The sequence below is a fragment of the Panthera uncia genome, chromosome D1 (assembly GCF_023721935.1).
Source record: "Panthera uncia isolate 11264 chromosome D1, Puncia_PCG_1.0, whole genome shotgun sequence".
Taxonomy (NCBI): Eukaryota; Metazoa; Chordata; class Mammalia; order Carnivora; family Felidae; genus Panthera; species Panthera uncia.
In genome coordinates this window covers 84,902,813-84,974,574 of record NC_064808.1, presented here as the reverse complement: position 1 = coordinate 84,974,574, position 71,762 = coordinate 84,902,813, and the positions used below count along the sequence as shown (strand labels likewise).

Sequence of the window (71,762 nt, the reverse complement as noted above, 5' to 3'; positions counted from 1 at the left end):
TCTATCACCATCATCATCATTGTCATCATCATCATTACCATCATGTATTCCCATCTGGCCTGGCAGAATAACTGTAAGAGTGGGAGTGGGAGTGGGAAAGAGGGTTCTTGAATTGGGTGGGAGAGGAGATCTTTAAGGCCTCATCCATTCTAGTTTTCAAGTATTCTCAGAGGAAATGAGCATTCTTTTGATTCTGGATTTTAAAAAAATCCAGTTTTATTTTCTTTTAGACATCTAGGCCTAGAGCAAATTGTGCAGGTGTCCACTGATGATGCTTCCTGAGGTTATAGGACTTGTTTCTTTCTCTTTTTTTTTAACAAAAACTTTATTTTTAAAAAATTTATTTATTTTAAGAGAGAAGAGAGAGAGAGAAATGGAAAGAGAGGCAGAGAGAGAGGGAGAGACAGAATCCCAGGCAGGCTCCAAGCTGTCAGCACAGAGCCTGATGTGGGGATTGAACTCACCAACCGTGAGGTCATGACCTGAGCTGAAATCAAGAGTCAGATACTTAACCGACTGAGCCACCCAGGCACCCCTCTTTCTTTCTTTTTTATTTATTTATTTATTTATTTATTTATTAAAAAAAAAATTTTTTTTTAACGTTTATTTACTTTTGAGACAGAGAGAGACAGAGCATGAACAGGGGAGGGTCAGAGAGAGAGAGGGAGACACAGAATCTGAAACAGGCTCCAGGCTCTGAGCTGTCAGCACAGAGCCCGATGCGGGGCTCGAACTCACGAGCCATGAGATCATGACCTGAGCCGAAGTCGGACGCTTAACCGACTGAGACACCCAGGTGCCCCGATTTCTTTTTTTTTTTTTTAAAGAACATTCTTTTTTGTAGTCTGCTCTGTCTGGAGTCTCATCAAATTCATTGGCACTACAGAATTTTGAAGAGGGACACAGACATTAGAGGAGGAGATCCTTTTCTAACTTCTCACTTTACAGATAGGGAAATTGAGATCTGCAAGGAGGTCATTTTCCCGGAGTCACACCCCGGTTGACAGGAGATTCAGGGCTAGAATGTGGATCCACAGCCCTGCATTCATTCCATGTCACATCTAATCCCATTGTCCCCCCTGCTGCTCTATAGCAGAACCCAGGGTTTGTGTGACATGTGTAACCTGCTCACACCCATGCTCTCTCTCTTTTTAAAGTTCTTAGTTTATTAATCCTCTTACAAAAAAGTCTGCACAATCACCACGGATAAAGTCACTGCAGAATCTTTACTCCTTCTGCTGTCCAATCTCTAGTTCACTTTTTGCCAGTGCCAATACTGACTTTTGCAGGCCCCTGACTTTCGTCATTCTGTTCTTGCATTCCTTTTGCTGTTTTCTTGCGTCTTTTTTATTTTTATTTTTTAATTTTTTTAACGTTTATTTATTTTTGAGACAGAGAGAGAGCATGAACAGGGGAGGGGCAGAGAGAGAGGGAGACACAGAATCCGAAACAGCCTCCAGGCTCTGAGCTGTCAGCACAGAGCCCGATGCGGGGCTCGAACTCACAGACCACGAGATCATGACCTGAGCCAAAGTCAGACGCTTAACCGACTGAGCCACCCAGGCGCCCCTTTTGCGTCTTTTTAAAAAATTCCTTTAACATTTATTTATTTTTGAGAGATAGAGTGTGAGCGGGGGAGGGGCAGAGAGAGAGAGAGAGCCACAGAGTCTGAAGCAGGCCTCAGGCTCCGAGCTGTCAGCACAGAGCCCGATGAGGGACTCGAACTCACAAACCGTGAGATCATGACCTGACCTGAAGTCAGATGCTTAGCCGACTGAGCCACCCAGGAGCCCCAAGTTTTTTTCTTCTCATACAGGCCATGTCCTGCAAGTCTGTGTTTGGGTTCATTTTTCTTTGCATACTCCAAGGAATCCTAAATCATGCCAAAGCCCATTGTCTTGCCACCACCAAAATGGGTTCTAAATTCAAATACAAACGTGACACCTGGTGTGGTTTTGGCTTGTTTTTCCTGAATTTCTATCTTAGGTACTAATACCTTTCTGGGTTGACAGACATCAAAGACCATTTGTTTCTGTTGTGAAGTAGTCAGTTGGCCGTGAATTCCTGGTCTGGATAGTTACTGTTTGGTTTATGATGGTGGCCAAGCTTCAAGCCATGCTGTCTCTCTCCTAGACACACAGACACACAGACACATACAAGAACCTTTGCATTTGGGAAAGTGAATCTTGCAGGTTTGGAGTGTAAGGTCTTGCCCAGGTGTGGCAGGCGATGAAGCTGGGACAGTTAGCTGGGCCAGTAAGATGGGCCACTATGTGAGGACATGTATTTGTTACCCTGGGTGCTGAGGAGCTTTCTTCCAGAGGCAATGAAGACTCATTAAAGACTTAAGCAGGGAAGTAACTGACGTTTGTCTTTTAGAAGGACAGCTCTAGCAATTATATAGACTGAGGACCACGTGAAGGGAGGGATTGGAAAAAGGGAGACCTGTTAGAACAAGCTTTCCAGAGATGGTGAGGGCCCTGGACTAAGGATGTGGTGGTGGTGATGGAGAGGAGTACGCAGGGTCCATGGGGTGATGGGTGCAGAGGCTCAGTGGGGCGAAGGTAGCAAGGCTGACTAGTTGAGGGCTGAGGTGAACAGAGATGCCATTGGCCAAGTTGGGGAAAACAGGAAGAAGAAGGTGTGTGCATGTGTGTATGTTGTGAAGGGTATGTTCAGAAGAGGGACTAATGAGTTTGTTTTTAGGCCTGTTTAGGGACCCTCTGGTATGTCACTGGAAGCTCAGCAGTCACGGGGACTACGAATGCGGAATTCAGAGCCAAATGCCAAGATGTGTAGTTAGAGTTGTAAGAATGCAGTCTGCTGGATGAATATATGTAAAATTTGGGGTTTTCTTTTAAATTTCTACTCATCTTTTCAGTTTCCCCATTCCTCCACTTTTCTCTTTTCATACTTTCGAGAGCACAGGTGAGATCTGTCGGTCCAGTCACTGCTCTTGTTGTCTCTTCTCTTCCCACCTCTGGGACCTTTCCAGAAGCAATAGGCACCCTTTATGTGCCTTTATGAAATGCAGTGATTTCCACCCAGTGGAGCTCTGTGGTCTACAAGTGTCTTCCAGTTGGTCTGTTGGCTGATTCACCCTGTCAGGGTGGGATGTCCTGATGGGAAGGAGGAGATTCCCGGGTGACTTGGAGAGAAAGAGAGGAGAAAGGGAGAAATCTTTACTGGGGGTAACTTGATGTTTAGAGTCTCATCAACCACAGCTTGAAAGTATTGGACAAGTTGCAGGGCTGCTCCAGCCAGTTTGGCTAAGAAGTGACGTTACTGGTTACTGTATCCCATCACCTCTCAGCTCTCAATGGTGACAAAGGAGGCTGCACCGAGCTGTAGGGAGCAGGAACAAGGGCAGGGAAAGCACAGCAAGCCTTTATGAAGGAGATAACATCTATCTTCTCAGCAGAGGATTGGAACCCAAGGTGGGAGACAATTGGGGTCTGCTGGGTGCCTTGGGTTCTGCTCTGGGATCCACACTCAAGTGGGAAGTGGGTCTGGGCCAGGATAGCCAGAATCAGCTTTTCTTCTACCACTGATCTGGGTCAAAGTCTAGTTTGATGTTATTCTGTAGTTAAATACCAGAGTTTTCTGCCCTTTAATTTCTGATGTTCCTGAGGATCAGAGAAAGCTCATGCCTATAAGCCTCATGCGTATTAGGTTGTGGACACTCTATTGAAAATCTTTTCTGCCACTCTGGGCTCACTGCTCTCACCTTGTCCATGATGATATCTGTTGCTCATCTCCCATTGCCCACCCACTTCACTTCCAGAGTGAAACAGAGGCATGAAACCTGACATGAGGCAATGCACATCGACTAAGTTAGTAAGAAATAGGGAAAGATGAGGTAGGCATTCCACATGATTTTGTAAATGAGAAACCAGATAAAAATTTGTGGGCAGTAGCTTATGAGGTGGAAATCCTTCCATCCTGGGAGATATAGTAAGAACCCTCCCAACCTATTGGGTCCAGTAAGAGGCATGATGGATGACAGACAGGTGGAGAGATGGAATCTGTTGCTGTGCAGGTGCTTTGTTCAACTTTAGTGGTGACCTTGCCTAGGAAGGCTTTGTGAGACCCCTTGTTCCCTCTTAAAGAACCTCCTTTGTTGGTCCTGTCTGAAATTCCACCATCACAACTGTATTTTGAACAAGACTTTGATACTTTAAAGGTGTAAGTATATGTGAATGGGAAGCACTTTGAAACTGTTATCAGTTGTTTTCACCTGAGTGTAAATTAAGATGCAGGCAGCAGCAAATTTTGAGGAAAGGAATTGAAGATGTATGAGAAGAATTAGAGAGAGGGCAGAAAGCAGAGCAGGGGCTGGGTGGGGTGGGGAAGACAGGGAGTGTAGCAGGTGGAGGGGAGGGGCTAGAATGCTTGGAGGAGACAAGAGTGGAGGAGCACTGCGCAGATGGGAAGGGTTGGCTGTCCTGGGTTTCCAAAGGCTATGTACCTACCCCCTAATTTTACCTACATGAAGAGAGAAAGAGCTTACAGCTCACTTCATTTTTTTTTTTTTTTTTTTTTTTTTTTTTGGCAAAACAAATCAGAGAAATTGGAAACTCCGGAAGTGAGACCTATATCATACTTTCTAATTACAAGAGTCCCACGTAATGCTATTTACTCTGTGGGCTCATTGTGTTCTTACTGATGATAATAAGAATATTACTCTATTTTCATGAGTAAGGAATTCAAAGTTCCTGGAGACTGGGCCATTTAACTAGCATCCCCAAATAACCCAACATCAAACAGAGCTGGGGCTAAGCCCTGGCTTGAAGATCTGCAATTTTGTGCAGTCAGCTTGACTGTTCCATGCTCCTGATTTCTCAGTCATATAAGGGCTGGTGTTTTAGGCTCAGGTCCTGGAGCAACCATATCTGATTTTCAAGTATTTTAACAACATGTGTGAAAAGAGGCTTCTTCCTGTTTGGGCATGGGCAGGGCTTGCTTGGTATAGTTCAGGAGCTAGGGAATGGGCTTCTGAGAGTACAAATCTGCCAAAGTTATGGGCCAAGTTTCAAGTGTGTGTACATTCCTGGTACTTTTCTAGGGATGAGGTTTCACAGTGTTTATAACATCTCCATAGCCTCCAAATGGTGAAGAATCACTACATTAGAGCAAACTGTGATCTCTACTGACTTGCAGTGAGTCGAATCCCCTTAGTGCCGTAGCCTGGAGGGAAGGAAGTGAAAATGAATACAACAGAAAAAAAATGCTCTCTTAATACAAACTAAATAGTACTCCTCTGTGATGAGTGTTCTCTGTGGCTTTTTGTAAAGGTTCCAAAGACAGTAGACCAGTCACACTGAGGCCATCAAGTTAGGTGTTGATCTAGAGTCGGACTTGGCTTCCAGGCAAGTCACGGTGTTCCTATAAATCCTATTTAAACTAGCTTGTGAGCAAGCATTCAAGGAGTGTGAGGGGTGTGGGTATGGAAGGAAGATGAGGAAAGAACTGCGTGCTGGGGGTATACGACAGGCCAGAAGGGGTGTGCCCACGTTGGGAGTGAGGAAAATGGCACGGTCTTGCCAGAAGAGAGGCAGCTGAGTGAGGTAGAGAGGAAACATTCTGGGCTGGGACTTAATACCAGGTGAGTGTTCCAGTCTTCCTCTTGCTACTTACTAATCAGATGACCTTTGTCTATCCCCCTAACCTCTTTAAGTCTTAGTTTTAATTGTCCAAAGTGGAGATGCCAGTAATTCCTGTCCTACCATTTTCCCTCCCCAAGTGTTTCTGTGAAGATGAAGTCTGATCATATGTAGGAACTCGTTTTACAAATCACACACTCTTTTGTGTATGTCAAGTAAATTTTTTAAGAAGGAAAATGTGCCGAGGGAAGAAAACATAGTCACCTGGGAGGAATGATGCATTTTTTTTTGGATCCTTGTCTAATGTACTAAAGTTCAGGGGTGGTGCTTTCCTGCTGATGGTGGCTGGTGGCCTGAGGCTCAAGTTCAAGTGCCCAGTTTGAAGCTACTATTCTGGGTGCTGATGGTGACAGGAAAAGAGTATACTGGGAGGAGCAGAGGGGATAGACGATAGTTTGGCAGAAACAACTTCTTTCTAAATCCCCAGACAGGAGTGGAGGATTTAGTATTCATTTCTTCTCCCTTCTAGTTTTTTCTCCTCCACCAGCCTGAGTGCTAGTTATCTCTTGAACAGCCAAGTGCTCCAAAGTAATTTACGTGTGTGTGTGTGTGTGTGTGTGTGTTTGTAAATCTATAAAATGAATGATTAAATTGGGAAGCCTGAGATCCAAGGGTAGCAGCTGTTTTTCAAACTGCATAAGGGGGAGGTTCAGGGTATAAGCAGGAGGCAGCAGGGAACCATGGTTTGATGAGTTTCCTCAAGCCAAGTCAGGACCCTTTGTTCTCACCTCCTAGCATCCAAGAGAACAAATATAGGACTTAAGTACCAGAGGGATTTCTATGAAATACTTTGCCCCAGAGAACCAAACAGAGTGGGTGGCTGAGAGGGAAAAAGTAGAGTTAAGTATTTCCTCTGAGCAAAGAAGAATGGACCCAGGCCCAGGGTTATAATTCATGGGGTCTCAGATGAATCTCCAGCTGCTTCAGCTGTCTCCACATCTGGGAGAAGAGTGGCCAAGGAATCCAGCACTGGTGGAAGCCAGTGGATGATGCAGCTCAGTGGCTTAACACTCCTTGAATCTTCCAAGAAGCTTCCTCAAACCCACGCCTTTTCTAGATGTCGTGTGCTTTGCCCATTTCTGCGGTGCAGTTTCCATGAAGAACACATTGAATACATCTGGGGCTTTTAGAGATCTTTGACAAAGAATGAAGAATCTAATTTAAGCCTAAGTTAAGTTCTAACATGGTAGACCAATGAGTCCTAACATGGGTAGACCCCATTTGAATGATGGGGAGACCTCTGTCAGTCACTTCCCTCCTCATTAAAATATTGCCTAGACCATAGAGATCATTTCTTATTTTTTCACCTACCCATTCTCTTTTTTCCTTAATATTTTTTTTCCTGTTTGGGGAGATCCTCCAGGATGCTTGATTTTCCAGGTAGGCGGAAGTCATTCTTGGTTCTCATGTTGAAAAAAGTCACAATCTGAGAGAAATGAAGTCTAAGTCTCCAAACTGAATCATTGTGGCTGCCTCCTTTTGTCCTCTGTGCATCCTCCTTTAGGGATGATTTCCTACCTGGAGCCTCCTGCATCCACATGGCTCAGCCTAGCAGTCAACACCTGCTTTGGGTGTTGTTGTGGAAGAGGACATGAAAGAAAAGGAAGCCCTGGTTTTGGTGAGTTTCTGGTCTAGTCTGTTGTGGCCATAGCCCAGTTCAGGAAAAGGGTTGAACATTTAATCAGAAAAGGCAAGTTCAAACAGAATATTATTTAAAATTTTTTTAAATGTTTATTTATTTTTGAGAGAGAGAGAGAAAGAGAGAGAGAGAGAATGAGTGGGAGAGGGGCAGAGAGAGACAAAGACACAGAATCTGAAGCAGGCTCCAGGCTCTGAGCTGTCAGCACAGAGCCCGATGTGGGGCTTGAACTCACAGGCTGTGAGACCATGGCCTGAGCCAAAGTCAGATGCTTAACTGACTGAGCCACCCAGGTACCCCCAAACGGAATATTCTTTTTTTTTTTTTTTTAATTTTTTTTTTCAACGTTTTTTATTTATTTTTGGGACAGAGAGAGACAGAGCATGAACGGGGGAGGGGCAGAGAGAGAGGGAGACACAGAATCAGAAACAGGCTCCAGGCTCCGAGCCATCAGCCCAGAGCCCGACACGGGGCTCGAACTCACGGACCGCGAGATCGTGACCTGGCTGAAGTCGGACGCTTAACCGACTGCGCCACCCAGGCGCCCCCGGAATATTCTTATGTTAGAAATGGAATAAGCATACACTGAAGGAATTGAGAAACAAGGAACAAAGCTGTGCTGTGTGAGTTAAGTGAAGTGCTTTCACATAGGAGGTGAAAGTTAAATCCATAGGCATAGAGGAGGCTGAGAGGGCATCCTATATGGAAGAAATGGTTTACACAAAGCTATGCATATTGTAAGAACAGCTTCTGGGCAGAAGAAGGCAAGTTAGAGCCAGGTTTTCATGTAAAGGGTAGAGAGAAACAAGTTTATGACATGAGCAAAGCAGCTGGCTGGGAGCCTTAGATAAGTAACCATCCCTCTGGACTTCAGCTGCCTCAACTAGGAAATGAGTGGGCTAGGTGACTAGGCTACTGGGCTGAGCTTTCCATCAGAGAGTTGAAGAGAGTTAATAATCATGGGAGCAGCGTGTCAGGCACTCCAAACTCTCCTAAAAGCTAGTCTTATCCCCATTTTAGAGATGAAGTATATTTTTTTAAGTTTATTTATTTATTTTGAGAGAGAGAAAGAGAGAGAGAGAGAGAGAGAGAGAGAGAGAGAGAGAGAGAAGGGGAGGGGCAGACAGAGAATGAGAGAAAGACAATCTCAAGCAGGATCTGCATTGCCCGATATGTGGTTCAAACACACAAACCATGAGACATGACCTGAGCTGCAATCAAGAGTCAGAGGCTCAGCTGAGTCACCCAGATGCCCCCAGAGATGAAGTACCTTTTCCAGAGTTTCATAGACTATGAGTGACCAAGCTGGAATTAGAACTGAGTCGATTTATCCACTCACTATGAATGGAGAGCTCCTATTTGCCATGCACTGTGCCAGGCCTTGGGGGATATAATAGGGAATGAAACAGACAAGGTCCCACTTTCATTCCAGTTGGGATGAGAAAGTTAAGATCCAAGTGAATAAAACAGGTTTAAATAGAATTAAATTCCATGGAAAAAATAAAACATGGAATCATGGTCATGATTTGGAGCTTCTTAGATCAGGTGGCCTAAGAAGTCCCCTCTCAGGAGGCAGCACCTGGCTGGAGACCTGAAGGGCAGGGAGAGGTCGGCCTAGTTGGCAAAAGGCATAACTGGCCAAGCTGAAGTATTTAGATTTGACACCATGGACTACACTGGCAGTCTTTCTTTGGAGGGAAGGAGTTGTTTTTGGCTTTTTATTTCTCAAAGATCTTAAGATGGTGGAGGGGGACTCCTGGGTGGCTCAGCTGGCTAAGTGTCCGACTTTTGGTTTCACCTCAGGTCATGATCTCATGGTTTGTGGGTTCGAGCCCTGCATCAGCCTCCACACTGACAGCTTGGGACCTGCTTGAGATCCTCTCTCTCCCTCTCTCTCTGCCCCTCCCCCACTAGCTCGCTCTCTATGTCTCTCAAAAATAAATAAAGATTAAATAAAAAAGAAGATGGTGGAGGACAGGCAGAAGCCAGAGGGAGGTAACAGCAGTGTCCTAATGTGAGGTGGGGTGGTCGAAGTGACATTGGAGGTTTCTGGGCAGAGCTAGGAGAGGTTGTTCCCATTAGCTTCTATCCCTTCCCTGTTAGGAATATCAGAAGACTTCAAAAGGTGATGATGGCAGTTATCTCGGAGGGCCAAGGAAGGCTTGATAATAATAATAATGGCTAATGAGAATATTAGTTATTAAATAACATTTAAGAATCATTTTTTTATGTACCAAGCATGTCCGAGCACTTTTTAAGCATTAACTTATTTAATCTTCATAGTAATGATAGAGATGGGTAGTATTATTATCCTAACTTTAATAATGAAGAAGCTGAGGCTTCGGGAGGTCCAGTCACATAGTCATGTACCTGAGATTGCACAACTGAGGTTGGTGGAGCAAGTTTGCACCTCTGGGTCCTCTGAGCCTAGACTTTCAATCATCATGCAATGTTGCCTTCCATAGGTGTCAAACTGTCATGAAATATTTGATCTGGAAGTGATCTTAGATATCATATAGACCAGAGATTTCTAATGCGGTCCTCTAAGAGAAGACCTCTGGTCTAGGGTAATCCCTCCTCTTTTGACAGATGGGAAAATTAAGAGTCAGAGTATCAGATTAGTGATGGAAATGGAGGGTTGATGCTGAATTCTGCCTTCTACTCGAATGCTGTTTGTAATCTATTTCAGCATATCCCTAGATACACGAACCTGGCAGAAGTGACTGGACAGAACTGTAGCCTCCAAGAGGGGACAGATAAGCATTAAGTAAGATAACACACATGAGATTCTTGGTGTGGTGCTCAGCACAGAGTGAGTGCTCAATGCATGCCAGTGCCTTTGAGAAAGTCCACATGGCTGGTTTCTGTGCCCAGTGGTGAGAACAGTTGGACCATGGTTGGGGAAGAGGAAGCAAGACACACAGGTGGAGAAGGGCTTCCTCTCCCTGAGCCTGCCATCTTGATTGACATGGCACAGCCCTTACCGAACCCCATCCACCACAGTGAAAGTAAAATGTCTTTGGAAACCTTGTAACCCATCATTAAAACTGCTGGGTGTAGGAAAACAATTGCTTGCTCTAAATAAGTGACTTATGATTGCCCTTGGTCTGTCTGAGTTTTCCTTTAATTATAGGCCCTCTTGAAACACTCAAACACACAAGGGCTTTGTAAATTTGAATCTCCTTGCTCTCATATACATTCCTGCCATATGCACATGCTCCCTTGCATTTATAGAGCATAAACACCCATCTCTTACTCATTCACATAATGAATTTCAGTCCCGTGCATCTCAATTGAGGAGGGGCCCAGGAGAAATATGGGTATCTGAGCAGGCTTCCTGCTCCAAGGTGCCAGGGGGCTCTTGGAAGACTGAGTCTTTTGTGGGGAGAAGGTAATGGGCAAAAAGTACTCTTAACTGATGGACCGGTCCTGGCATTCTCTTTCCTTTAGCAGTAGAGTTGTTCACTTGAGCAGCCATGTCCCTAAGAAAATTCCAAAATTCTTCTGCACCACCCCACTTCATGCTTCAAATCACTGCATCCTCCCCTGTCCTGTCCTCTCCTCTTGGAAACTCACTTGGAGCCTTTTGATTCTGACAAGATGTTCTAGATACTAGGAGAAACTACAAAGACCTTCTTTCCTCTACTTGCATTTTTTCCTTGTCAGAAGAAAGAAGGGGATTTTTTGGAGAGGTACAGAGCATCTTGGGGACCAGTGCCTGAAACAGGGCTCCCCAGACTATGTTGGAACTAGATGGGATCTCATGGCTTGATGGTCTTGTCCCCACTGACCCACACTCAGCCTTCCCTTCAAGTGTCCTACGTGGTACCTGGTCAAGGATCTAATGAGAGAAACTCAAAGGAAGTACTGGCAGATATTCCTATTGCCCACCAGTCCCTCAGCCCCTCTCTGGCAGGAAAACCACCCCTTTCTGCACATCCCCTCCAGGCATTGGTGCTGGCCCACTGGTTCTCTTCCCTTCCCCAAGCCCTAGGTGATAGCAGTTGCCCATTTGGTGGTGTAGGTACTCCCCCTGGGACCTGTTTCCAGCTCTTATTGTGATGTCCCTGAATGAGGTAGCATTTAATATTTCCATCATACTTTCACCTCCTTTGCTGTCTTTTCTGGGAGCTGTGGGCTGTCCTGGAGGGTTGGTGGTTCTGGAGGCTCAAGGGCATAGATTACAGTTAAATAATTAGGAAGTGACGGGCTTTGTTATTAAACAATTTATGATTGTAAGTTATATAGTGTAATTTTTAGTAACGGTGGTGTTTAACAGCCACCTGGCAAAATCCCTGAAAATTTAACCTCTGAACCAGCCCACCCAGCACACCACTGCCTCAGGGCAGACTGTAGGCCTACACGGGTTCGAGAAGGGTTCTCCGTGTTCCTGGGAATTCGTCCTTCTGACGATATGACATTTACAGGGACAATTCTTGGTTCTGGGTCTTTTAGGGGACTCTGTGATGAAGAAACAGGAGGGACGTTGCAACGGGAGGGGTGAGGCGGGCCTAGGATGGGGAGGGGAGGGGAGGGGTCAACGGTGAGTCTTCATTCCCAGCTCCTGACCCTAACTGCCCTGAGATAAAGGCCTTGACCCAGGGAGCAGACAGATGTCGATCGGGACGGAAGTAACTGGTGTATGGGGGCACTGGGGCATAACGCGAGGGCAAAATGCGAACCGAGACTGTAAGCGTTGGTTTCTCTAGCCAGCCCACGCCTCCTGCCTCAGCTCAACGCCACTCCCTCCCCGCCAAGTGGCTCTTCGCTCTGGAGGCGGGACCGAGTTCTCCGGTGGCCCCTGGAGGGAGGTTCGGGCTGCAAGCTTTGGGAGGCTGGGAGGGGAGAGAGGGAGGGGCGCTGACTGGGCAGTCCAAAGAGGAGGGGGCCTTTAATAGGCTCGCCCAGCTGCTGGCTCTCAGCGCAGCGAGTGGCTGCGGTTCGAAGTGGCCCGGCACCTCCCTCTAGTTCTCGGCTGCAAATCTCTGTCCTTGCACTTGACAGCGATTGTACTTAAGCTCCCAGGGCGCGCTTTGCTTGGAAAGGCACAGGTAGGAGGCGCGGGCTGTTCGGTGCACGCTCACTGCTCTGGAAGGAGTCTCTCTCCCTTTGCTCTGCTTTCTGGGAGCTGCGGACTGCCCCGGAGCGTTGGTGGTTCCCGTGTGCCTGCTGCAGGGAGACTCGCCGGCGGCCGGGGAGCCGCGCCGAGCCCTTCTGAGAGTGCGGCAGTGCGCTGCCCGGCGCCATGCTTCTGCTGGGCATCTTAACCCTGGCTCTCGCCGGGGGACCCGCTGGCGGGGCAGAACCAGAGCAGGAGGTGGTGGTTCCCATTCGACTGGACCCGGACATCAATGGCCGCCACTACTACCGGAGGGGTCCCGAGGACTCCGGGCACCAGGGACTCATTTTTCAGATCACAGCATTTCAGGAGGACTTTTACCTACACTTAACTCCAGATGCTCAGTTCCTGGCGCCCGCCTTCGCCACTGAGCATCTGGGCGTCCCCCTCGCGGGACTCACCGGGAGCTCTGCAGACTTGCGACGTTGCTTCTACTCTGGGGACGTGAACGCCGAACCAGACTCCTTCGCCGCTGTGAGCCTGTGCGGGGGTCTACGCGGAGCTTTTGGCTACGGAGGCGCCGAGTATGTCATTAGCCCACTCCCCAACGCCAGCGCGCAGGCAGTGCAGCGCAACAGCCAGGGCGCACACCTCCTCCAGCGCCGGGGCGCCCCTGGCGGGCCACCCGGAGATCCCACCTCTCGCTGCGGGGTGGCCTCAGGCTGGAACCCCGCCATCCTGCGGGCGCTGGACCCTTATAAGCCGCGAGGGACCGGCTTAGGAGAGAGTCGCAGCCGGCGCAGGTCCGGGCGCGCCAAGCGCTTCGTGTCTATCCCGCGGTTCGTGGAGACACTGGTGGTGGCAGACGAGTCAATGGTGAAGTTCCACGGCGCGGACTTGGAGCATTACTTGCTGACGCTGCTGGCCACAGCGGCGCGACTCTACCGCCATCCCAGCATCCTCAACCCCATCACCATCGTTGTGGTCAAGGTGCTACTTCTTGGAGACCGCGACGCCGGGCCCAAGGTCACGGGCAATGCGGCCTTGACGCTGCGCAACTTCTGCGCCTGGCAGAAGAAGCTGAATAAAGTGAGTGACAAACACCCAGAGTACTGGGACACAGCCATCCTCTTCACCAGGCAGGTGAGTTAGATGATCTGTCACCTCTTTGGACCCAGATAACCCCATTTTCTTAGGGTCACCGTCCTTAGCTCTCCAAATGCCCTTTGTGCCAAGCAAGTGACCCCGGGTTAAAATTTTGTTGATCTCTCCCGTCTCCCACTTTGGTTCTAACAGGGACAGTCCGCTCCTAGGCTCCGTGGAGCGTCTGCTCACGCGCATCTGGATGCACGTGGGCTGTCGGAGGAGCGCCTGCAACTTCAGAAGGTGTTGGCCTGGCGTGGCCAATCAGCGCCTCCTAGATCAGGCGCGGAGGGGCCGGAACCCAGGAAGTTGCCGCCCCGGAGCCGCAGTGTATCTCCAGGGCAGATAGGAGGCGCTCTGAGGATGGTGTTGGAGGGGTCGGGAAAGGTCCGCCCCTATTCAACCAGGGAGTCTGAATCCTTCCACACAGCTCTTCTGAGGCTTCTTTTCTCTTCTTGTGAAACTGGAAGGTGATGCAAGCATTCCAGTTCGGAGCCTGGCTACATTTCTTCTGGGTAACATGTTCAGTTATCCTCTGTCCTGGGCCTGGAAAACCTGGATTGGGACGAAGGGAATCAATTGGGATATTTTGTGGGTTGAAATGAAAAAGACAGACTCAAGTACTGGGAGCATTCCGTCCTTCTTTGCTGCTTCTCCTGTACCCTTGTGTGCTGGGCCTGCCTTCTATTTGAGGGGATTCCAGTCCATTCAGAGCAGGCCATCTAGTTGAAGCACCTGTTTGGAGGTTGGAGTTTCAAGTGGAGTTGCACTTGGAGCCGAGTTGGGAAAAATCTCTCAATTTTCCCATTTCCTTCTTGGCCGAGGGTGACCCATTTGCCCTGATGTGTGTTATGGAGCAGAGCAGCAGAGGTTACTTATGACACCGATTCACTGAAACTTCTGATGACCACACTTGACTATAGGGCTCCAGTTTCTGCCCCTGGCAGTGTGCAGGTGGTGTGAGCTTAGTAAAGAGCATCTGGAGACCCCAGGTGCAGGACTGGACAGGTACTGAGTGTTGGGAATGGAAAGATGGTCAGATCACAGAAGCACCTCTGCTCTTTGCTATGGCTTTATGAAAATTTACATTCACAGGTATTGTGGTGACTGGGTACGTTGAAGATTTTGGATTCTTGAAATTTCTCAGATTCATGGGTCTGGGAGGAAGAGGGGCATCCAAGTGACCCACTTCCTCTGATTTTGGGGGTTACAACTTGAATTGGTGCCATGCTCTTGTTTTGTTATTGTCATAACCACGTCATTCTGGGAATGGCACAGAATCCTTGGTTACCCATGGGGCTCTCACTCTCCACTGTTTCCAAAGGCCACTCAGAGCTGCACTGGCACACACCAGGCTGGAGCTAAAGTCTTCCACACTAACCCATTTGGCACTGCCTGTCCCCTCCTGGAATTGAACTTCCTCTTTTCCCAGCCTTCTCCTCCCACCACCTGGTTCCTCTAGGGAGGTCTTTGGCCTGAGTCTGTTTCCTTGCACTCATTCTTCCAATTGAGGTCTGTAGAGCTGCCACTGCCCAGCCCCTGCACACACTGTCTGAGTCATGGGGAAACTGCAGAGGAGGTGGCTTCGACCTCTGCACACAGACCAACTCGGCAGTCAGATTGCTGGGGGGGAAAAAGCAAAGGCCAAGAACAGGATATCTTAATGGGCAAAGCAGCTGTTGGCCCATCTGCTACCTGGGATGCCCCTGTGGAGGTCACTCAGTGCTTCTAACGTAACAGACCTCAGTCTCCACCGCTTTGTGGTTAGGTTGACTTTTGGAGCCAGCCCTAGAAAGAGGACTCCTGCTGGGAGTATGGGCCACATCATCAGAAGGATTCGCGTTTTAAAGAAGAAGCAATCAAGCAGCATGACAGCTTCTGTTTGTCAGTGGTGTCTAGACCCAGGGGCTATGCTAACCATGCATAATGGGTACAAGATGCATGGCCACTTGGGTCAGAAGCAGTGATGTGCAAGATGTGAATTTTGGAAGCTGTCTTTCTCTTAGGCTTCTAGAGGGCGAAGCCAGAAAGTAGGGAAGCTGTGTTGGCAGGACCGACATCCAGGTATGTGCTTAATGCTTTCGAGTAAACATCTCTGCCTCGCCTCCTTGCCAGCACAGACTTCAGGGCCTGCAGCATTCTCAGGGTCTTAGGAACTGCTCATTCCTGAATTCCCCTGGGGAAGGTACAGTATGTAGTGAGAACACGAGCCTGCAGCTGCTCTTTGTAGATGAAGGCAGATGTGGTCTCCGGGAACCTGGAGGAGTCTCCTGCTGCACTCCAACGCAAGAGAAACTTGTGTTTTACTTTGTAAGGTTTAGTAGTAATCCTTTAAGTCGGGTATGAACTTCCCTGATTATTGTAATGTTGGTGTAAGCAATGCTTTTTCAAACTAAAATGAGGATATATATATATATATATATATATATATATATATATATAGGATATGCAGTAGGATTGCATATCTATCTATCTATATCTATATCTATCTATCTATCTATCTATCTATCTGTATTTACAGTTGACCCTTGAACATGGGTTTGAACTGCATGGGTCTACTTACAGGTGGACTTTTTCCAATACAGTATAGGACTATAAATGGATTTTCTTTTATGATTTTCTTAATAACAATTTCTTTTCTCTAGCTTACTCTACTGTAAGAGTACAGCGTATAATACATATAGCATACAAAACATGTGTTAATTGACTGTTACTGGTATGTTTTGGTCAGCGCTAGGGTATTTGTAGTTAAGTGTTTAGGGAGCTAAAAGTTATGTGTGGATTTTCGACTGCAATGGGGGTCAGTGCCTCTAACCCTCATATTGTGCAAGGGTGAATTGTATATGGTTTGTTTGGATAACAAGTTTCTAGAAATGTGCTTATTTTGTTAATCACCTTTGGTCTATAATGGATCTTGAACTGTCAGACATCTTTAGAGTCACCTATTCCTTGGTTGCCCCAGAAAATTCTGAAAAATGGCTGGTGACTCTGATAGCACACAGGAAGGAAGCAGGGAAGGGTCAGTCTCCATCAGACTGTACTTCCTCCTATGAGGAAGAGGCGAGAACAGCACCTGTAGAGCTCCAGGTGCCAGGTACCTGAAGGGGGAACAGTGGGAGCATTGGGACTGATGGGCACTGGAGCACCCCCGTTGACCCACTGTCAGAGTTGCTGTGCATGAAAACAAGTCTGGGCCCAGGCTATGGGGAGACGCTGCTGTCCTCTTGGCGGGCAGAGGGAGGGGCGTGGGGTGTTGAAATCAAAACACTGGAAAGACATGACCCAGGGAGGAGACTTTGCTGTGCACAAAGGAGAAAAAACGAATTGATCATACAACAAATATTTTGGCAATTTGAGGAGTTTTCTTAAAGATTCAGAGTCAGTTCACGGTCTTGGAGAAGGAGTGCACATCTGATTCTGCAAAGCAATCGGTCTCCAGACTCATAACAGCAGGGTGAGGTCAGCACGGGATTGGAACCAGGATCTGTGGAGAATTGCAGCCAGTCTTTCTGGGTGGACATTCATTTCCGTGAGAAGACAAGTTTCAGTGGCTTCTTGTTGCCTTGGGCAGCAGGAATGAGGTATTTGGTGCTGGGGCTCAGTAGGATTGCATTTCTCTCGGTCTGCTCTCCCTTAACCTCCGATGCCTCTGCAATTTGGGTAACTTTGTGGCAGACTAGCTTTCGTGAATTTATTCTACATTTCAAAAGTGCTTATTGAGCAGCTGTTATTTCCAGGTACTGTCCTGGGCTGTGGGGGTACAGATATTAAGATGTGGCCTCTAGCTCTCAGGAATTCACTGGATATCTGGGAGCCTGACAAGGAAATAGCTCATTACACAAGGGTGTGTTAAGTGCTATGGGGGAGGCATGAGCCCTCTGTTGGAAGTCCGGTGGGGGATTGTTCTTCTTGTGGCTAGAGCCAGGAAGGCCCTCTGAGGGAAGGGGACAAGGGACAGGTGGCAAGAAGGTATTGGGCCTGGGAGCTGGTGGTGATGGGAAAGGAAACTTGTTTCCTGCGTTGCAGGAGTCCCTCTTCTCCATTCCACCATCTGTTTTGCTATTTGTAACATTTTCTCCTTTGAACAGACTTTGTTTTTTAGGATTTGCCATTTGTGGTTTTTCTGCATGAGTATTCCTTCATTTACTTTATTTATTCTGTTGCATTTATTTTATTTTTATTATTATTTTTCAAATTTATTTATTTTGAGAGTAAGAGTGCACGAGTGGGGGAGGGGCAGAGAGAGAGAGAGAGACTCCCAAGCAGACTCCACACTGTCAACTCAGAGCCCCATGTGGGGCTCAAACTCATGAACCATGAGATAATGACCTGGGTGGAAGCTGTATGTTCAACCAACTGAGCTACCTGGGCGCCCCTATTCTGTTGCACTTAGTAGGACTGTATGCCGTTCCCTCCCCATCTCCTCCCCTCACCATTTTTTCTATGCTCTTGTTTCTCCTCTTTTGAGATTCTCCGGGGCAGGCTGCTTGCCATTGTTCTCTTCTCTTCTGTTTCCTTCATTCATGTCCTCACCTTTCTGCCTCTTAGTCCCCAGCTTGGTGCTTACCTTGTTTTGGCCTTGAGTAGTACTATGTTTTATGGGGGCACATGCGTGTATTCTATACTGTGTAGAGAGGAACAGCACTCTGGAGGCTCAGTTGAGATAGAGGCTAGTTCTTTCTATAATAAATGACTTGCCATATGAAGTGAAATTTAGCGTTCAATTAAAAAAAGGTAATAAGGGGCACCTGGGTGGCTCAGTCGGTTAAGCGTCCGACTTCGGCTCAGGTCATGATCTCGCGGTTCGTGAGTTCAAGCCCTGCGTCAGGCTCTGTGCTGATGGCTCAGAGCCTGGAGCCTGTTTCAGATTCTGTGTCTCCCTCTCTCTCTGACCCTCCCCCGTTCATGCTCCGTCTCTCTCTGTCTCAAAAATAAATAAACGTTAAAAAACATTAAAAAAAAGTAATAAAATGATAACATGTATTTTACACATATCTCCTAATACAATAAAGAGAGTTATAGTTTTGTCAGAATCTTTTGGAAGTTGGACCTTGGAAGATATTAGCAAAGAGGGGTACCTGTAGCTTTGGTATTTAAGAGTTTGTAAATCTTTATCACTGAATGGAAACTGAACACTACTTCTGGGAGGGAGGAGGGAGGAGGGAGGAAGGGGAATAGGAGAGGAAGGAGTGGAATATGGTTGCTCCCAGACTTGGAAGGTGATTGTTCTTCTCCCTCCTTCTTTTACTTATACCAAATAAGGAAGCCTATATTAATAATGGAGGATGGGGGAGGAAGTTTGGAGGAAGGAGTGTGCACCAGAATCTTTTTTTTTTAATTTAAATTCCAGTTTGTTCACATAGAGTGTAATATTAATTTCATGTATATGAGTTACTGATTCAGCACTTCATACAACCCCTGGTGCTCATCATGAGTGCACTCATTAATCACCATCACCTATTTAACCCATCCCCCCACACATCTCTCCTCTGGTAACCATCTATTTTTTCTCTATAGTTAAGAGTCTGTTTCTTGGTTTCTGTCTCTCTTTTTGATTGTTTGTTTTGTTTCTTAAATTCCACATATGAGTGAAATGATATGGTATTTGTCTTTTTCTGACTTATTTCACTTAGCATAATATTCTCTAGCTCCAACCATGTCATAAATGGCAAGATTTCATTCCTTTTGATGGCTGAGTAATATTCCATTGTATGTATATACCACATCCTCTTTATCCATTCATCAGTTGATGGGCACTTGGGCTGTTTCCATAATCTGGCTTTTGTAGATAATGCTACTATAAACATCAGGAGGAATGTGCACCAGAATCTTCTTCTTTCTTTTTCAACGTTTTTTATTTATTTTTGGGACAGAGAGAGAGACAGAGCATGAACGGGGGAGGGGCAGAGAGAGAGGGAGACACAGAATCAGAAACAGGCTCCAGGCTCCGAGCCATCAGCCCAGAGCCTGACGCGGGGCTCGAACTCACGGACCGCGAGATCGTGACCTGGCTGAAGTCAGACGCTTAACCGACTGCGCCACCCAGGCGCCCCTGCTTTCTTTTTATTGAACGCTGGTTTAGACAGGAAGGCAAATGAGGTTTTCTCCCTCCTTTGGTCTTGCTCTCATCCTGTCTTTGAACTTCTTGGTAGATGTTTGTGCCACTCATGGTGCTTACCCACACTTTGCCTTGATGCCTGGTCTTGGCTGTGTGGCACAATGGAAAGAACATGGACTTGGAGTCAGGCAGAGTTGAGTTTCAGTCCTGCCACTTGACTTTTAGCAATGGTCATTGAACGAATCAGCCACCTGGACTCCACTTTCCTTATCCATAGAAGGATAATGATGATGACAATGGTACTGAACTTAAAGGCATTATCAAGGATAAGTTACTGGGTTTTCCAGAATAGGCACCTGTTGTTATCACTACCTTTGTGGTCTGTCAGTATGTTTGTTGTTGTTGAATAATTATCTACAGATCCTTTGCCAGAACTTACACTTGGGATGGCCCTGTTTTAAAGCATTCTGTCTCATTGTACTTGTAAGTACACTTAATACATGTCTGTTTTTGTGTGAAAATTATGGACTCAGTACATTCCCACTGACTTGTAAACTCCTTTAAGCAAGGAGTGCTGATTTGTAGGGGCACGTGAACCCCAATGTTTATAGCAGCACTATCAACAATAGCCAAATTATGGAAAGAGCCCAAATGTCCATCACCTGATGAATGGATAAAGAAGATGTGGTATATATACACAATGGAATACTACTCAGTGATGAAAAAGAATGAAATCTCACCATTTGCAATAGACATGGATGGAACTGGAGGGTATTATGCTAAGTGAAATAAGTCAGTCAGAAAAAGACAGATATTGGGGGTGCCTGGGTGGCTCAGTTGGTTAAGCAGCTGACTTCAGCTCAAGCCATGATCTTCAGTTTGTGAGTTCAAGCCCACATTGGGCTCTGTGCTGACAGCTCGGAGCCTGGGGCCTGCTTCAGATTCTGTATATCCCTCTCTGTGTCCTCCTCATTCTCTGTCTCTCTCTCTCTCAAAAATAAATAAACATTAAAAAATTAAAAAAAGAAAAAGATATCTTATGTTTTCATTCATATGTGGAATTTGAGAAACTTAGCAGACCCCAGGGGAAGGGATGGAGAATTATTTTAAAAAATAATAAATGAATCTAAAAAATAAATAAATGAATCTAAAAAAAAAGACTTTTTTGTGTCTTTGTAGCCCCTCCAGTGGGCCGTGCATGCTGCCGTTGTTCAGTATGTATTCATGGGAGGAAGGCACTGATACTAGTGAAAGGAGTGTGTGTAGCTCTGGGTGCTTAGGTAGCTCACCTGCCTTCCTGGGGATCATTAACTCAGCGTTTTCAGCTGTCAGGCTGCAGGGTTGGGAGGGGTCAGGTTCTTCTGGCATTTCGTGTTGGCTCTTTGCCATCAGCTTTTGCCCTGGAGAAAGGAGAGGCCCCAGCAGGGAGCCAGCAGACAGGGTGCACAGGAGGGACGGGGTCAGTGTGTCAGTGCAGGTGTGGGGCAAGGAGCCAGGAGCTTGCTCAACCAGGAAAGGGGTGCAGGCGCTGCTCTAATATCACTCTTGGCAGTCAATCCTGTCATTCCCCTCTCCCCAGGCCTCTCCCAGGCCTCTCCCTCTTCAGTGGCCAACCTGTGCTTTGGGGGCTGAGGGTATGGGCTGGAAAGTCTTGCCATCTTGAGATTCCCCAGCCCCTTCATCTCTGGAAGCAGTACTGATGTGAGGGAAGCATTCAGCTCTCAGGCGGCACTTCTGGATTTCAGTCTTCACTCTGCCCCCCTTCCTGTCTGACCTTGGGCTCACTGATCCTGGGCTAGTAACTTACCTTCTCTGAGCCTCATATGTAAAATGGGGCCTGACAATGGCATCTCCCTCATAAAGCTGTTGTACAGATTCAAGAACTAATACAGGAAAGCTCTTAGAACAGTGTCTGGCACCTGGTAGCAGCTCAGTGTTAGCTATTAACATTGTATTCGATATGTATCCTCTCTTGAACTGATGATTTCCAGAGAAAGCTTGGTCTTCCTGCATGCTTTGGATTTCTCTTATTCTTGTCTTAGTTACCTTGGTCTCCCACTGTAACACCATTTTGTACATCTTGAGGAATTAATATTCTAGCGAAACCCACTCTGCTGATAGATGTTTCCAGAGTGGGTTCTCTTCTTCACCAGGCATCCCTAGTCCCATTGCCCAGACACCCAGAATTGCTATTTTTTTCCCCTACTTCTAGCAAAGCAAGGCCCTCCCATGCTTAGGGATTACAAACAGAGGTAGATTTGGGGTTGGATGAGGAAATACAGAGATGCACGCCAGAGATTCAGATGGGAAACAAGTTAAAGGCACAATATTAATACAAGCGCAGGGTGGTTTTCAACAGTACTTATGCTATCCTAACTAGCGTGCTGTGGTTCAGACCAAAGACCCCTGCTGGCCTTGGTGTCAAAAGGGTTCAGTAGCTCATTCTTTAGTTAATAGCTGTATGGCTTTGGGTGAGTTCATGGAGCTTCAGTTTCCTCATCTACAGAGTGAGAGGTTGACTCCCAAGTTGTGTGAGTACAATACTTGGAAGCTGCGGTGTGGCCATGAATATAAGCACTGGCCCACATGCTTATGAGTTCATAATGAGTAGGAAGTTGGCTGCATGAGAACACATATCTTCTGCTGCATTAAAAAAAAAGTTAATGTGCTTGATTTTTGTGGGTCCTCCACCCCATACTGCTGGAAAATATGAGCATCTCAGTATGTGGCTGGGGAAATGAGAGGAGGTGGGAAGGAGGGCCACGAGGAGTGGTGAGGCGTGGAGGGAGTGAGCATGGTAAATGTGGATTGGGCCACTGCAAGGTGCTTGCTTTCAAGTCATGGCTCTCCAATCCTAAATTATTTTATGAAAAGGTGCAGTGAGAAAACAATAACCTGGGAAGACCAGGGTCTTGGCCAAGATGATTCTTGGGTCATCTGGAACAGCAGCTGTAGCTTCAAGGAGAAATGGCAAATTACCAGAAATAGTGAGGCAGGTAGGGGCTGGGTGGGAAGTGCCTCCACCCTCCAGGCAGAAGGAACCAGAACAGTTTCTATTTCTGGAGACAAGGGCCTGAGCTGAAGAGGTTAAGGCAATTTGAGTGCATCTGAGTTCATTCCAGAAGGGTGGAGACATTCAGTGCCACAAATGAGGCACTACTGAGCCCTGCACACCCGCCTGTAGGCGTTCAAAGAACTAAGATCCAGCAATTCTTCATTTGAGACCCTGGCTGGGGGAAGAGGGCCAGGCAGAGCCCCTGACCCCAAACAGCTGCATCTTCCCACAATGAAGACACTGGTTACTGCAAGCCTGCTGCTCTCAGCTACACCCTGACCCTCAGGAAATCTGTCGGCTCCTTCCTTGTTCCTCTTGTTTGATCCAGGGAAACCGGGATTTCTTGATGGAAAGAACAGGTTGCTCCTGGCCAGGAAGGGTCTGCAGCTGCATGTCTATGCTCCAGAGAGAATCCACCCTCCCAGAGAAGAATGGAGGCCTTTTTTTTGGCTTTAAGGATCTTCCAGCGGCAGAGGCGGGCTGCTGGGCAGTGGAGCTCCAGTGGCTGCTTAGACCCCAGTCTGAGCTGTCAGTCTGGTCTCACCATTTCTGCTGAGCAGAGCAGCAGATGGGATTCTGAATGTCCACATGGGTGACCTTCACTTTTCTGGGAGTTCGTTTCACGGATTAGTAGACAAGATCATCCTTAGGGTTCTTTCCATTCTAGAAGTCTATCATTGTGTGTGTTCCTTTCATAACCTACAGGGCCAGAAGGGGCTGAGCACCCTGGGATCAGGGAAGGAGCAGAGGAGACTGAGGCCTGAGGAGAGAAGTGACCTGCCCCAAAACACACATCTACTTAGCGGTGGGGCCAGGGCCAGAGTCTAGGCTTTTCCATTCTTGTTCCCATGCCTTTTCTCTTACACAAAGCCTGCAGTGAGTGTGCATGGTGGCCCCAGGATGGTGTCATGTTTGTCCTACAGGCTCTCCCTATGGGCTGTGACCACTAGACGAGAATTTTCAGAGACCCCTGCCTTAGTGGGGAGGCTGTACTATAGTGTCTAGGGATGAATGGGCCCAGCCCCCTCCCCCTTCCATGCCTCTGTGCAAACCTCTGTTCTTTCCTTCTTTTCCCCTGCCTTCTTCTCCCTCTGTTCTCAAGCTGATCCGTGTGACCCCACCCTGTTCCTCAGCAGTTGTGTTCCTTAAACTGCTTGTCAGGTGAACTTCCCCTCCCAGGTTTTGATAGCAGTTCTCCTCTAGGTCTCAGAACTCTGAAGGAAGGAGAACTTTTTGGAAGAGTAAGCCTTTGGAAAGGGAAGAGTACTTGGAAGAGAGGGAGTTTGAGGTTCACCCTGAAGCGTTCCCAGAAATGGCAGACATGCCACATGTGAGCCCAGGACAGCAGATCAAGGCCAGGTGTCCACCGCTCATGGTTGACCTGTGTATTCTGGAGTCTGATCACCCTCCCAGTTCTTTGGCCAGAGTTAATGCTCATTAGGAGGTGTGACTATCACCTGACCGTGGGAAGCCAAGTTTGACTGCTCAGGTGGTAAACTTTGGAAGGCTCTGGATTAAATTTTGCTGATTTTCTGTACTATGACCACTTTTCCTCCTATGCCTCCTGGCCCCACTAACTCTGCTGCCCAGCTGTTCCCCACCGTCAGCATGTGCATGCACACGCACGTGCACACAGCCCTAAAGAGAAATAAGATTGAGAACAGTTCTGGGTGTGTTTATGTGAATGCCTTGGCTACCACAGAGAACACACACCACTCTTTCTCCTGGGAATTCACTTAGGAGCTGGTGACCAATCAGCTGTGACATGGTGCAAAGAATGCTGGTACCCAGTCGTACAGACCCCAGTGCACATTTCCGCTCTGTGACCTGGGCCTCTCTGAGCGTCAGCTTCCTTGTCTGTGGAAGGTGATAATAGTAGTCATTCTTCCAGTGGGATGTTGTGAGGATCAAGTAAGGTCATGCACGTTAAGTACACACACAATGTCAGCATTTAATAAATCATCGCCGTGATTAACTGTGAGCATGGGCCTCAGTTTTCACCTTTGACAAATAGGTATAATGATGTATCTGCCTCCTAACACTCTCTGGGGGATTAAAATGAGATGATACATGTAATAGTTTCTTGTAAACTGTGAATGAAGACAAGGATGTAATGGAGAGAATACCGGTATCACTGATTCAACAGTGTCTTCTCTATTGTGATTAAGTATCTTGTCCTGTTTCCAACTCCTGGGCTCTTAAGATATGTAGGTGCATTGATGGCTCAATAAGTTTATTAAGATATCCATCCCCAGAAGTGCTTCCCATCAGGGTTGTTGCAGGAAGTCCTAGTTTCTGATGCAGGTTTCAGTACAAAAAAGAGGGACTGTCTTAGGTGGCAGTTCATTTATTTTTTGTTCCTAGCAGCCGCTGAACCAGTGGTCCCCTTGAACTTCTGTAGCCAGTTGAGCTATGTCTGGATAGGAGACTGTATCTGCCTCATTCTGCCTCCTCCCAATTCAAGGAAGCCAAATCTCTGGCTTGGGCGGGTCCTTGGCCCATGACACTTTGGCTGAGAATCTGAGCTTAATTCACGGTTGTCCAGTCACTCTGCAAGGACCGAGACTGCTCAGAGCTGACTCTGGATGAGGAACACACTTGCCTTCCACTCCCACCTGCCTCAGTTATCCATGACTGGAACCTCACCCAGCTGTAGGAGTCGCCATTTTCTGGTTTGGAAGTCTGTCTCTATATAAAGCAATGACCTTGTAGTTTAATTTTGTACCTCCTAATTTCCTCCCACAGGATCTCTATGAGTAGGATTTGGGCACAGTCTTCTCAGTGAGCCATAGGGCTTTCTTCCTGATGCTTCCTCCCTCAGTCTGGGTTGATTCTATGTGTAGCTCTGCAACCCCCTGAGAGAAAGGACCTGGCTAGGAAGGTGCTGGACTTTGTTAGACTGGGAGTTGGGATGAGCTGAGCATCCCATAGGATGCCTTTCTTTCCTCCAGGCTCCTTCTGTACCCCATCCTAATTTCTGCCTGGCTTCTTGCTTCTCCCCCACCCTGGCAGGACCTGTGTGGGGCCACCACCTGTGACACGCTGGGCATGGCTGATGTGGGCACTATGTGCGACCCCAAGAGAAGTTGTTCTGTGATCGAGGATGATGGGCTTCCATCAGCCTTCACCACTGCCCATGAGCTGGGTAAGGTTGGAGGGTACTCTTGGGTACAGGGAGGAGAGCTCCCCTCTGGGGTCCTTCTGGGTTTGCCCTGGGTGCTTTGGTCAGGGGGTAGACATCTGTCTTTGCTTCCTCATGTCCTGAAGCTTTAGGGATCCTTTCTTAGGGTCAGAGTCTGCCTTAGCAATCGCTTGGTTTTATTTTTTCTGATTGCCCCAGCCCAGTTGGCCAGCAATATTGTCTGACTCAGCAGTCAGAGTATCTCATCAATTAAGCATGAAGGGGAGAATATATTAGATAACACTGCTGCTCTCATTGAGCCCATAGCCTGATGGATAGGACAGAGAACACAAGAACACCATCTTAACATTTGCAAAGCAGTCAGTCTATCACTAGGTAGAAATGACCAGCCTGAAAATTGCTGACATGGGCTCTCTAGCTTCCTCAGCTGAACTGCCCTCCCCTCCCCTCTGCCCTGCTGCTTTAAAACTGCATAGCCCACATCCTTCTGCCCTCTGAGTCCTCTTGCCTCACCCCACAGGCCACGTGTTCAACATGCCCCATGACAATGTGAAAGTGTGTGAGGAGGTGTTTGGGAAACTCCGAGCCAACCACATGATGTCCCCAACACTCATCCAGATTGACCGTGCCAACCCCTGGTCAGCCTGCAGTGCTGCCATCGTCACCGACTTCCTGGACAGTGGGCATGGTAAGCCAGGGTGACAGAGGAGGGACTTCGGGGTTGTCACTGGAGTGACTGCTCACTACCTCTCTGCACCTGTCCTCTGTTACCTAAGGTGTGCATGAGCCCAAAGAGTTGGGCTCTCAAGGGAGTCCATTCCACTGGCTCTTGCTTCAATGTCTCCCTATCATTCAGACTCACGGCTAGCTGAGCTCACCTTTCTCAACTCATCTTTGATGAATGTCCTTGGCTCCCTGTAGGTGACTGCCTCCTGGATCAACCCAGCAAGCCCATCTCCCTGCCTGAGGACCTACCAGGTGCCAGCTACAGCCTGAGCCAGCAGTGTGAGCTTGCCTTTGGTGTAGGCTCGAAGCCCTGTCCCTACATGCAGTACTGCACCAAACTGTGGTGCACTGGCAAGGCGAAGGGGCAGATGGTGTGCCAGACCCGCCACTTTCCCTGGGCAGATGGCACCAGCTGTGGCGAGGGCAAGTTCTGCCTCAAGGGGACCTGTGTGGAGAGACACAACCTCCATAAGTATAGGGTGAGTGTGCTGGAGCTGAGCGGGAGGCAGGGGGTGGACTTGGAGGCCTCCAGTGGGAACAGGTTTGCTGTGTAGCCATAGTTGTGTCACATTGCTGCACTGTGCCTCCATTTACCTGTCTGTGGTCCTATCCCCTTCTTGACTCTAAGCCTGGAGGCAAGAGATATGGTAGGTCAGAGAACTTGGTGAGGCCTTAGACATGTGAGGAAAGTCTTTCATGTGGAATAAGGGGGCCCAGCCCTGAGTTCTGTGCCTTATCCTACCTGGGGAGGAGTGAGCACTGAACCCAAAGCCAATCACTAGATATTTGGCATTCCTCACTTGTTGGCTTCTTCCAGCCTCCCCTTATCAGCTATTTCTTTTTCTTATGATAATGATGACTAAATTTATTGAGCACTCACTCTAAATTCTTTATTTAAACTTTTTAATGTTTATTTTATTTTTGAGAGAGAGAGAGGGAGAGGGAGAGAGAGAGACAGACAGACAGACTGTGGGTGGGAGAGGGGCAGAAAGAGAGGGAAACACAGAATCTGAAGCAGACTCCAGGCTCTGGGCTGTCAGCACAGAGCCCAACGCAGGGCTCGAACCTGTGAACTGCAAGATCATGACCTGAGCCGAAGTCAGACACTCAACTGACTGAGCCACCCAGGTGCCCCTATCATCTATTTCTGAGTGTGTTCTGTTTCCAGGGAGCTCTGGGCCAGAGGTGAACCAGGCTCAGAACTGAAAGGAAACAGACGTTTGGGCAAGCTTCAGTAATTTGCTACATTCCAAACCAAGTTTCTGTCGTGATTGTTTTTTGAAGCTAAGACATAACTGAGCAAGTTATTTTTTTCATGGTAAAAAGAATAACAGTTGAATAAGAACAAATTTTAAACCCCACATATTCTCTGAATATAATAAAAACTTTATATTCTTCTGGTCGGGGGGTGAGGTCACAAAGGGATTGGGACTTTGTCGGACAGGAATAAGCAGTCCATCCTCTTTCTGGATCCTGGAGATGATGGTCCCTTCCCCATCCTTGTCTTGGATGCAGAGGGCCTTGCCTTGGGGTTTTATGTACAGGGGGGCAATATAATACAAAAGCATTTGCCAGCACTTTATCAGTTGCCCTGCGCTGGGTTTGGTACACAATTATGTAAAATATTGTTCTATGTTTTGGGAACATATATTTAATTAAGCCTTTGGCCATTTATTAGACATCATCCCACTGTATTCAGAGAACTATGTGAGGTACTGTGTGGTGGTCAGTGAAAGAAATAAAACATGGGTTGTGTCTCAGTGGGCTCACAGTCTAGTGGGGAAGCTAGAAATGTCACTGTAATCCAAGACCCAGAGAGGCATGTATTCAGTGTTAAGATAGAAGTGTGGAAACGTGTCATGGGGGAATAAGGAATGAGAGATTAATGATGATTGGGGGGGGGTCTGAAAAAACTTTGGCAAAGAGGTCGGATTTGGAGAAGGACTTGAGGAATGAGTAGGGTCTCAACAGGCAGAGATGGAGCAAAGTCAGGGAGGTGGGGCAAGCTGGAGGGGTGGACAGGCCAGAGCTATACGGGAAACAGCTTTGGGGGTGTGGTTTGGGGCTAGTCTGGGGTTGCCTTGACCACCAGAAGGTCCCGAGGACAGGCCAGCCATGGCCAGCTCCTTCTCTTGGGAAGAGGAGTCTGGAGGATAAAGATGTTGCCCAAGAGGATACTGGATATAGGAAATGTGATCTGAGAAGACAGTTTTTCCACATGCTTTCTGGAATTCTCAGTCCATCAACAGCAACATCCACCATATCCTCAGTCTCTTTTCTGGACATTCCCTTCACCACCCTGGCCCTTCACAAAGGACACTGCCCTAATCAGCCAAGGTCAAAGCACAAAGCTTATCTTACTGATCACACAGCCCCAGTGCTGCCCTGGGATCTCATTTGCAAGAATCACACTCTGACTACCAAGGCCCTGTTGTCCAGCCCTCTAGTTTTGGACTCCAGCAATTCTTCAGTCCCACCTGCTCTTCCTTGCCCTCACCAATCTCCTTCTTGAGCTGCAATTCCGTGGTCCATTGTTAAAATCACTCCTTCATGTACACTCGTGGCTCCCATGCCCCTGCCTCTCTCTGTCGTACTCGCTAGGATAAACCACTGTCCTGGTGGAATCCAACTGTCACTCAACTGTGCAGGTGGAGGTGAGTGCGGCTGGAGAAAGACATGGAACTATGCTCAGTGGGTTCAGCTTAGACTAATGGCCTGACAACTTAGGGGGGCCTGCAATACTGCTCAGGAGTCATATGGTATTTTATTTCCTTTACTGCATTTGCCCTCCCAACATCCTACACGATTATGTCACACCTTCGCCTCTCTCTGCCATTACCAACCCTTTCTCTTCATTTCCACTTTTGCCAGTGGCCTTTCTTCCCATCTCATTAATAAAAAAACAAGCAATCAAGTAATCAGAAGAGAACTTCCACCAACTCCCACCACCACATCCGCTGTCTGTCCTGCTTCTGTGCTTGTAATCTCTACCTTTCCTCCTTTGCTATGGATGAGCTGCCCACATTCTCATATGGGGCCTGGCGGTGCAGTGCTTTGCGCTTAGGATAGTATCCCCTCTATTCAAGGAAAATGCTCCATAAATTCTTCTGTCTCTCTCCTGCAGTGTCAGATTTCTCCTCTCTTGAGTTGAATTATTTCTATCAGGATACAAACTTGCTATAATTCCTCCCATCTTAAATAAAACTTCTCCTGATCCTACTTCCTCTCCATAAATCAAAATCTATCTCTCTGACTCCCTTTACCACAAAGTTCCTGGAAAGAGTGGTATGAAATTTCTCTCTCCAGTTCCTGTCTTGCCATTTTTCTCTGGAGTCCATTCCAATCTGGCTTTCAGTCCCACTATTCCTCTAAAAATAACTCTAACTAAGGTCGCCAAATGGCCTCTACACTGCTTAAGGCAGTGATCGATTACCAGCCTCATATTGTCTGACCTGTTAGCAACATTTGACACAGCTGATTACTCTCTCCCCTGGGAACACAGGCTAGTGTCTTGGTTTCCCTTCTCCCTACTGGCTGCCCCTTCTGGTCCCCTTCACTGGCTCTTCCTCATATTCTTGTTTTTCCGTGTTGGGCATTCCAGCTTTCAGTCCTTAGCTCTCCTCATTATCCACACTGACTTCTTAGGTGATTCATTTAGGCCAATGGCTTTAAGTACCATTTACACTGATACATTGAAGACTCCCAGATGTGTATCTCCAGCTCAGACCTCTGTCCTGAACTACAGACTCACATGCCTCGCTGAATCTTGATTTCTCCATTCAGATAAGCATCCTAAACATAACATCTGTAAAACCAAGCTCCTGATCATCTGTCCTGAACTTGCTTTGGCAACTCCATCTTCCCGTTGCTTATGCCAACCCTCTGTTCTCTCACACCCGCCCATCTACTATTTCAGCAATTCCTGTTGATTCTATCTTCAAAACAGATGCAGAATTGAACTATTTTTCCCACCTTATCTGTTTCCACCCTGTGCCAAGCTACTGTCAACTCCCCCTTGGATTCTTGCTCTTGGCACCCTAGCTGATCTCCTTGCTGCTGGTCTTATACGTCACAGACTGTTCCCAACATAGCGGCCAGAGGGATCCTTTAAAATGTAAGTCAGGTCATGCCACATCCTCAGAACCCTTCAGGGACTTTACTCCGTGTGCTCTGGACAAGTGAGTCCTCTCTCTGCCTTCACCTCCTGTTTCTCTTGCTCATGTGATGCTGGAGCACTCCAGGCCCATCCCTCCTTAGGGTCTTTGCATTGCTCCCTCTGGCTAGAATGCTCTTTCCCTCCTATCTGCACAACTCCCTCCTGTACTTCCTTCAGGCATCTGCACCACCGTCACCTCTGCAGTGAAGTCTCCATGACCCTCTGGAATGGAGAGCAGCCCACCTCACCAAGGCCCTCTCTACCGCTCTCTCCCCAGTGCCTGCATTTAACCGCTTCTGACACTATATGCCCAGGCCTATTTTTATTGTCTATCTTCCCCTGCTGGGATGCAGTCATTTTCAGGACAGGGATTTGATGCACACAGCGTTGACATGGAGTAAGAACTCAATAGGTATTTGGTGAATGAATGGCACATGGCAGGAGTGTTTCCTGTGAGATGAATGTTTTCTGTAGGAATAGGGTGGAAAAAGTGATGCAAGTTTAAAAACAACAACGACACAACAGCATCATCTCAGAAGCTGCAGAGACAGTGTTAAGTACTGAAGGAAAACTGGAGAAAATGAGGTGTATACACAGCTCTTCAGTTTATTAGTGGTCATGTCAGGCCTTTGAGAGAGCAGCTTCCCAGGTGTGATGGGGACAAAACCCATATTACAAGGCACCAAGGAGGGAGGAGGTGGAAGGAGCGAATGTAGAGACTCTTAGGAAGTGAAAAGCCAGGAGGAGGTGGGGTGCTAGTTGCAGGAGGAGGCGGGGCTAACAGCAAGTAATTCTTTCACTGGATGAGAGACATGTTGACTCAATGAAGCAAAAGCTATCAGACAGAAGGGCAGATAGAATAACTATGCTGCATGTATGCCTAAGTTAAAGTATTTAGATTACATGCAGCCAGTTCCTGATTAGCTCCATGCGGGTTAGTCACTTTGGATGATGTATGAGAGCATTTTAATCCCAGGCTTGTACAACTAGGCCGCTTCCTTTGTTGCCCAACTGATGTGTGTTCAGGGGATGAAAACTCGCTTTACTGGCATCCTAAGAAAAACAATAATGAAGACTATACCATTTCTCTCCCCTCTCCACCCTCTTGAAAAATGAAACAACACTGCATAGTTCACCCTGAAGCCAAACAAAGTTTTGGAATTGCTTTGTAGTCTCCTATCTTCATTTCCTCTGAGCACAAATGTTAGAACCTCTTGCAGTGAAACTTTCTCAATTTCAGCCCGATTGAGCTTAAGATCTGCTTAAGTCTGGTTTGGAGAGGAGTCTGGATTATGGATCATTTATAAATAAAAATATTCAAATATCTATGGCAACAAAGTTTTCTGGCAAGACTGGGGGCCTGCCCCTGCCTTAGATTTAGAGACTCTTGTCAATACACTAAGAGTAGGTAAGGAGAAACCCATCTTGCTCGGTGGCAAACACAGTGCTAGGAATTTTCACACACGATGTATCATTTAAATCTGTCTGATCTCACACCTGAGTATTACTGGCCCCATTTTTGCTAATGAAGCACCTTAAATTTAAGGAGGTTTCACCCCTTGCTCAAGACCACCCATGTGGTGAGGGCAGAGATGATGACAGAACTTGGCTATCTGACTCCATAGCCCAAAGGCGCTTGTCTTCTGAGTGGCCTCATTTATAACTGGGTGCAGTTGGCATTTGCTACTGACCAGGTTGAAGTGTTCTGTGGGCGCTGTGTGGACCCTGACCATTTGCTTGTCATTTTCCCCTTATGATCCACAGTGGACTTCATTCCAGTGGGACGGGATGGAATGGTGGGGGCTGTACCCGTGTAGCTGTTCTGCAGGCTCCCGGTGTGCATCTGGCTGCTGCAGGAGTATGACGGACTCTTTCTCATAGGTGGACGGTTCCTGGGCCAAATGGGAGCCCTACGGCCCCTGCTCACGCACCTGCGGGGGGGGCGTGCAGCTGGCCCGGAGGCAGTGCAGCAACCCCACCCCTGCCAATGGGGGCAAATACTGCGAGGGGGTGAGGGTGAAATACCGATCCTGCAACCTGGAGCCCTGCCCCAGCTCAGGTGAGGAGGGGAGGGCAGTGTTGGCCTGTGCCCGGGGACATCGAGGCTGGAGGGCACCCCTCCCTCATCCTCCACACTCTGGATACTTCATGGCTGCAGATTGACAGCAGTCAAGATTCTATCCCCTAGGACAAAGTCTGGAAGTGCAGAGGAGCAGATTCCTCTTGGGATCATTTCTTCCCCACTCCCCTTGGGCGGGGGTGTTTTCTTCCCCCTACTTAGGCTGGGGGGCTAAGTGGCCCAAGAGAGTGACACACTAGATGTCCTCTTAGTTAATTAAGTCTCACAAGCCCATCACTCATAAGCAGGGACTCTTTATCCAGGGTCCATGAGCTTGGAGGGGAGAAAATTACATCTGTATTTTTACTAGCCTTTTTAAATTTAAAATTTATCATTCCCTTCAGTTAGTAGTTTAGTATAGTTTTTACTTATCTTTCTATCTAAAATTATTATTTCTTTTAATTAGACAGCAAACTGCAATGCTAGTAGCACTACCCGCGACTTTGTCCCCAGTAGAGATCTTGGATATGTTCATATGACATTTCAGCTATTGCCATTTCTCAGAATGCCATTTCTTCTCATCACTACTTGAAAATGACGGTGGTTATTAGACTCACTATTGAATCTTGTTATGTACTGGGCTAACAAGGAGCACACATATCACAAATATGTTTTGATATATATTGACAGTTGTATATCAGTATAATTAGTATTATTTGTCATTGATCTAATTTATTTTATTCATGTCATAACATTCTGAAAATAGTTTCAGAAGACTCGTGAAGGATTGTGTAGCCCCAAACTGTTTAGGGTGTCTGTTATGGAGGGAATTGAAGGCGGCCCATTGCTTGGGGATTGTGTGATTGGCTGTGACCTGCATCCTTTGGTCCTAGCCTGCTTTAGTTCTTTGAAAAGGGATGAGGATAACTCAGATGAGGGTAAGAGGTGTTGAAGGCCACAGGCACTGAGCACCCTGGGGAGGAGGGCTCTCTCTCCCCCATCACTCTTCCCTTTAGCTTCCTGCCTGTGCTTCCTCCCTCCTCAGCTTCCGGCAAGAGCTTCCGGGAGGAGCAGTGTGAGGCTTTCAATGGCTACAACCATAGCACCAACCGGCTCACTCTTGCTGTGGCATGGGTGCCCAAGTACTCAGGTGTTTCTCCCCGGGACAAGTGCAAGCTCATCTGCCGAGCCAATGGCACCGGCTACTTCTATGTGTTGGCACCCAAGGTGAGTGAGCATGGGGCAGGAGACCAAAGCAGAGACAAAGTCTTTGGGATGCATCTGGCTGAACTGCCCTTCTTTCCTTTTCTCCCTTTCCTGGGGGCACTGCAGGTGGTGGATGGTACACCATGTACTCCTGACTCCACCTCGGTCTGTGTCCAAGGCAAGTGCATCAAGGCTGGCTGTGATGGGAACCTGGGCTCCAAGAAGAAATTCGACAAATGTGGGGTGTGTGGGGGCGACAATAAGAGCTGTAAGAAGGTGACAGGCCTCTTCACCAAGCCCATGTGAGTTCTGGGTCCTGGAGCAGGGGTAGGAGGGATGAGTGGAGCTGCCCCCAGGTGGTGGAAACTTGGGTTAGACTGGGGTAAATGGGCTGTGCCCTTGGTGTAGGGGCCACTCAGACTCTTCTGGGAGTATGATATTCAGCCAGTCAGCCAGGCAATTGACAGAGATGAATGCTTGAGAAGTCCACCACTGAAAAGAAGATGATATTTAGGGAGATGGCAGAGAAACATTAGAGTCTATCTAGAGTTCTAGAGTAAGACTGGCCAGTGTTCAGATCTCAGTTACCCATTTTCTGGATGATCTTGAACATGTGACAACATCTCTGGAATTCTGGATTTCCTCACTTGTATAGTGGGCCTAACATGAATATATTTCCTATTGTGCTATTGTGAAGATTAAGGGTGTTACTCTAAGTAAAATGCTCAGTGTAGTGCTTGGTGCATAATAAATGCTCACCAAATGTTCATGATGATGATCACAAAACACAAAACATGCCTGGGGACAAAATGTGACAGCTTGCCCATCTCCCGGAGCCTGAGGCCCTGGCCTCAGGGATGAGATTGAGGTGAGAATGGCAATAAACGGCAGAGTGAGTGGCTAGGACTGATAGATTCCCTCTTCCTGGGAGATGTGTACAGGGTCAGCTGAAGAAATGTCTCTAAGCCTCTTCTATTCCCACCTCCAGAGCCTGGCTTTCTGAAGTCCAGCAGGTTCCCTTTTATTTTCAGGGGGAATGTGCTCCTTTGGAAAGTCCTGCCCCAGGTTCTGGAAGGAGCTGGAGCAAGCAGAGTCCCTGAGGTCTCAGTTGAGCAAGGCTATGGTTGGCTCTGAAAACTTGGGAGGCCAGGTGCTATGATAGAAAGGCCTAGATGGCTGTCCAGGAGCCTCAGCTGCCTCTTCTGGACACAGTGCCCTCTGCTGGGCCTGTAGGTGGGCAAGTTTTCTGGGAACAGGTGGCACTGCAGGTGGGTGGTGTTCACAGGGATCTGCAGGGGGTGACCAAGTGGAGAATTAAAGGTAAACACCCCCAGACTTGCTTCACTGGCTAAATGGCAGGCACTCCTTTCATGGACTAGTGGAGCTGGAAGGAGCCTTAGATATCATCTAGTTTGACCCCCTCACTGTATGGGTGAGGACTCTGGAACCCAGAGAGACTGATTTGTCTGAGCCACCAAGGAGGTGGTGTCCAAGCCAGGGCTTCATCTGGGTGCCCGACTCCAGGGCCAGTGTGTCTCATTACGTCTAGCCCCAGCCTTGGGCTCAGGGACTGAAGCCTTGTCTTCTGTTCCTCCTCCACCTCCTCCTCCTTCTCACAGTTAGTATATATTGAGTGCTTACTGGATGGCAGGCACTATGCCATAGGCTTTATGTGCTTTAATGAGGTATGTGTGATTATGATCTCCATTTCACAGATGAGGCAACTGACAAGCTAAGTGACTTATCCCAGGCCAACAGCTAAGCCAGTGATAGGGATGGGTCTGGCTCCAAAACCTGTGCTTTACTCCTGCTCTAGAATTCATCACCACGTAGGGGTGTCTGGGTGGCTCAGTTGGGGAAGCATCCGACTCTTGATCTCAGCTCAGGCCATGCTCTCATAGTTTGTGAGATTGAGCCCCATGTTGGGCTTTGTGCTGACAGTTTGGAGCCTGCTTGGGATTCTCTCTCTTTCTGCCCCTCCCCTGCTCTCTCTCTCTCTCAAAATAAAGACATATGAAAAAAAAATTAAAATAAAAGAATTCACCACAGTATAAATATCCTGAATAAAAAAGGCCACAGGGTGGTACAGCCAGTGTACGTAGCTTTAGATGATGTGGTGACAATCTGAGGTACTGCCTTCCAGTTTGTGTGCCCCCTGACCTCCCGTGCTGTGGTTGAGCGGTCGCTGCCATCTTGGTGACCTCCTGCAGGGGTTGTGAAAGGGGCATCAGCTATGACTTTAGAGGGGGATGAGGGCATTATGTCCAGGCAGGTGTCTAATGCACGATCCCCTTTCTCACCACAGGCATGGCTACAATTTTGTGGTGGCCATCCCTGCGGGTGCCTCGAGTATCGACATCCGCCAGCGTGGCTACAAGGGGCTGATTGGAGATGACAACTACCTGGCCCTGAAGAATAGCCAGGGAAAGTACCTGCTCAATGGGCACTTCGTGGTGTCGGCCGTGGAGCGGGACCTGGTGGTGAAGGGCAGCCTACTGCGCTATAGTGGCACAGGGACCGCGGTGGAGAGCCTGCAGGCCTCCCGGCCCATCCTGGAGCCCCTGACCGTGGAGGTCCTCTCTGTGGGCAAGATGACGCCACCCCGGGTCCGCTACTCCTTCTATCTGCCCAAGGAGCCTCGGGAAGACAAGGCCTCTCACCCCAAGGACCCCCGGGGCCCCTCTGTGCTCCACAACAGTGTCCTCAGCCTCTCCAATCAGGTGGAGCAGCAGGGCGACAGGCCCCCTGCACGCTGGGTGGCAGGCAGCTGGGGGCCTTGCTCTGCAAGCTGTGGCAGTGGTCTGCAGAAGCGGGCGGTCGACTGTCGTGGTCCCCCAGGGCTGCATGTGGCGTCTGCCTGTGATGCAGCCTATCGGCCAGTGGAAACGAGAGCCTGTGGGGAGCCCTGTCCGACCTGGGAGCTGGGTGCCTGGTCGCCTTGCTCCAAGAGCTGCGGCCGGGGATTTAAGAGGCGTCCACTCAAGTGTTTGGGCCCTGGAGGGCGGCTGCTGGCTCGGGACCAGTGCAACCTGCGCCGGAAGCCCCAGGAGCTGGACTTCTGCATCTTGAGGCCATGCTGAATAGGACTGCCCTTTTCTCCTTCTTACTCTCTGCCCAATTGGTGCTGCCACTGTTCTGACCAGCTGGAGCCGTGGGCAGAGGGCAGTGGCTGGGGGTCCATGCCATGACGTCACCCACTTCCAGGGACAAGGACCAGGGACAGGGGTGAGAGGTCCCCTCTTCCTCCCTGGCCTCGGTGGGGGAAGCCAAGTGACTAATGCACAGTCTACCTCACGCCGGGCTCCTCCAGGGCCCAGTCTCTGGGAGAGGCTGAGAGGTGCGGGCACTGGGCAGAGGCGCCGGGGCCCGGTTTCCAAGGGACCTGGAGGATGGGCACCTCCCAGGAAGAACTTCAGGGACCTTGGCCCCCGTCAGGGAGGCCACAGGCTGCTGGAAGAGCCATGGCCCAGCAGCTTGGCACCCTCAGGTGGCCCCGGGGGGCTCTAAGCCGTTTCTGAACAGGCAGGTTTTTATGGTGCTGTCAGCCCACCTTTTCTTTCTGACTGACAAGGACTGAATAATAAAAAATGGCTGGGGTGGGCAAAAACTGGTGGGAGAGTGGGATTAAGTATAACTGGAGCCTGGGCCACCCCGTTTGGGAAGAGGTATATGTGTAGGGGGAGTCTGGAGGTTTCTCATCGGTTTTCTACTCCTGGCCCTCCTTGAAGAGCCACCCACCTCTTCTCACTGTGTTGTCTATGACATCAGGCTGGTGGGAGGGCTTCCAAGTACATGCCCTCTGACACATTGCATATAGATATAGGAAGCCAATAGGGAGCCTACTGCCTTCTTCAAGAGGGATCTGACCATTAAAATAAGATACAAAGGATGATGGATTCTGTGGTAAAGCACGGAGTTTGAAGAGTGATGTAGGGGGTTCTGTATCACTGGTGGCTGGGCTTGAACTTATGGCACACAACACCCTGGGATGGGGAGGAGGAGGCCCCAGTTTAGATGGCTTCTTCCTCCAGAGAGGCAGGTATAAATAGGGCTGCTACCTTAGGGTCTGTGTTGCCTCAGAGAACCTTCAGAGTGGCCATGGTCTTGTCCCCACTAAGAAGGGCGTGGGAAATGCACAGAGGGCTAGGTGCTGAACATCCACATGCCTGCAGGTTGGTTTTCATCTGGCCAGCTACATGTGGTCTGGCTTTGGGCACATCACATGACATTGCAGTTGGATAGTGGGGTTCACTGTTTGCTACCTCAGGCTATGCTCTCTGGGAACCAACATTTGTCCCTCCCCAGGGGCAGTGGTGACCCTGGTGCTTCCAGCAGACCTGGCTGTTGTCCTCCTATAGACTGAGCTGCCCAGACACAAAGATGATTGTGTGGTACATTGTGTCCTGCTCCGCATAGCCCAGCCAACCACCCACTGGTGTTCCAAATATGAAGACAGGATCTCTCTCCTCAAGTGCCTTGGGGACAAGTTTCAGGTGACACCAAGAATCAATAATCTGACCCAGAAGCCCTTGGCAGCCACAATGGGAACTCCTGTCTATCCTGGAAACATGTTGGGGATATAGATACCAGGGTGTTTCCTATAGCTCCACATGGGAAGATGTTTTGGAGTTAGCAGTCTTTGGTTAAGCAGGGTATTTCTTGAAGGTGCAGCTGCTCCAGCATGTACATGGGAGATTCTGCTTCTGAGTCACGTAATATATACTGGACTTTAGCAAGGTGACATCAGAGCAAGTATCTTCCCTGGGAAAGGGGTTCATTCCTTTTATTTGGCATCCCCTAATAGCCAGAACCCACAAACCAGCCATCCAGGCAAGCCTCTGGGATGGTTTTCCAAATTCCAGCCTAACCCCAGGCTGAGCCCTTGAACAACGCTCCCCCAGAGGGGCTGAGGGCATGTGGATTTCTGAGGCAGGGCTGCAGTCACTTCTGAAGACTGAAGCGAGGAGGAATCTTCCCCCCTGCATGGGTGAACACTGTGGGGCTGCAGCATCAAAGGGAACCCAGGGCTCTAGGGCAGATGTGGACCCCCACTAGCCGACGATAGCACTGCACCCTGTGCTTGGTGCACCCATCCTTGGTGAGGAGGTGGTGGCACAGGGGCTGTGCAGAATGGGCAGGGGAATGGGGTGGGAGGGAAGGGAGCTGCCATCAGTGGGGGTGACTGGCCCCCTAGCAGAGCAGCTTTACAAATTATTTCAAGGAGGGACAACCTATCTTGTTCCTGACACAAGCTGGGTCTCAGTGCTTTTTGCTGTTGTGATGTCTTTCTTTTTCCTTTTTTTTTTTCTTTTTAAAATAAGTATGACCAAGACAACTTGGGAGGTTTGTCTTATCCTTGACCATTTTGCTAATCCAACCATGCTCTCCAAGGCTGAGCAGAGACAAGCCTCAAGGTATAGGTTTCTGGTGATGGGATAAAGAAAAAAAAAAATTAAGGTGGTATCTCATGTCTGTGGAAGAGGAGGGAGATTCTGTGGGCTCCAGAAACTTCTTCCATGGGGTGTGGACCAGTAAGGATCTGGGCTCTGGAGCCCCCTGCCTCCTCTGCCCTTTGTGTGCACTGACTGGAGGAGTCCAACCTTGTGAACCTTGCTGTGCTGGAGTAGAGGGCTGGGTGAGCTGGGGGGCTTGGTTGTTCCCAGCCCGGGAGTTGGCTCCCAAAGGCACTAGACACTGTCACTTACAGAGCCCCCTTTGTGTTTGGTTCTTTTGCATTCCACGTGCTGCAGAAGGATGGAAGGACCTGGGTACTGGCTAGGCTGTGTATACTGTGTATACATGGGAGCTGGCTGCTGCAGGGACGACAGCCTGCTCCTAATAAAGTTGTAAGTATTTAAAATCTGTGTCCTGCTTCTGTGATTTCATCTTATCCATGCATAGATTCCCCTGTATCTGCTGTGAACACACACGATGCACCAGCCATGGGAATAGGGGCTATGATAGTCACAACAGTGACTAGGACAGGCACAGTCTCTGTCCTGTGCAGCCCCCAGGCTAGCTGGGGAGGCAGAGTGAACAGTTGGGAGGCAAAGATCCAGAATAATGACAGATGAGGTAGGTGCAAGGAAGAGATGAACTGATGCTAAGAAAGAGAACTTGCATCTGGGTGTGTGTGGTGTGTGGGGTAGAGTGCCCAGGGAAAGCCTGGCAGAGGATGGGATTTAGGGACATTCTGTGATTAGCATCTAAGTGTCAGACAGCATTCAGAGTCTGTCTCTACTAAATAGACCCTCACTTAGTATACATGCCAAACTTGGGCCCTCAAATATTAATAATATTAATAAGGTTGCAAATATTGAAATGCACAACCCTTTTGAGAGGGGGATGGGAGCCTTTCAGCAGACGAGCAGCATGCTGGGACTTGGTGACTGGAAGGACCAGGTGTGCAGGAGGGTCTGAGAGAAGGCCTCTGAGGCAGGACTGTGGTGAAGGGAGCAAGGCACAAAGGAAGGCTGGAGGGTCCCTCATGTGGAGTTTCCCAGACCCCTGAGGGCCCTACTAAGTCTCCTGAGGGAAAGTTTCATTGTGTTTGAAGACTGTTTCCCTCTTCCTTATTTGGTTTTGGTCTGACAATGTTAACAAATATACAGGCGGGGGACTGGTGTGACCCATTTTAATGAACATCCAACTAGGAGGAGTCCAGAAACTTGCGTTGGTCTTAGATCTAAAAGCCTCTTCTGGGGCCCCATTTTCTATCTGCAAAGTGGGAAAGGTAGATTTAATTCCTTAAGATGCTTCCAGCTTTAGCGGTCTGGGTTTCTAGGCACAGTTACATTTTACACAGATGATTATTTGGTTTCAGTCTGGTGTTCAGAGATGAATGGGGTTCCTTTCATGCCTTTCCTGCAGGGCAAGGCCATGGGATGAATGACTGATTGGAAACCTAGAGGCCCAGGGCGAGGGGTGTGGAGTGGGAGCTTGGATGAAGCTTCAGCACTTGATAGAAGGTTCTGGTGGAAGAAGGAGTTAGCCAGAAGAACCCACTTTGACACTATGGGCTAGTTGGAGGCCTGGAAGGGACAAGGAAGGGTTTGGGTTGATTGATGTCTAAGCTAGAAGTCAGCAACTTTAAGGTTTTTATAAAATTTCTCAAAGCATTGTCATAATCCTGGGGTTGTTATTTCTGTTACCCCTTCTGTTTTCTATTGTAGCAATTGCCAATAAAACCTTTCTGAGGAAAAGTTCCCACGGGTTGGTCTCTGGGTAAAAAAAAATGGCTTCTCTGCTTACAATTCTTCTGACACCAAATGTGTGGGTTTTTTTTTTTTCCCATGCTAACCAATTTTCCAACTCTGCAGACAGCAACTGCGTGTCCTAGAATTTAATTCATTTCTGACACTATCTGGAATTAGCATCAGACTCCACAGGTTTAGGGTTCAGTCTCAAGAGACTGCCCTCACTTCAGACACCAGTCACAAGCAGTGGGTCTCCAGGGCATCCACACTTCTGACCAACTTAGCTACAAAGTTGAGTGTTCCCACAGTCTCTGGGGACATTTGATAATTTGCTGGGTTGGCTCACAAAACTCGGGGAAACATTTACTTAATTTTACAGGTTTATTATACAGGATATGATGAAAGATATAGATGAAGAAATACATAGGGCAAGGTCTGGAAGGGTCCCAGAGTGAAGGAGTTTCTGTCTCTGAGAGTGGGGAGTGTCACCCTCTCAGTGTGTTCACCAATGCAAAACTGTCATTTAAGGATTTTTGTGGAGGCTTTCTCATGTAGGCATGATCGATTATTAACTCAATATCTCCAGCTCTTCTCCTGTCCCTGGAAGATGGGGGGTTGAGCTGAAAGTTCTCAGCTTCTGATCATGGCTTGATCTTTCTGGTGTTAAGTCCCCATCCTGAAGCTATTCAGATGCCTACCCAGAGTCGCCTTGTTAGAATAAGAAATGCTCCTGTCACCCAGGAAGCCAAGGGATTTAGGAGCTTTGTGTTAGAAACAAAGGTCAAAGACCAAACAGAATAAAAAATGCTGCTAGTACCCTTATTACTCAGGAAATTAAAAGGGCTTTACAAGTCCAGTGTCAGGAACTTGGCATGGAGACAAAAGTATATTTCTCATGTTGCAGGAGGTCAGCAAATAAAAGAGGAAGGAGACAAGTCTGGGTCCCACCCTGCAGCTAGTTAGGCTGTTCAAAAGAGCCAGGTAGGGTAAGGAGGTAGCATGTCACACTGAAGCCATCTGGAGCAGACAAATATGCCTGAGTTTTCAGGCTTTCTGGAGAAGGAAGGAGTGGTTTCCTAACCTCCTTGGCCTTTGAAGAGAGGCGGGAACAATTTGCTTTGTAATCCATCCTCATGAGAGGAATGCTTTCTTGCCCCAGTGGAGAAATAGCCTCAATAATTGCAAAAAGGTCTTGACTCTCTGGGTCTCACTCCCCTTGCCCGGCGAGCCCTGGCTGGTCCCCAGCAGCCTGAGCTGGCACGCGGAGGGCAGCGTGTGTGACCCCGAGAGTCTTTCCGTGCCTCCTTGGCTTGCACCCAGCACTGTTGAGTGAGTCAGCTCCGAAGCCTGCAGTCTTAGCAACAAATCCCAGAAGAGCAGAACATCTCTCTTCAAGCTCTCTGGATGCCACTGCATCACCCCAGCCCACAAGAGAATTGCAATGACACGTTCACTGCTCCCAATTGTGTGTGGAAGGACGGGGCAGCGGGTCAGACCCCACGCTACTCCAGAAACTCTGCCCTCCCCCTTTTGCTCCCACCCCGTACTCTCCACCCTGCCCCCTTCATGCTCTACTGGGAAGCCCTTCCTTTGTTTTGTTCTCCTGTACTCTGGTCAGTAATGTAAATCACATTCCGAGCATGGGCCAGAATGTTGTTGAGGGAGATAAGAGTTCCTGGCTTCCAGAGGCATTCCAAAGAAGAAACAGAACTATTTGTTCCCAAAGGAGAGCTATTTTGGCAGAAAGAGTAAGATAGAGAGGAAGACAGAGGGATCTCCTCATGAAGAATTGGAATCGGGAAAATGGCGAAAATATCATCATGGTGAATGGTTGGAAGTTAAGATTTCAGCCGCATCCCTAAGTTGTTACCAGTAGTCCCCTTCTACCCACCCCCTTCTCATGCCCCATCTGGGCCACAATCTTAGACTGTATACACAGCGGCTTAGGCCACTGTGTCTGGGGCTTCTGACCAACTGCCGGATAACCTTGTGGGACTGGGATCCTAGTGTCTCTGCAGAGAGAGGACCCATCACCTCCACCACAGGTGATCCAGCAGGTACTCATGTCATGGTGTTGGTGTTGAGGATTTTGAGGAAAGAGACTTTGAGAAGCCTAAGGAAGGGTATTCAGAAGGATGACATGACATTTTCAAGAGCCCTTTTTGCACTGGGTCTGCACTGTCTAGGGAATCTGGCCCCAAGGTGATGACAGAACCATCTTCTCTGGAACTATGAGGATACTTCTCCGTGCAGGCACTGTTCTAATCTACAAACAAGTTTCAATTTGGCCTTCATAACCACCCTCTGAGGGTTGACCAATCCAGCCTTATAGATGCTGAAGCCTGGCTTTCAAAATGTGAAGTAACTTGTACAAAGCCAGCCTAGTGAGTGGGAGCCAGGATGTAAGCTTGAGTTTGTTTCCTTCCAGAACTAGGCTCTTCAAGACTCTGCTGTATTCTAGGATGCCTTCCAGCCGCTCTTGAGGCAGAGAGACAATTAACTGTTTCTTTTGTCCTGAAAGATTTTTTGAAATGACCTGGGAGCATGTTCTTGAGGCAAGGTTTTATGGTTTCTAAAAGATCTCTTAACCCAAACTTGCCCTGATCCCCATAATCTCTTAATAGGAAACCAATTCACTTGATTGCTTATTTGGTATGTTTCCCAGTGGAGCTTCTTCTGAGGTTTTTAGGACCTGCATCTGGCTCTTGGAAGCACACTGCCATCAAATGAACCTAGAGTTCAGATGAGCCCCAGAAACTTCGAATGGTTTGAATTATTTTGAGTGTCAAAGGAGCAGAAAAGAATGGCGAGGAGTAAAACTGGCAATGGAGTCCAGCAATCCACGTGGCTCTTCATTTTCCCTGGAGACCTCCAGAAGTTTTTCTTTTTCTCCCTTCACTTCCTTAAAATAGTAATTAAATACTTAAAACACACAGAAGGAACAAAGAATGAGAGAATAAAGCCTAGATGCCAATCACCCAGTGTAAGAGCTGAAACATCTCCAGTAGAGTTGAAGTTCCCAGAGGATACCTCCCCTCTTCATGCCCCTCTCTTCTCTGCCAGAGTTAACCATTATCCGGAATTTGGTGTTTATTATCCCCAGCCATTCTGTCACTCTTTCACTACATATATCTGGTTCCCCAAACAATGTAGTTTGCTTTGCATGCTTTTCAACTGGGTAAAGTCAGATAGGGTAGCATCTGCGTATACCTGCGTATACCTGCACCTCAACTGTGTTCTTCTGCAATTTACTTTCTCTGCTTAACATTAAGCCTGTGGGAGCCATTCATATGCATACATGTAGCTCTACTTGTTTTTCAGTCTGGTATATTACTTCATTATGTGGATATGCATGATAGACATTTAGGTTGTTTCTAGAATTTTGCTATTACAAAACTTTTGCTGTGAAAATTCTTGCAAATGTTTCCCAGTGCATGTATTATATGAGAGATTTTAGGGGTGGAATTTCTGGACCATAGGGTATATCCATCTTCAACTTTATCATGGGCTATTTGCAATGCATTCTCCCAAGTGGTTTTACCATGCCCAGAATTTTGCCAATTTGCCTTTCTTTTTTTCAGGGGCTACTTGTCCACCAAGGGGGGTTGCTTCCTGATCCACCTTACTATTGGGTAGGATCCACATTTCTCTAGTTTTCTTCCCCCTCTGTTTCTCTTTCTTACTATCAGCTGAGATCCCAGAAAGAAATAGATGACACACTCAAATTGAGATAATCTGAGGAAAGAGTGGAATAAAGAAGAGTTTACAAAGGTGTGGGTGGTGGGGTAGGGAAATCCCAAGAGCTGGTGTAGCACCAAGGCTAGTAACTGTGGGGCTCAGTTTCCACACTGGCCTTGAAGGGTGAAGGGAGAAATGGTTTGGAGGACCAAAGTTAGAGAAGTTTAGGTAGATGGGGCTGCCTGACAGGAGTTGAGACTTTTGGTTGTGAGACACAGCTTTAATCTATAAAAGGGGAAATAATAGTGCCTACCTCTTATAGCTATTGTGTGAATTCAGTGGGCTAATGTGTTTAGCACAGTGCTGTTATATAGTAAGTGCTCAAACAATGCCAGCTCATTATACTCTAAACCAGGAGTAATTACATTGGCTTAATAATTCTCAAAGAGGGGCGCTTGGGTGGCTCAGTTGGTTAAGCGTCTGACTTCAGCTCAGGTCATGATCTCACAGTTTGTGAGTTCAAGCCCCGCGTCAGGCTCTGTGCTGACAGCTCAGAGCCTGGAGCCTGCATTGGATTCTGTGTCTCCCTCTCTTTCTACCCCTCCCCTGCTCATGCTCTGTTTCTCTCTGTCTCAAAAATAAATAAAAACATTAAAAAAAATAATTCTCCAAGAGTTTTCATGGTTATTTCCCAATCTGTGTTGAAATATAAGTAGGTTAAAGTTATTCTTCTCATAGTTGTTTCCTTAATGTCTTAAAAAATAGGACATGTGATATCTCTATTTGTTTGTACTTTGTTTTTTTTTAAAGTTTGTTTATCTGTTTTGAGAGAGAGAGAGAGTGCAAGAGAGCAAGGGAGGGGCAGAGATAGAATCCCAAGCAGGCTCCATTCTGTCGGCACAGAGCGTGATGTGGAGCTCAATCCCATGAACCATTAGATCAGGACCTGAGCCGAAATTGAGTCGGACAGTTATCCAACTGAGCCACCCAGGTGTCCCCTTTTGTACTTTTCTTATGCTGCCTTTTATCTAGCTCTTCAGGAGTCAATGTGGTTCCTGCTTCCTGGATATTGCAGAACAGTTTTTGGGACATGATTCTCCAAGTTTCTGGAGACTAAATTTTCAGGTGCATCTGACCCTTCACTCCTAAATACTTTAGCATACATTTCCTAAGAATAAAAACAGTCTTTTACACAGCCTGATATCATTATCATACCTAATTAACAATTCCATGATAGCACCAGATATCCAGTTCATATTCAAATTTCTCCAGTTGTTCTAAGAATGTCTTTTATAGGATCCAATCAAGGTTCTCACATTGAATTTAATTCTGTTTCCTCATGGTGCCTTTTGACTTGTTCCATTCCCGCCCCCCACCCCCACCCCCTCCGTGTTTCCTGTGTGGCTCTCTGTTGCAGCAAGTTGGAAGTCTCATCATGCCAGCTGTTCCACCAGTAGTGAAGCTGTTGGATTAGTTGGTTTCTCTGACTCTTTTCTGGATGGTCTTGAGGAAACTTGTGCTTTCTTTCTGTCATTCTTTCATTTATGGGATGGATTTCAGCCAGCTGTTGGATTCCCTACTCTTTTACTGAATGCTGAGGTCCCTCTGTCCATGATCTTGAGTGCCTTGAAGACTATGGGGGTAAAATAATAGATGTATCCCTGTTCCTATGAGAGGACTTCCATATGTCTTCAGTTTTAAGTGGGTCATTTAAATTCAGCTATTCATTCATTTATTCTGCAAGTATCTGTATATCTACCAAGTATCAGGCACTAAGAATAACAAGAACATTCTTCTCTCTGCTTCCTTGGTTGCTTCTGTGCTTCTGTCTTCCTTTTCTCTCTCTGCTTGTTCCCGGTCAGTCTCCCTTCTAGCAACTTTTCTTCCTTTAGCTTTAAACACTGGTGTTCCTTGCAGCCCTTTATTTGGCTCATTTCACACACACACACACACACACACACACACACACACTTTCCCTGGGGAATCACATGCTCTCACATTGCTTCAGTTAAAAAAAAAAAAGCATAATGATGGCTCCTGAAAAAAAAAATTGGCATACCCATACTTCTCCTGGACCTGTGTACATTCAGACTTTCTGGCAGGGACCCCCACATCTTATCATTCATTGATTCACATGACTTGATTCCACTTCCTAAATGTCTTTCTTCCTAAATGTTCCTTTCTACTGCTGCTAGCTTATTGTAGGCCAGCATCATGTCTCACCTGGAGGACGTCAATAGCCTATCCTTGTTGTCTCTGGTTCCAGATTCAACCCTTTTCAATCCTTCCTTCTAGAATGACTTTCAGCCAAAACAGTAGATGACCCATTTCATACTCTCCTGGCATCCTCTGTGTCCTTCTGATATTGCACAGTGTTATCTTTCTCTTGGCTTATACTCTAAGGACTTTGAGAGTAGGCCTTAAATGACTTTGCATTTCATAAGTGCTGGGCATACATATAACAGCCATCACTTAGCATTAACTATATACAAGTATTATGTTAGGGTCTTTACTTGTGTCATTGTATTTATTGTTCACAACAGCATTAGGAATTATATTAAATTATGGCACCCTTTTGTGTATGAGGAAGCTGAGGGCCAAAGATGTTAAAGATCTAGCATGTGTTCTCTCAACTTGTAAGTGACAGAGTCAGGACTCTAAATTCCATGTTTATCAAAAGAGTTATAGAATGAAACACTTAGCTCACATTTTTATTGGGGATGGGGCAGGCATAAGCAAATGATTCTGATGCAGTGTGGGGAAGGCTATATTGGATGCAGGCATATTAATCTATGGGATTATAGAAGAAGCAATCACAGTAATAACTTTCAGTGGATCTGGGAAGACCTCACAGAGGAAATAATGTTGGAGTTGGGTCTTGAAGAATGAATTGAATTTGTTAGTAGACAGGAGGGAAGGCATTCCTCATAATGGGGTCAGCATGTATGGATGGAGCTTTAGGAATGGGCATAGTATGGTATGATATGGCTGAACTACATACAGAATGCAAGGGGCAGGGTGGTGGTGATGAGTCTTCAAAGCTTGGTTGGGGTGTCATCATGAAAGGCCTTCTATGCCACATTAAAGAGTTTGTGCTTTGTTTGGTGGGCAATGGAGAGCCATTGAAGGATTTTAAAAAATATTTTTAAATCAGATCATATTTTAAGAGCTCACAAGTCTTGTGAGTTTGTAGTGAGCATGGACTGGGATAGGAAAAGACTGTTATTAGAAAAACCAAGTAAGAGGTCCCTGCAATAATACAGATTTAGGACCTTGATAGTCTGGACTAATGTCAAAATGAATTGGAGAGGATGACATAAATTCCAGAAATATGTAAGGTCAAGTGTGAGCCAGTCTTGATAACTAACTGTGTACAGGGCCTGACAGTGAATGAATTGTCAAAGGAAACTGCAGATTAATGTTTTCCCTTTCAATGATTTCCTCACTTTAAAGGAAAGTATAAAATTAGGCCATTTTGACACATGGATATGACCACAGAACAGAGGGAGAGGAAATTAGATATTCTTGATCTCCTCTCTGGATTATGTTTCTAAAATTTGGTACTGCCGAGATTTGAGGGGATGGGATGACTGATACTTCTTTTTCTTATTGCTCCTCACTTCCTACCACACTTCCATACTGACTGCCTTACTTTCTGGCATCACATCCCCCTACCTCTAATCTTACTATTTTGTGGTTAGCTTGGTACCAAGAAAACATACAAGGAGACATAGGAGATTGAAAGGAAAAGGACAGAGTGATCAGAGGAAAAGACAGAGAGTCCACATACATTAGTGTGAAAGCAACAGTATGGTATTTCAAATGTATTGCAGCACAGGTCATATAAACAGATTTATTTTTTTAATATACCCCCTGTATCTTTCAATTAACCATACATTGTGCATAATATATTTTAATACATGTATCTCAGGATGGGAATAGCAGAAACATATGTTAACAGAGTTATATTAACTCTAGGGACAATTCCACTGGGTTACGAGATATTATGTCTCCATATGTTGCCCATAAAGAATCCTGTGGTTTAATGTGTAACACACTCTGTTTTGGATTGGCAAATGGATTGGAGTCAGGCTGAGAAAAATGTGGCTTTTTCTGAATGAGAAGGTTTATGTACTGTATCTGGGTAAGAAAACATTCTTAAAGAAACCTGGGTAAATCTCCTTGCCACCCAATCTCTATCTGAAATGGAGATTCTATTGGGTTAGGCCACTGCTATTTTCTCCTCACCATACTGGGAAAATTCGACACCTATAAATTGCCTTTGAGACAATTAGATAGATACCTAATTGCTTAACGGGGAAGTCTGTCCTATTCCATGAGTCCAGGGCACTATGTCTTGGTAAGTCACTCTGTTCTTATTTCTTCAAAAGGTACCTCTTTGTACATGGAAAATCATGGCTCTGGGAGTTACAGTCAAACTTCTGTCTTGGCTCTTCTACCACTGGGCTCAGTGACCTTTTGCAAGTGACTTGTCTTCTCTTGGTGTCCCATTTTTTCACTTGTTAGATGAAGTTTTGGACTTGACATGGTTCTTTTCATGCTCAAAGACTCATCAATTCCATACATAGAAAAACCGAGCTCCAGGGGAATTTTCAAATGCTTTTGTCTGTCATTTCTTCTGAAATGAAAGGAAGTGTATCTTCTGGCTTTATACTTTGGAAAACTCCACAATTCTTCACTCTTTTTGGACTTTGCCCACCCAAAACATACCTACCTGCTCTTCTATCTGTAGGCAGCCCTTAAAAGGACAATACATATTTGAGAAATTTCAGTATAAAGGCTTGCTATTGCCTGTGTGGTTTCCTTAGTCCTTCTTGACTTTTAAAGTAGTTTTGGATGTCAGAGGGCAGGAAAGTGATACTGAAATACTTCTATTTTCTCTCTGCATTTCTCATGCCATGCCTAGACACCAAAATCCATTTTGAATTCCGCACTGCCGCCCAATAGGTAGTTCTCATTACTACATTCTCTTTGTACTGGGCCTTGGGCAAAGAAATCTGAATACCTTTTGGAAGGTGGGGTAATAATGAGGCTGCTGCAGCTAATAATGGATGGTTTTCTACATCCAGCTCTAGTACCGTTAAATCCTTATATGTTGTGTATGTTATATGTGTTTATAGGTTATGAGTATTTATGTGTTACATTATGTGTTACATGTTGTCTATTTTCAGAGCTGCTTGATGAAATAGGTTCCATTATTATTCCCATTTTGCAGATTGGTTTTGCAGAAACCAACATTGATAAGTGACAACTAGCTTGGTAGGTTTTAGGGCTAGAAACAGTGAGAACAGTTCTCTCTGGGCCCCTGATCACACAGAAATTCTCAAAAACTATGTTCCTGTCTCAGCTGCTCTCCCAAGCATACAAAGAAAATGGACTAATTGTTGGATAGTGTTTTCAGTTCAGTCCAATAACTTTCTATTGCAGTGTGTGCTTGGAGCTGTGGAGCATAAGAAAGAAGCCTGAGGAATGGTCCTTATCCTTAACAGGCCTGTCATCTAGTTCAGGGGGGTTATGCATATATTTAAGAAATAAATAAATAGCGCAGGGTAGTCCAGAAAGTTTTGTGGAAGACGAGGGGATGAGACGGATGAGGAAGGCACAGGTCAAATGTGGAGACTGCAGACAGATGGGAGATGGTGAGTGTGGGTGGATTGGAAGGGGGTCTCCTTGAGGCAGACACTGTATCCTTTGTATTCTTTTTCTCCTCTTCCCCCCTTTTCAATATGTATCATTTTTCTCAGTTGAATCCAGGCATACTGAATGTGGAATATCCATATGGAATATGGAATATGAAGTGGAATATGGAATATGAGACAGGATCTGCACTCAGAGGGCTCACAGACTAATGGAGAAACTGTAAAATTAACTTGAGTGTAGGCACCAGGCAGTGATAACTCTGGCCCCTGTGGAGTGGTGAAGAAGCTGACCTGAAGCAGAGGCACTGTGCCAGAAAGGTGTGGTAGGTAAAAGCAGATAAGAGTAGACTATGGAGAATTGAATTCCTGCCCAGAAAACTTGGGGCTTTAGGCTAAGCCATAACAATGGTGGATCTGGTTTCTAAACAGGGGAAGAGCATTCTGAAATCATATGGCATTGACATTTTTTTAAGTGAGAGAAATGAAGAGAGGATTGATGTCTCACATCCTTTGTACCAGAAATGAGTCTCTGTGTTAATGTGTTGAACTCTTTTGAATCCAACTGTGGAGAATTCTCCAACACCACTGCTGCTTTTCTCCTCCCGTGACTATTCTTGGAGAGATTTAGCAAGGACAACCATATTGGCTGTTAGGGTCATGTGGCTTCACAGATGATTTAATGTGGTCTCAGTAAGTTTAAGGCATTGCTTAGGGAACTCAAGAGATGAAGAGCCCCAAACAGAAGCTAGAGACAGAACAGGCTGTTTGACTTCTATAAGATTGAGGGGTTTGGTCATTTTTTGAAGCTAAACATGTAACTGTTTTTTCTTTTTCTTTTTTAGCTCCCTCTCTATGATAAGGTCAAAAACTCAAAAAATGAAACAGGCAGCATAGAAGGGAGAGCAGGAAGACAGTTTAGTACAGAAAAAGAACTATGATGAATTATTTAACAAACTGTATGCATGCAAAACTCAAAAGCCTCCAGGCAATATGGACTGACTTATAAAATATGCTTCTTATTTGATATGGGAACTCTTTGATGAATCTAACTTATAGAAACACATACTTATAAATGTGCAGGAGTATACATAGGAGTGTTAGTCACAGCACTATTTATAATTTAAAAGGAAAGAAGAAAAGAAGAATGGAGGGAGGGAGGGAGGAAGGAAGGAAACAAGGAAGGAAAGAAAGAAGGAAGGAAGGCAGGCTGGCCTTAGATTCCTATCAAAAAAGGAACTATTTAAATTGGTTATGGTACATTTATAAAATTGTATGTGAATTGTATATGACAGTTTTTAATGGTGGTAAAGCTATGTATTAGTTTACTAGGCTGCCATAACTAGGTGTCTTTATTACTTTTCTCACAATTCTGGAAGCTAGAAGTTCAAGATCAAGGAGTCATCAGGTCTGATTTCTTCCAAGACTTCTCTCCATGGCTTGTGTCTACTCAGGGTCTTTCCTCTGTACATGTATGTGTCCTATTGTCTTCTTTTCATAAGGACACGTGCCATATTGGATTAGGGACCCTAACGACCACATTTTAACTTAATCACTCCTGTCTCTAAATGCAGTCACATTTCAAAGTCCTGGGGGTTACGGCTTCAACATATGAATTTTTGGGGAAAACACAATTTAGCCTATAACAAATTATGTATACTCAAATTAAAAAGAGCCTAGTATTGTTAAAAGTAATAAATTGAAAATTAGTACGAGTATGATTCCATTTTGAAAACAAAGTATGTATGTAACGTATATGTGCACATGTGTACCAAAAACCATTAGGAAGGATATACATCAAACATTTAACAGTGGAAATTTGTGAGCGAATAGGTAGACATTGTGGTGAAGGGGATGTGGCTGTGTAGGAATGGGTTATGGGAAAATTTTTTCCCATTTGTTTATTGCTTGGATTTCATTTTTAATATTTTAAAAAAATTTATATTAGTTTAGCAATAAAGAACACACACTCTAGAGTTACATTGTTTGATTCATGATTTGAGAGTATAGGCTCAAATTCTGGTTTTACCCCTTTGTGACTGCTTCTCTACATCTCTGGAGCTTCATTTGTAATGGGGAAAATAATAATAAGATTTTTTATGACAGTCACATTAGGTAATGAATGTAAAACATTAGGCAAGTGCCTGGCATCTACTAAGACCAATAAATATTGGCTATTTTTATTACTATGGTAAAAAAAAAAGAGTTCCCACTTCAACTTGGAGTGAAGAGGTGTGTTCTTGATTCCAGAGTGTTGTTAATTGAATACAGTTCATTTGAACAAATAATTGAGAGTCTACTATGCATGCAAGGTGCCATGCTAAAATCTGCAGAGGAACAATGGTAGTTAGGTCAATGCCTGCCTGTAAGTAATCTAATAATAGGCAAACATGGCCTTGCCTACAAAACAACCCTAAATCACAGGAGTCTTGTGACTGTCTAAGGAGGAAATACCTATAAGGCACTTAGTAAGAATTCAGTATGTGACAACAATTGTTGATATTATTTACCTCTCTTTTGTAGCAAAATCTACTTGGAAAACTAAATTTAGAAGGCAGCTCAGGAAGATTAGATTCAGGGAAAATTACTTAAGGGAAGTGTCACTAAGTCAGCCATATTCCAGCTCATTTAGACATCTCTAGAAGTAGATAGAAACACTTATGATGGCTGGATGTCATCTCCCTAACATTGAGGGTGGGGTCCGGGTAGGAAGGATCTGACAAATTCATTTTCAATATTCCTTTTTGGTTGTCAAGGGCTTCTTTGAATATAGCCATATCACAGAGAGAAGTTATAACTTCTTAGATCATTGTCCCAACCTAAGAGATTGGCTTTTGGCACTTCCTTCTTGTAGAATGAATTACTTCTGAAAGGTTCCTGTGGATTCTTGTCCCTTGCCCCTGTGCCTTGAACACAGTTTTGTTGGTCCCCTGTTAAGCTGTGGTCAAGTCTGCATCGGTCAGTGGTGATGGTGATGTTCTGGCACTGGGGCTTTGCTCTCCTGGTCTTATTAAGATGCTCCAGGTTCTTCACATTTGTACTCAGAGTATGTGTCTATCCTGACCCCATCTGTTCACTGTGTGCAAACCAGAGCCTGTGGCCAGCAGGGCCCTTCATTTAATCATAAGAGATTGGCTTATCAAGGCCAACTTGAATATTTGGCCTTATCAAGGCCAAAAGAATATTTGAGCTAGAAAGAGTGAACAGTTCATTTCTTCTTTTTCCCCCATTCTTTCTTTGGGGGAAGTCATGTGGAATTGACTTTTTTATTCAGAGAAGAATATATACTGGAGTTGGGGGGAGTATGGCCAGAGGGTTACAGGAAGAGGCCTAAAATGTGAGCTGGGTGGGCTGAGGGACAGGGTCATGTGAGCATCACCTGCAGGTGCAACACTAGCCATCAATGGAAACAAGCAACCAGGAAGTTCAGGAGAGTGGCTTGAGGGGGGAAATCACATGTGGGGGTGAGATGCAAGAGAGCTTGTGGGAAGCCCTGCAAGCCACAGTGAGAGAGAGCTGAAGCATGATGATTCAGCTCAGGCTCCAGAGCCAAGGATCCAGGTTCAAACCCCAGTCTACTCCTTATGAACTATGTGTGACCTTGGCAATTTTTGCTCCTCCCTGTGCTTTGGTGTGCTTATCTGTAAATGGAGATGATAATAGTACCTGCCTGGTAGGTTTGCTGAGCAGACTAAGCGAGATAACATGTGAACAGCACTTAGAACGCTGAGTGCCTGGCTGTTCTTATGATCACCCCAAGAACGCACAGAGATGTCAATGCAGAGAGCAGTTATGAGCACTTGCACATGGGAGGAGGGGGAGTCCTTCTGCTGCCCTCAAGCCTCACACGTTGATTCCTGCCTTTCCTGTCTGGTGTTATTCAGGCAAATTCTCTGCAGAAAATGTTCCTCTGCCGACAAGGTCACTTTTCCAACTCCCCAGGGTTGGGAGGTGGGACCTCCTTGACTGTCAGCCACCAAGGACCCTTTTGTGCAGATCTGGCTCTTTCCTTGTTGGATTTTATTGGCTCTGGATATTCAGTCCCTGCTGCCAGAGAAATGTGCCCTCAGTTACCACCATTGCAGGATCACAGCAGACCCCCCCCTCAGCTTGATAGGCCTCTCTGTGAAGAAGAAAATTGTGGCAAACAGCCTCTCCAGCCTTCGGCCTGCACGCAGCTCAACCCTTCTTCGGCTTTCATGTTGGAAATATGAAGTGTGACTTCCCTTGCACAGGGGAGCCTGAGCCAACCCAAGGCTTGGCTTATCTCTTTACTCAGCATAGTGTTTGTTTTAGGAAAATCAAAGCACTTTCTTTTTCTGCTTTCTTCAAAGAGAGGAAGAGCAAAGCTGGCTGCTGCTCAGGAGCAGGGGTTGCCAAGTTCAGAGGGGTCAGATGAGAGCTTCCCCTTCCCCCTTAGCCTCTTGCTTTCTGGTCATAGGCCTACCCCCTCCATGGGCTAATCTGCAGGCATCAGCTTGTATCAGGGTACCCAGACTCAGGGTTCTGCATCAGGCCCTGCGAGAGGAGGCTGCCCAGAGTTCACCCACCTCTATGGGTCTTCTCACTCCAGGTCACAACCATTCACCACCAGCACTGCTGAAGCCTCTCCTCCATACAGGTTTCTGTTGCTCTGGGCTCCTTCCTTCTGGGCCATTCCTGTAGTATTGCAGCTTCAGTACGCCTGCAGGTGGAGAGGTCTTGACAAGAAAGTTACCCCTCTCCCCCCTCATGTTTGTTCTCTTTCTTTTCCTTCTTCCTACCCCACATCCACGGGTCCCTAGGGCCAGTACCACATTCTCCCTTCCCCACTCCAGGGAAGGCCAGAGTCCCTCTTCTCCCCCAGCCTTCACAGAGGTCAGAGTTTCTCATTGCAGGCATTGAGGGAGCTGAGACTGGCTGTCTAAGGCCCAGCCACTGATGGGAACAAACAGCTCATTGTTTGAGATGCTTCTAAAAGTACTCAAAGCCCACCGGGTCCCTGGGGTGCCCTCAGCCAGGACTGGGACAAGGCCAGTGTGTGAACTCAGGAAAGCCATTGGGGGCCTCCTGGAGCTGTTGAGTCATGGCAGTGGCAATGAATAGTTGGTAACCCCTGGGTCCTGCTTTATTACTCGGTTCAAATCACTTTTCATAGCCAGTGTCTTGTAGTATAAATTACAATGCTCTTTGGCTTATTTTTTTTTAAAGAAAAAAAAAATGGGTATTTTCAAACACACAAAAGCAGAGAGAACAGAACAAAGAAAGCCCAGGTACCCCATCACCCGGATTCAAAAAGCCCAGACTTTGCGTAGCTATGTCTTCAACCTCTTGCTTCACTATCTCTCTCTTGAAACATACTTCTCTTTAACTTGCAAACAATTGATGACTTTTTAGGTGAATTTGGCACATGCCTTTGTGCCACACTAAACAGGAAACCAATGCTGTTATCACGGTTTATTATCATGGCTTATGCTTTACACTCAGGAGACACAATCTGTTTTACTAGAGAGCTAATCCAATGGCAAAAGACTGTCAGAGAGAACAACCCAACCTTATGCCAAATGGAAAATAGTTGTTTTAGGCAGGCATTTTCTTACACCCAATCAGACAGCTTTAAATAATGATGTGACTGGCCAATTTACACAGCTGCCTTGGGCTGAGGGGTCAGTTGGGGGCTGGCTTTTTACTTGAGCCCTTTCTGATCCTCTCCCAGATTCAGGGCCTCTCTGGATTAGTGGCTCTCTTTGTAGCCTTGTGGTTCAGGGAGGAGGCAGCTGAGGATGTTACCCACAAAGTTATTCATCAGACTTTTTAAAGGAATTACACCATAATTCTTGCAAAAGGCAGCTCCGGGAAAGGGTTTGCCATTCCTAATATTTGGTATGATTTTTTTCCCCTGACAGTACAAAGAAAAAAAAAAAAAGAACAATTTTGTGTTCTGCTTTTTGCCTTGGCTACCAGGAAGCTTAGCACTAAATGTAGAGCCTAATTACAGTGACCTGTGGTCTCCTGTCGTTCCAGTTAACTTATCTCTCCCCCCCCATTTCCTCTATATGATTTCCAATTTCACCCTTTTATCTTTATATGCCTAGAGCACAGAGGTTTTATTGTATCTAAATTTCATTTTTGTTACTTTGAAATTAGGAGTGGTAGAAATTAAAACAAAAGCAAACAGAATGCAACTGCACCTTCCCCATTGAGCCTTGTCTGTGGAGCCCTTGTTTGCAAGAAGCACAAGAAGGTTAAGGTACTAGGTCCAGACCACACAATCAGTAAGTGGCAGGGAGGCATAACCAGACCATATATATATATATATATATATGCAGTGCATTTACACTTTGTAATTTATGGTTTATACTTTTAAAAGGGCTTATTCATATCTTGAGCAAATTGTCTCAATTTGTCCTTGATTTATTCTTTCAACAAGTACTCACTGCTCACTTTATCTATATCATAATGGGCACCATAGACAGACAAATAAAGATAACACAAACATTGTCCTTAGGGAATTTACAATGTAATGGGGGAATATCACAATGTTCATGTAATTAAAACCCAAAATGAAAAGTGTGGGAGTGTTTTAGATAAAGTTTATAGGAGTTGAGAGGAGGGAGAAGCTGCATGAAGTGAATGAGAAGAGACTTTATGTAGTTGGCATTCGAGTTGATTCTTGAAGGAGAGGGAAGGAATGGACACTGATTGCTACTATCCCTATTTTACAGAGATTGAAATCAATTCAGAAAGAGGAAGGCAATTTCCTGGCATCACACAGAACTTACTACTGTCACAATCATCCCACTGCTTCCTTTTGTTGAAGCTGGTCCTGTGGCTTGAGGGTAACTGAAGGCTGGATTAAATTTTTCTTAGGTGACAACCATTGAATTAATGGTATTTACAAGCCAGAGCCCGAGCCTTGGTATTTGGGGCAGTAGTTTTTTTATTTGTAAAAGACAAAACATCATTTTGAGCTAGGTTAGGGTAAAAAGTGGGAATTCAGGGAAGCCATTGAAGTATCACAGACAATTTAACGATGGGTTCAAGAAGCAAATGGGGCTCAGAGACAGCAGGCATGGGGCTGGCATGCCACAAGAAGCCGCACTTTGTGTCTGTGGCCTGTGGTTCTACCAGAGTATCAACTTCATTTGCTACCCTCTTCATCCCCGTAGCCCATTTTTCAAGACTGACTTCGAAATGAGAAACTTTGGCATGTGGGTGCCTGTAGCCCACATATGTCTGCCCTCCCTCGGAACTGACATAGACATTATTCTTTGCCTCCTTCGAAAGCAATTGTATGAACATCTCACCCCTCACCCTCCTGCTCCTACCCCAAAGCTTCCTTCAGCCTTGAGAGGGAACTGGCTTCACATGGTTCTTTGGAAAAGGGAAGGGAAGGTGGCCTTGTCAGGAGGTGGTTTATAACACCTCGGCATGGCATCTTGCATTTCCCTGCCACCATGACTTTAGGATGCTGTATGTTTTTTCCATTTCTGGATATCTCCAGCTCTCCTTTCGTTATGGTTTTAAATTAAGGTTTGGATTTTGAAATAACTATGGATTTACATGTAATTATGAGAAACCATTCAGAGAGAGCCCGCATAGTCTTCACTCAGGTCCCCCAAAGGTAACATCTTGCAAAACTGTAGAATAATGTCACAACCAAGATACTGATGGTATCACAGAACATTTCTGTCATCATACCTTCATGTTGCCCTTTTTGAGCCATGTTGCACCCCACCCCTTTATTTTAAAGAGAGAGAAGGCACGAGTGAGGGAGAGGGAGGGAGAGAGAGAGAGAGAGAGAGAGAGAGAGAGAAAGCAGGGCTTGAGCTCACCCAGAGTGGGGCTCCAGCTCATGAACCATGAGATGGTGACAGGAGAGGGTCAGATGCTTAACTGACTGAGCCACCCAGGCACCCTGCCATGTTACCCTTTTTTAGTGACTTCCCTTTCCCTGCCATTGCCTCCTTTACCACTGGCAACCACTAATCTCTTTCCCATTTCTATATATAAATGGAATCACACACTATGTAACCTTTTGGGTTTCTTTGCTGCATATATTACTGCCTGTGTCAATAGCTTGTTACTTTTCTTTTCTGAGTAGCAGTCCACAGCATGGCTGTGCTGCAGTTTTACCCTCACCCACTAAAGGGCATCTGGGCTGTTTCAAGTTTTTGGCTAAAATGAAAAACACTGCTATAAACATTTGTGTACAGATTTTTGTGTGACATGTTTTATTTCTCTGGGATAAATGCTAAGGAGTGATAAATGCTAAGCTGTCTGGTAGTTGCATTTAAAACAAATTGATACATTTTAAAAAATGGACTTTTTGTGTGTCAACTATACTTCAATTAAAAAAAAAACAAAAAGAAAATCAGGGGTGCCTGGGTGACTTATTCTGTTAAGCATCTGACTCTTGGTTTCGGCTCAGGTCACGATCTCATGGTTTGTGAGATTGAGCCCTGCACTCGGCTCTGTGCTGACAGTGCGGAGCCTGCTTGGGATCTTCTCTCTTCCCTCTCTCTTTCTCTCAAAATAAATAAATAAACTTAAAAAAAGGAAAAAAAAAGAAAATCAAACCAACAAAATTTTTTGCCATTAATATTTTTGCAACACGTTAGAGCTGTATTTATAATAAATTGGAGAATGTGATTTAAAAAAAAAGACTTTTTAAGAGCAGTATTAGGCTTACAGCAAAATTGAGCAGAAGGTGCAGAGATTTCCCATAAACCCCCTGCCTCCACCAGCCTCCTCTATTATCAAAATTCCACACCAGAGTGGTACATTTGTTACAATCTATGAATCTACATTGATGCATCGTTCTTACCTAAAGTCTATGGTTTACATCAGGGTGTTGTGTATTCTATGGGTTTTGACAAACATATAATGACACGGATGCATCACTATAACAGTATCATACAGGATAGTTTGCTCTAAAAAATCCTCTGGGCTCCACCTAGTAATCCCTCCCTCCCTTCCTCTTAGTTCCTGACAACCACTGATCTTTTTATAGTCTCTATGGTTCTGCCTTTTCCATGATCATACAATATGTACCATTTTCAGATTGGCTCTTTTCACTTAGCAATATGCATTTAAGTTTCCTTTATATGTTTTCATGGCTTGATAGCTCATTGTTTCCAGTGCTGAATAATACCCAGTGTCTGGATGTACCACAGTTTATGTATCCATTCACCTACTGAAGGACTTCCTAGTTGCCCCTAAGCTTTAGCAATTATGGTTAAAGCTGCTAAAACATCCATGTGCAGGTTTTGTGCGGGTCTAGTGTTCAACTTATTTGGTAAATACCAAGGAGTATAATGCTGGTTCGTATGGTAAAGTATATTCAGTTTTGTAAGAAACTGCCAAACTGTCTTCCAAAGTGGCTGCACATTTTACATTCCCACCAGCAGTGAAGGAGAGTTCTTGTTGCTCCACATTTTCACTTGCATTTAATGTTGTCAGTGTTTTGGATGTTTGTCATTCAACCAGATGTGTGGTGGTATGCCATTTTTTTTTTTTTTTTTTTACTGTTTATTTATTTTGAGAGCGCACTCGTGTGCATAAGCAGTGGAGGGGCAGAGAGAGAGAGAAAGAAGAGAGAATCTCAAGCAGGCTCTGTGTTGTCAGTGAGAAACAGGAGATCATGACCTGAGCCGAAGTCAAGAGTCAGGAGCTTAACCGACTGAGTAACCCAAGTGCCCTGGTATGTCATAGTTCTAATTTACATTTCCTTAATGATATATGATGTGGAGCATCTTTTCACATATTTATTTTCCACCTGTGTATCTTCTTTGGTGAGGTGTCTATTCAGGTCTTTTGTCTATTTTTAAACCAGGTTGTTCAATTTATTATTGTTAAGTTTTAAGTGTTCTTTGCATATTTTGGATAGTAGTCCTTTATCAGATATGTCTGTTGATGTGATAGATTATTTTAATTGATTTTCAAGTGTTGAACCAGGCTTGCATATCTGGGGTAAATTCCACTTAATTGTGGTTTCTAAGTCTTCTTATACATTACTGGATTATATTGCTAATAATTTTTGAGGATTTTTACATCTAAGTTAATGAGAGATATTGATTTGTAGTTTTCTTATATGCCTGTCTGGTTTTGGTGTTAGGGTCTGGCTAGTATCATAGAATGAGTTAAGATATATTGCCCCTTGTTCTGTCTTTTGGAAGAGATTGCAGAGAATTTTTTTTTTTTTTAATTTTTTTTTTCAACATTTTTTTTTATTTATTTTTGGGACAGAGAGAGACAGAGCATGAACGGGGGAGGGGCAGAGAGAGAGGGAGACACAGAATCGGAAACAGGCTCCAGGCTCCGAGCCATCAGCCCAGAGCCTGACGCCGGGCTCGAACTCACGGACCGCGAGATCGTGACCTGGCTGAAGTCGGACGCTTAACCGACTGCGCCACCCAGGCGCCCCGAGATTGCAGAGAATTTATATAATTTTTTCCTTTGGTAGAATTAACCAGTAAACGCATCTGGGTTTTGTGCTTTCTGTTTTGGAGGACTATTAATTTTTGATACAATTTCTTTAATAGATATAAATCTATTCAGATTGTTCATTTCTTGTGTGAATTGTAGCAAAGTTTGTCTTTTAAGGAATTGGTCCATTTCATTTAGGTTATCAGAGTTGTGAACATAGAGTTATATTCCTTTATTGTCCTTTTAATGACTATTGGATCTGTAGTGATGGCCTTTTATCATTTGTGTTTCCTCCACTATTTTCTTAGCCTGGTTAGATGCCTATCAATTTTACTGCTCTTTTCACGGAACAAGTTTTTTTGGTTTTGTTGAATTTCTCTATTAATTTCCTCTTTCTAATTTAATTGATTTCTGCTTTTCATCTGCTTATTTGAGTTTTTTTTTTCTTTTTCTATTTTCCTAAAGTGGTAGCTTTGATTATTGATTTTAAATCCTTCTCTTTTCCTAATATATATACATTCAATTCTGTGAATTTCTCTCAGAAATTGATGTTTCATTTTCATCTAATTCAATATGTTTAAAAACTTATCTTGAGATGAAGTGTGTTGTTTAATCTCCAAATATTTTGGGGTTTTCTAGGTATCTTTTTATTACTCATTTCCAGTTTAATTCTCTTATGATCTGAGAGCAGATAGTATTTTATTTCTATTCTTTTAATTTTTTTAAGGTTTGTTTTAGGGCCCAGACTGTGATCTATCTTGATGACTGTTCCACATGAGCTGGGTAAGAATGTGTATTCTTGAGAAGAATCTGTATTCTGTTGTTGGATGCAATAGTCTATAGAAGTCAATTGTATCCAATTTATTGAGGATATTGTTGAGTTCAACTATGTCCTTACTGATTTTCTGTCTTCTGGGTCTGTCCACTTCTGAAACAGGGATATTAAAATTTCCAACACTAACAGTGGATTCATCTGTTTCTCCTTGTAGTTCTAGGAGTTCTTGCCTCACATAGTTTGACAATCTTTTGGGAGGTACACAGACATTATAGATCGTTATGTCTTATGTCACTGGAGGCAAGGGCAAAAAAAAAAAAAAAAAAAAACCCAAAAATGAACTATTGGGACTTCATCAAAATAAAAAGCTTCTGCATGGAGAAGGAAATGATCAACAAAACTAAAAGGCAGACATGGATTGGGAGAAGATATTTGCCAATGACATATCTGATAAAGGGTTAGTATCCAAAATCTATAAAAAAACTTATCAAACTCAACACCCAAACCCAAATAATCCAGTGAATAAATGGGCAGAAGACATGAATAGACACTTTTCCAAAGAAGACATCCAGATGGCTAACAGACACATGAAAAGATGCTCAACATCACTCATTATTGAGGGAATACCTATCAAAATCACAATGAGATACCACCTCACACCTGTCAGAATAGTTAAAATTAACAATACAAGAGACAATAGGTTTGGCAAGGATGTTGAGAAAGATGAGCACTTTTGCACTGATGTGGGAAATGCAAACTGGTACAGCCACTCTGGAGAACTGTATGGATGTTCCTCAAAAAGTTAAAAATAGAACTACCCTATGACCCAGTAATTGCACTATTAGGTATTTACCCAAAGGATACAAAAGTACAGATTCAAAGGGATACATGGACCCTGATGTTTATAGCAGTATTATCGACAATAACCAAAACATGGAAAGAGCCCTAATGTCCATCAACTGATAAATGGACAAAGAACATGTGGTATATATATATATATATATATACATATATATATATATATATGGATATTACTCAGCCATCAAGAAAAAAAAGAAATCTTGCCATTTTCAATGACATAGATGGAGCTAGAGTGTATTATGGTAAGTGAAAAAAGTCAGAGAAAAACAAATACCATATGGTCTTACTCATATGTGGAATTTAAAAAAGAAAACATGAATATATGGGAAGGGGGGAAAACATGAGAGAGGGAAACAAGCCATAAGAGACTCTTAATGACAGAGAACACACCGAGGGTTGATGGAGGGAGGTGGGTGGGGGATAGGCTAGATGGGTGATGGGTATTAAAGAGGACACTTGTGATGAGCACTGGGTGCTGTATGTAAGTGATGAATCACTGAATTCTACTCCAGAAACCATATTTCATGGTATGTTAGTTAACTAATAATAAATAAATAAATGAATAAATAAATAAATAAAATATTGTTATGTCTTCTTGGAGAATTGAGCCCTACATATTTAATCTTTGATTACTTTTCTTGTCTGAAATTAATATAGCTACTCCCACTTTCTTTTGATTAGTTGGCATGATATTTTTATTTGCTAACTTTAAATTTATATGTCTTTATATTTAAAGTGGGTTTCTTGCAAACAATAGGAGGATTTTGTTTTTTTGATTCACTGTGACAGTCTTTTAATTGATATATTTAGACCATTAACATTTAAAGTGATTATCGATATAGTTGGATAACTACAATATTTGTTACATTTTCTATATGTTGATCTTGACTTTGTTCCTATTTTTGTCTACCATTCCTTTCCTGTCACAATATTATTTTATGATTCCATTTTCCCTCCTTTCTTACCATATCAGTTATAATTTTTTTTTTACTTCTTTTAGTAGTTAACCTATGGTTTGCAATATACATTTACAACTATTTCAAGTCCACTTTCAAATAACACTATATTACTTCGTGGATACTCCAAGTACTTTATATTAACAAAAGAACCCTAATTATTCTCTTGTCCCTTATATTATTGCTGCTATTCATTTTACTTATAGATAAGCATACATAAATACATATATATACATATATTGTACATATATATATACACACACAAGTATATGTAATTGAATACATGGTTGCTATTATTATTTTGAACAAACTGTTATCTCTGAGGTCAAGTAACTATAAGAAAAATAAAAGTTTTAATTTTACTTTCACTAATTTCTTTTTTTTTTTAATATGAAATTTATTGTAAAATTGGTTTCCATACAACACTCAGTGCTCATCCCAGCAGGTGCCCTCCTCAATGCCCATCACCCACTTTCTCCTCCTGTCCACCCCCCATCAACCCTCAGTTTATTGTCAGTTTTTAAGAGTCTCTTATGGTTTGCTTCCCTCCCTCTCTAACTTTTTTCCCCTTCCCCTCCCCCATGGTCTTCGGTTAAGTTTCTCAGGATCCACATAAGAGTGAAAACATATGGCATGTGTCTTTCTCTGCATGACTTATTTCACTTAGCATAACACTCTCCAGTTCCATCCACATTGCTACAAAAGGCCATATTTCATTCTTTCTCATTGCCAAGTAATATTCCATTGTATATATAAACCACAACTTCTTTATCCATTCATCAATTGATGGACATTTAGGCTCTTTCCATAATTTGGCTATTGTTGAAAGACTTTCATTAATTTCTTCTTCAGTGCTCTTCCTTTCTTGTGGATCCAAGTTTCTGACCTATATCATTTTCCTTCTCTTTGAAGAGGTTATTTTAACATACCTTTTAAGGCAGTTCTAAGCAACAAATTACTTCAATTTTTGTTTGCCTAAAGAAGTCTTTCCTCCTCACTTGTGAAGGATAACTTCAAAGGGTATAGAATTCTGGGTTGATGTTTTTTTTTTCTTTCCTTTCAACACTTTAAATATGTCACTCCATTCTCTTCCTGCCTGCATCTGCATGGTTTCTGAAGAGAAGTCAAATATAATTCTTATCTCTGTTCCCCTAAGATAAGGTGTTTTTAAACTCAGGTTTCTTTCAACATTTCAATCTTTATTTTATTTTAATTTTGTTTATTTTTATTATTTATTTATTTTAATTTTCTGCACTTTTTTTTCTTTAAAGTTTATTTATTTTGAGATGGAGAATAAGAGAGCAAGAGAGAGAACACAAGCAGGAGAGGGGCAGAAAGAGAGGGAAAGAGAATCCCAGGCAGGCTCCATACCATCAGCACAGAGCCTGACACGGGGCTCAATCCCACAAAACCATGAGATAGTGACCTGAGTTGAAATCAAGATCAGACACTTAACTGATTGAGCTACCCAGGTGCTTCTGCACTTTGAATATGATGTGCCTAGGTGTCTTTTTGTTTGTTTTTGCATTTATCCTGGTTGGTGTTCTATGAGCTTTATGGTTCTATGGTTTAGTGTCATTAATTTGGGGGGGGGGAAATTCTGAGTCATTGTTGCTTTAAATATGTCTTCTGTTCCTTTCTTTCTTTTCCTTTTAGTATTTCCATTACATGTATTTTACACCTTTTGTGGTTGTCCTATATTTCTTCTTGGATATTCTGTTCTGTTTTTTTTTTTCAGTCTTTTTTCTTTTTTGTTTTCAGTTTGGGGAATTTCTATTGAGATATCCTCAAGTTCAGACATTTTTTTTTTCCCTTAGCCATATCCAGCTTACTACTGAGTTCACGGAAGATATTGTTTATTTCTGTTACAGCGTTTTCTTATTTTTAGCATTACTTTTTGGTTCTTCCTCAGAATTTCCATCTCTCTGTTTACATTGCTCATCTGTTCATGCATGCTGTCTACTTTATCCACTAACAGTCTTAGCATATTAATCATACAGTAGTCCCCTATCCCAACCTTATCCATGGTTTTGCTTTCTGTGGTTTTAGTTACCTGTGTTCAACTGTGGTCTGTAGACAGAGGCCTCTCCTTCTGATGCATTGTCAGAAGGTCAATAGTAGCCTAACACTACTATGTCACAATACCAGTGTCATTGATCTCACCTCATGTCATTTTGTGGGCATTTTACCATCTCACATCATCATCATCATAAGAAAGATGAGTTACAGTACAATAAGATATTTTGAGAGAGAGAAAGCACATTCACATAACTTTTATTACAGTATATTTTATAATTGTTCTATTTTATTATTAGTTATTGTTAATCTCTTACTGTACCTAATTCATAAATTAAACTTTATCATAAGTATGTATGTATAAGAAGAATATACTGTATATAGCATTTAATACTATCTATTATTTCATGAATCCACTGGGGGTTTTGGAATGTATCCCCCATGGATAAGGGGGACCACTCGAGTTGTTTTAAATTCCTGATAATTCCAATATCCTTGCTATGTTTGAGTCTGGTTCTGATACTTGCTTTGTTTCTTCATACTGTGTTTTTTGACATTTGGTATGCCTTATAATTTTTTCTTGATAGCTGAACATGATGTACTAGGTAAAAGGAACTGTAGTAAATAGGCCTTTACTAATGTGGTAAAGTGTGGGGGGAAGGAACTTTTCTATAGTCACATGATTAGATCTTAAGCCTTCTAGTGAGTCTATGCTTCTGGAATGTGAACTTTACACATACTTCTCAGTTTTGTTTTTTCACTCCCTTAGGTGGTAAGATAGCTAGAAGGGACTGGGGTTGGGTATTTTCCTTCTCCCACAGGGAAGGCTAGAGTGATCTGGAGTTGACTATTTTCTTTTCTCCAGGTGGATTAGGCTCAGAAAAAACTATCAGTAGTTTAGGCTCTAGTAAAATTGTTTCCCTTGAGGAGAGGCCTCTGGTGAATTTCAAAATGGTTCATTTTCTCCTCCTCCTGCTGGAAGCACAAAGGGATTTTCCTCTAGCATTCACTGTGAGAACCTGGGGGTAAAACTCACAAGAGTGTGAGAGTTGTCTTGCAGTTGTTGGCTTTTGTTCACACAGAATTTCTAGAAATTTGCAATTGCAGTTTAGATTTTCCTGCCTCAGCACTGGTTTCCACAGAGGTTTTTCTCATGGGTTTCTGCTCTGGTAGGTTGTAATTCTCTGCATTGTCTGTCTGTTCCTCCAATTTTGGACACAGAAGTGTATGTTGTGACCTCATTTCTCTGTAAATCTAAGAAGAGTTGTTGATTTTTACTTGTTGTTAGGACAGAGTGATGACTTCTAAGCTCCTTACATGCCAGGCCGGAAACCAGAAGTCAGGCGTGGCTTTTTTCAGGCTGTATAATTCTCTGAGGATTCATCCAGGGTGTTGTGTGTGTCCATAGTTTGTTATTCTTCATTTCTGAGTAGTATTCCATGGTGTGGATATGCCACATTTGTTTCACTATTCATCTATTGAAAGATATCTGGGCTGTTTCAAGTTTTGGGCTATAATGAAAAAAGCTACTAGAAACATTTATGTTTAGGTTTTTGTGTGAAAATATCTTAATTTCTCTGGGATAAATGTCCAAGAGTACAATTGCTGGATCACATGGTAGTTGTGTGGTTAGTTTTTTATGAAATGATCAAGCTGTTTTCCAGAGTAGCTGTACCATTTTATATTCTCACCAGGAAGGTGTGAGTGCTTTTGTTTCTCCTTAACACTTTTTAAAATTTTAGCCATTTTGATAGGTATGTAGTGATATCTCATATGGTTTTAATTTGCATTTCCATAATGATTAATGATGTTGAACATTTTGTCATGTGCTCACTTGTCATTCTTATGTCCTCTTTGTATATGTCTCTTTATGTCTTTTGCCCATTTTTAAATTGGATTGTTTATATTTTGACTGAGTTTTGAATGTTCTTTTTATATTTTAGTTACTAGTCCTTTGCCAGATATGTGGTTTAAAAGTATTTTCTCCCAGTCTGTAGACCTCTTGATAAAGTTTTCTGCAGAGCAAATGTTTTTAATTTTGATAAAATCCAATTTATTATTTTTCCTTTTGTGGATTGTAATTTTGGTGTCAAGCTTGGGAATTCTTTGTCTAGCCTTAGATCCCAAAGATTTCTCTCCTAGGTTAAAAAAAAAAGCCTCATAGTTTTTTTTAACATTTAAATCCATGATCCATTCTGAGTGAATTGGCAAATTCAATTTAACAAAGGTCCTTATATTTGTTTATTTATTCATTCATTTGTTTATTTTTGAATTGATGTTTAACTGGAATTAAATATTATATTAGTTTCAGGTATATGACATACTGATTCAACAATTTTATACATTATGCAGTGCTCACCACTATAAATGTAGTTACCACTTGTCAGCATGCAACATTTGGCTGTTTATAGTTTTATATTTTAAGTCCATGATCCATTCTGAGTAAATTTTTATAAGGCATGAGGCTTGGATTGAAGTCATTTTGTTGCCTCTGGGTGTCTAGTTATTCCAGGGCCATTTTTTTTTAAAAGGTTATCTTTTTCTCCATGAATTGCTTTTGCAGTTTTGTCAATAATTAGTTGGACATACTTATGTGGGTCTGGGTTCTCTATTCTGTTCCACTCATCTATATATTTTTCCCTCTGCCAATATACACAATCTTTATTGCCATATCTATAACGTCATTCTCTTATTGATTCTTCTTTTGCAAAAATTTCTTCTAAGTATTCTAGTTCTTTTGCCTTTCCATATAAATTTTAGAAATAATTTTGTCTATAGTTACAAAAATCCTTGATGACATTTTGATAAGAATTATGTCAAATCTATGTATAAGTTTGAGGAGAATTGACATGTTCACTATGTTGAGTATTCTAATCATGAGCATGGTCTGTCGCTCCACTTCAGAAGGATATTTTTTCTAGATACAGAATTCTGGATCAACAATTCTTTTCTTTCAACACTTGAAATATATTGTATCACTTCCTCATGGCATTTTTCATCTCTGGTGAGAAATCCACTCTCATTTTAATCCTGCTCCCTGCCCCTCAGCCCGTGTAAAGTTTCACTTCTCTTCTGTGGAACTTTTCTTTGGTTTTAGTTTTCAGAGTTTTTCTATGATGTATCTTGGTATAGGTTTCTTTGGGTTTATCCTATTAGCCTTTGTTCAGGTTCTTGAGTCTCTATGTTTTTGATTTTTACTAAATTTGGGAAGTTTTCAGACATTATTTCTTCAAGTACTTTTTTAGTCCTGCCTCTTTTTTATCTCTTTTCAGGATTCGGATGACTTGAATGTTAGATTTTTGATGTTCTTATAATCCCATATGACCCTGAAGCTCTGTTCATGTTTTTTTTCAGTATAATTTCTCTCTGTTGTTAATATTGGGTATTAAAATTTTTTTAATATTTATTTTTGAGAGAGAGAGAGAGAGTGAGAGAGAGCATGTGAGTGAGCAGGGGAGGGGCAGAGAGAGGGAGACACAGAATCTGAAGTAGGCTCCAGGCTGTGAGCTGTCAGCACAGAGCCTGATGTGGGCCTTGAACCCATGATCCATGAAATCATGACCTGAGCCAAAGTTGGATACTTAACTGACTGAGCCATCCAGGTGCCAATATTGGGTATTTTTTATTGCCTTTATTTTCAGGTGTATGGATTCTTTTCTTTGTCCTCTGTTTTCTGCTGTTGTGTCCACCAATTGAGTTTCTATTATATTTTTCAGTTCCAAAATTTCCATTTAACTCTTTTTAATATCTTCCTTTTTTTTTTTGCTGTGACTTTTTATTTTTTAATTTGTCTTTAAGCATTGTATAAATTGAAGCATTTTTATGATGACTGTTTTAAAATCTCTGTCAGATAATACTACAATTGCTATTATATTGGTATATGTATTTATTGGTGGTCTTTTTTTCATTCAAATTGTTTTCTTAGTTCTTGGCATGTGAGATTTCCAGCTAAAACTTGGACATTTTGGGTATTATGTTTGGGACTCTGATTCTTATTTAAACCTTCTACTTTAGCTTTTATTTATTTATTTTTTAAAGTCACTGTTGTAGGAGAAGAATGGCATGTGGTTACTGCTAGGTGAGAATAGATATCTGGGTCCCTCATTTGACCTCCAATGACACCTGAAGGGGACTCCTCATTACTGTTGGACAAGGGTGGGGTTTCTGGCTCCTCACTAGACCTCCACTGAAATCTTCTGGCTGACAGAGGTAGGAGTATCTTGTTCCTGTTTCCCATGTAGTCTCCACTGACACTAGGGAAGGTAGGTGTGGTGGTTTCATTACAGCTGGGTGGCAGTGAGTCCTGATTTTCCACTAAGTTTTCTCTGACACAAGCTCTGCAGGCTGAGGGGACACTTCATTATTTCCATGTGGACTTGAAGTCCAGTTCCCCATTTGTCTCCACCTACACCTCAGTGGAAGATGATTTGTCACTGCCCAGTGGGGGGTAAATCTCCTGGCTCTCTTCTTGGCCTTTGTGATAGTGACACTGTAAGTGTCTTTTTACAGCCTGATGAGGTGATGAAAAGTAACTCCCCATTCAGACTCTGCTGGCAGAGATAGGGTGGGGCCACAGCTTTTTTCTATGGCATCTGGCTGGAGTAGAGCTGTGATGGTCTGCAAGTTTTGTGTTTTGCTTGGCTTCCTTTTCCTGGTTCTTTGGCCAAAGAGAGAAGGCTTTTGTTCAGAGTTTGTGTTTCGGTCTGTTTGCCACTATCTTCAGCTCCAAATCTGGTATAGATAAGGTGAAAAATAAGCCGAGGGAACTCACCACTCTCTTGTCCTTGGTTCCCTAGGTCCCTGTCTCATCTGCCTTCTTCTACCTGCCAGAGTGTATTTATGTTATTTTATATATTCTGTCCAGGGCTTTTAGTTGTACATGGTGGAAGGCATGGGGAAACTATATTTACTCCTCTTTACACAAATGGAGAGTCAGCCCTCCTTTTGAGCTTCACAAAAGTTATCACAATTATCTAAACTGGGGACTGGGATCCTGGGCAAAGGTAGTTTTTATAATTGTTTAATTTATGCTTTTATATTTTATTGGTGAAAATATATTTAACATTTAATATTAAGATTTAATAGCCATGAACTATGAAAGCTGTTCTACAAATATCTCATTTAACCCTCACGGTGACCCTTTGTAAGGGCATTGCTATAACCCTGAATTTACAGATCAGAAAACTGGGGCTTGACAAGCAGTTTACCAAGGGTCACACAGATGGTGAGTGCAGAGCTGGGTTCTGAACCTGCACCTGATTTCAAAGGTTCTGAGATGCCAACTGCCAAATTCTTCTGTCTGGGAGGCCTGGCAGACTATTGACTTATTGATGGGTTGTTGACTGTAGGAGTTATGTGGTTTGGCCAGAATCTTACTTGCTGTGGTGGATGGTGCCTTTCAGGACTTCCATTGACCCAGGAGGGTACTGGGAGACAATTCTTAGAGAGTCAAGGGTTAAGCCCAGGTGCTCGAGGCCATCTCTTTCTTTTTTTTAGTTTCTAAACCAAAACAAGTCCTTTCCTTTAAAAGGGGCTCATCCTATCTGCCTGCTTCATAGGAACCTGGATTTGTTTAAAAGCTTGATCAGGTCATTTGGACCAGTATCTGACTTTGTTTGCACCCTTGAGTCTCTAGACTAGAGAAGAAAATCTTAGTCTGAGGAGCTCTGTCATTGTGCCCGTGAATGCCCATAAAAGGAGGTTTTTCCCTGTCATAAGCTTGCTGGGTTTTTTTTAGCTCAGGAGGCCTGGTTTAAAAACAAACATCTAACATTTATGTTGGATCTCAACCAACTCCACCAATCTGACATTCTCTTTAAAGTGCAGTTGTAACTCCAAAGTATGTAGTGAAGAAAAAAAAAAAGGAACACCCTTCATACGTCACATCTCTGTTCCTGGCTGGAACTGAAAGCTCACTTTTAATGCTGTTGCCTGTGTGGGGCCTGCTTCTACTGGGGAAGCAGTTTGGACTAGAGGGAAGGTAAGGGCTATCAAAGAGATAGAGTTCAGACTTTAGCTGTGTAAGAAATTTAGTGATATGCAAACAAACACGTGGATGCTCCCTGATTCCCACACCCACATTTTAGAAACTGCGATGAACCCACAAGCAGAAAGAATGTGTCTAACTTGAGATGATTAAAAGCAAGAACTTTGGAATCAGAGACATGTTAGGTCAGTCTCAGCTTCTCTACTTGTACTTGGGTGTCATTGGAAAGATTTCTTAACCTCTTTGCACTTCAACTTCCTCAGCTGTGAAGTGAGGATAATGACACTCAGACACTCAGGGTTGCTGTTGCAAGGATTATATTAG

The 71,762-nt window shown here is 44.6% G+C and overlaps 1 protein-coding gene across 1 annotated transcript; it reads left to right on the top strand.

Annotated features, from left to right (window-relative positions):
* The first annotated feature begins 12,112 nt into the window (after positions 1-12,112).
* Positions 12,113-39,788, top strand: ADAMTS15 (ADAM metallopeptidase with thrombospondin type 1 motif 15). The gene is made up of 7 exons (XM_049654267.1): positions 12,113-13,504; positions 25,630-25,762; positions 26,280-26,447; positions 26,681-26,964; positions 32,523-32,700; positions 33,746-34,208; positions 36,212-39,788. The coding sequence occupies exons 1-7, from the start codon at positions 12,548-12,550 to the stop codon at positions 36,984-36,986; spliced, it is 2,958 nt and encodes a 985-aa protein (XP_049510224.1). The 5' UTR covers positions 12,113-12,547; the 3' UTR covers positions 36,987-39,788.
* Positions 39,789-71,762: the final 31,974 nt, after the last annotated feature.

Bases quoted from the DNA above. Each gene is read 5' to 3' on its own strand.
- ADAMTS15 (XM_049654267.1), top strand. From the start codon at position 12,548: ATGCTTCTGCTGGGCATCTTAACCCTGGCTCTCGCCGGGGGACCCGCT. The intron at 25,763-26,279 runs GTAAGGTTGGAG...CTCACCCCACAG, and splicing joins CACCACTGCCCATGAGCTGG to GCCACGTGTTCAACATGCCC. The intron at 26,448-26,680 runs GTAAGCCAGGGT...GGCTCCCTGTAG, and splicing joins CTTCCTGGACAGTGGGCATG to GTGACTGCCTCCTGGATCAA.